The 71,075-nt window shown below is 46.2% G+C and overlaps 2 protein-coding genes across 4 annotated transcripts in view; one reads left to right on the top strand and one right to left on the bottom strand.

Moving 5' to 3' along the window:
- Positions 1-1,110: 1,110 nt before the first annotated feature.
- Positions 1,111-22,736, top strand: DNASE1L3 (deoxyribonuclease 1L3). The gene is made up of 8 exons (XM_039858541.1): positions 1,111-1,358; positions 7,328-7,416; positions 13,193-13,279; positions 13,881-13,993; positions 16,599-16,711; positions 19,403-19,566; positions 22,132-22,228; positions 22,534-22,736. Exons 1-8 carry the CDS (start codon positions 1,218-1,220, stop codon positions 22,648-22,650), a joined length of 921 nt encoding a protein of 306 aa, XP_039714475.1. The 5' UTR covers positions 1,111-1,217; the 3' UTR covers positions 22,651-22,736.
- Positions 22,737-41,202: 18,466 nt separating this feature from the next.
- FLNB (filamin B) overlaps positions 41,203-71,075 on the bottom strand; it is a 130,508-nt gene continuing 100,635 nt past the window's right edge. Inside the window, exons 29-46 of one of the 3 annotated variants that reach the window (XM_039858539.1) lie at positions 70,550-70,797; positions 67,837-67,875; positions 66,956-67,058; positions 66,038-66,178; positions 63,606-63,734; positions 62,673-62,846; positions 61,605-61,763; positions 61,089-61,292; positions 59,905-60,057; positions 59,678-59,800; positions 56,903-57,169; positions 56,161-56,298; positions 54,999-55,114; positions 51,732-51,864; positions 49,537-49,713; positions 44,974-45,192; positions 43,841-44,044; positions 41,203-42,894 (exon numbers count right to left, since the gene is read on the bottom strand). In XM_039858539.1, coding sequence (XP_039714473.1) covers positions 42,707-42,894; positions 43,841-44,044; positions 44,974-45,192; positions 49,537-49,713; positions 51,732-51,864; positions 54,999-55,114; positions 56,161-56,298; positions 56,903-57,169; positions 59,678-59,800; positions 59,905-60,057; positions 61,089-61,292; positions 61,605-61,763; positions 62,673-62,846; positions 63,606-63,734; positions 66,038-66,178; positions 66,956-67,058; positions 67,837-67,875; positions 70,550-70,797 — 2,915 coding nt within the window. In that variant the 3' untranslated portion in view covers positions 41,203-42,706. Of the gene's footprint in view, positions 42,895-43,840; positions 44,045-44,973; positions 45,193-49,536; positions 49,714-51,731; positions 51,865-54,998; positions 55,115-56,160; positions 56,299-56,902; positions 57,170-59,677; positions 59,801-59,904; positions 60,058-61,088; positions 61,293-61,604; positions 61,764-62,672; positions 62,847-63,605; positions 63,735-66,037; positions 66,179-66,955; positions 67,059-67,803; positions 67,876-70,549; positions 70,798-71,075 lie in introns of all 3 variants that reach the window. The other 2 variants (XM_039858538.1, XM_039858540.1) reach the window with 2 other exon arrangements.

Raw genomic sequence — 71,075 nt, forward strand, 5'->3', positions numbered from 1 at the left:
ACAATAGGAAGATTCATCTCATTGGCAGCTCAGGAAACCATTATTTCCTCCCATGTACTATTTGGAGTTATCTCCTTACAATGCCTGGGCGTACTTGGCCAGAGATTTTGACCAGGATGCTGACTGGGTATATATTGGCATTGCACGCATACTCGCTTTTCCCTGTGGCTACAGCCAACCACATGTCCATCACTTTAAGGGAAGGTGATCTTAATGTTGACCTTAATGCTGGCTTTAAGTTATTCTCATTACCTACTCTCTTCACAGAAGAATTTTCCTTGCCAAAGTCTGCAAATCTTAGCCAGGTTTATAACTCGATTGAATTTTGTATTTTTTTTACTTTTCAGATCTTCATATCTTCCTGCCCAAATCTCTAAAAGTCACTTGGGCTGAAATCTTACAATTCCTGCAAAACCTTCCTTTCTCGGGGCCACATGATTCTCACAAACATTAAAGTAATATCAGATTGAATCATGGGTCACTCCAGGAGCTTTAATTGCTTTTTGTCCTTCTAGTCCAAGGACATTTTGCTGACCTATTCTAGCAGACCAGCAACAGCTCTCCCTGGCAACATAGTGCTAGCATTTGGTGTGTTAAATTACATACAGCAAAACCGCCCAAAAATTATGTAATCTAAACTGGACGTGACCCTTGATTACACCCACCAAGGAATTAGAGAGTCAGATCCTAGGTGTGTCCAAGAACAGCTGGCAACTAAATCTCAGCGATGGCAGAAAACATAGCACTGTCCCTGCCTTATTGCCCCCTACCACCACCACTACTGCAGGAGGCTCCATCACTCCAGGCGCCCTCTGGTGTGGACCACTTCTCAGTCCATCGATGTTCAGGAAAAGGGACATGGCCTTTTGTGACAACAGGAAAGATGACCAGATGTCACAGCTGGCGCTCAGTTGGAATAGGAGTGACTTTGTAGAGGATGGTGCCTAAATTAGGCAGGCCAATTTCCTCACCAGAGTGATGAAAACAGGAGCTCCTAAAAGACTAGCCCATTTCCTTCATTTCCTCAAGGAAAAAATGCATGATCTTCAGTTCCTCACAGAACTGAAAGTAGTAACAGGGAATCCAGTAATTCCTGTTATCTGCAGGCTTTATAAGTCAGCAGAGACCGAGGAAGTGGCCTGAGGAGGTGACTGGGAGCCCACACTGCAAACACCACCGTCTTCTCACTGAGCCCTGAACCCAGCAGGAGCGCCAGGATGTCACAACCGCTGGCCTCCCTACTGCTTCTCGTCCTCGCCATCAACAGCGCTCTGGCCCTGAGGATCTGCTCCTTCAACGTGAGGTCCTTTGGGGAATCCAAGAAGGAGAACCAGAACGTCATGGATGTCATTGTCGAGGTGAGCCCCTTTTTTCTCAAAGGATTGATGGACACCCCTCACATCCTCTACTGCTTTCAGACTTGAAGACATTGAGGTGAAATTTAACTAAAGTTAATCCCTAGAGTGAAGGCAGCAGCTGGCTTGGAACTTTGTAACAATAACAACAGCAATAATTACAATAATTGTTTCACCCCTCCAGGCTTCTGTGTCATCTTCTTAAAATGGGGACAATAACAGTACCTCCCTGTAGGGCTGTTGTGAGGAACACGTGAGCTGGTAAATGTAAAAAGATTAGAATTGGGAGTTGGGAAAAGGTTTATGGGGGGAGAGGAGGAGCCAGTACCTGGCTCACAGTAAGCTCAGGTAAGGGTTGGCTACTATAATTCTCATTACTGTTTATCGAATGCTGTGTCAGGCACTATAAATAGAGGATTTCATTTCAACACCCTTAGGAAGGAGGATTCTTATTCCCCATGTAGAGATGATGAACAATGGACCTATTCCAGCTGTATCTTTGTACAGCTGGTGGGTGAGTGACTGGGTGGGGAGCCGAGATCCCAGCCTAGCTGGTCTTTTAACCATCAATGCAGAACAAGTTTTTGTTTGCTTTCTTCTTTCCTCCCTTCCTTCTTTCCTTCCTTCTTTCCTCATTTCTTTTCTTTCTTTCCTCATTTCTTTTCTTTCTTTCCTTCCTTCCTTCCTTCCCTCCTTCCTTCCTTCCTTCCTTCTCTCTTTTTTCTCTCCCTGCTTTCCTCCTCTCACCCCATCAACCTTTTCCCAACTCCCAATTCTAATCTTTTTCTCCATGTAGATAAGACTTTCTTTGGGTACTCAATGCCTGGGTTCTCTTTTCACACTTCTCTGGAGTCAGTTGACTCTCTTTACAGGTTAATTTATTTTTGGTACTGGCTGTTGAAACCTTTGCCAGGACTCTACTGGGTGTTTCTATCTTAGAAAACCCTTGAAGTACCATGGTACACTGGGAATGCCAGGAGCCCCAAGTTCAGATCCTACCTGGCAGCAGGGTGAGCGAACTTGGAAAGTCCCTTCTGCTCCCTGAGTCTCCCAGGGCCTTTCAGTAACATGGGCTTTATACAGCCTGTAGTATAGGTTGGCTGAGAGAAATCAAGGTGAACAAGGCCCTCGGCAAAGCTGGCCACAAGGCAGGTGATCAAAAACATGAGCTGCTGTTATTATTAAGCAAAATGGATTAGAGCGAGAACTGGCATGCTCTGCTCTTCCTTAGACGGTCTTTTCAGACCTGGTCGTCCCTGCCCTTTGGATGGTACCCAAGGCCCTCTGGATGTCATTGTTTAGCCAGGACAGTCATGCCAAGCCTGTGAGAACCATGACTCTCTGACTCAACTGGGAGCTCTGACATGCAGGGAAACTATTTTCCCTGCTTCCTCACACAAAGGCCCATGGAGCCTGGGTACCTGCTGAGTTCCCATCACCTTCCCTACTTTTTCCATCCAGGAAATGTCACCACAGCCTTAAGAGGCTGTCATTTTGTTCCTTGGTGATTCCATTTTGGGTGGCCTATAATCAGCACCTCTCTTAACTACTGTGTCCTGGAGGGCTGACTGATGGACAGTCCATCACAACAAACTCCAAGTTTGTCTGAAGTCTTTGTCAAGCCTCCTTACCTTCTCCATCACTGCAAAACCATCCTGTAAACCGAGGCCATCCCAAAACACTGCCAGAGCTACCTGGAGCACTTACAGGGAAACTCCAATCCCAGGCACTCGGGATAGTAGTGTGCACAGGGCCCCTTGTCTGAGCATCTACTTATAGGCAACGGATTGTACATTCTTATTTAATCCAACGATGTAAGTGGCGGTGCTCCCACTTTATAACTGAGAAGAATGAGACTCAGAATGGTGAAGTGACTTATCCAGCTTTCTATAGCTAGTAAGAAGAGCCAGGATCGAATCCAACCATCTAACAACCCAGCCATATAAGTGGAGATGCCTTTTTCACTTGTCCACACCGGATTTGTCACAACGGAGACGAGCCCAGCATCATCATGCTGTTGTCGTTTTGACCTTTGCTGGGGAGGTTGGAGAGTGAGGGAGGCCCGCACTCTCCATCTTGGGCTTGCTGACCAGTACTGCGAGCAGTTCTCCAGATGCCAAAGCCTGCAGGGGCAGGGCTCCTCCTGTCTGCGACTTCTTCGGTTTGTGTCCTTAAAGAGTAGTGTGTGTTCATCCAACAAATACTCATTGAGAGTTGGCCATGCTCCAGACACTCCGAGGTGCTGGGGTTGAGATGGTGGGTGTGAGAGGCACTGACTCCCTATTTGCAGAGCTTACAGCACGTAATCAGGTGTGCTGACTGTGCGTTGGGCCCCTAATATGCAGTGTCCAAGTTCAGTCTCACGACTCCTCTAATTAGTGTGCCCATTTTGAAGATGGGGCAACCGGAGTTCAGAGAGGTAAAGTAAGTTGCCCAAGGTCATGGAGCGAGTAAGCATAAGGATCAGAACCGAGGCCTGACCGATCCCATTTGGGCCCTTCACCACGCCGGGCTGCTCCCTGCTTAGAGACAGGAATGAGGGTTTCAAGGCTGCTCTCTGCCCCAGACTTTTCTAGAGTTCTCTAGACTGCCCTTCCCCTCTCCCCAGGCCCACTCCTGACACTCCCTGCTGGGATCCTTCACCGCAGGCCATGCATAGCCCCTGTTCCCATCCCGCTCTGTGAACAAGAGTCGGGAGGATCTCGCTGAGTTTCAGGTCTGGGAGGGACTTACAGGGACCCTCCTCCTTAAGTCCTCCTCCTGAAGAGATGGAGCCAGAGAAAATGTATTTTTCCTGGTCCTCTGGCCTGAAATTGGGCCAGAGAAATATGTGCCATGAATGAATTTGAAAACTGAATACTTACTGGCTGTTGGGGAAACACGTTGTACTATTAGGCTAAAAAAACAAACAACAACAACAAAAAACAAAAACAAAAAAAAACCTTTATGATAAATATTGCCATTATTTGCTGAGCATCTGTTCTGTGCTGTGGACTAGGCCAAGCATTTTATATCCATTATGTCATCTAACCCCCATGAGTGGGGAGTTGTCCCAGTTCACAAATGAAGAATCTGGCAGTTTAGGGAGCTAAAGTGACTTGCTCCAGGTCACACAGCTGGCGAGTGATACAGTCGAGATGTGAATTACAGGCCATTTGACTCAAAGTCTATACTTGGAACCAGTGGACTAGTCATCCTGATGCCAATTTTGTAAATGTATATAAATATGGAAATATATGAAAAAGCGTCTGAGTGGTAGGATTTCAGTTTATCTGGTGATTTTTGTAATCTGTTTTTTTCTACATTATCTAAATTTTCTACAATAGGCAACATTATTTCTATAATTAGAAAATTATTTTCTAAAAAACTGAATAGGAAATATAGTCCCATTTTTCTTACAATGCCATAAAGAAGATTTAAACACGGGAAGACATTTGTGCTTTATAAACTTGCCTCATCTGGTTCCAGTATGGCCCTCGCTCCCTCCCCTCTTCCTTTGACCGTGCCAGATGCTGTGCTAGGAGCCGGGCATAAAGTAATGAATAAAGCAAGGTCTAGCACGTTGTCTAACACACAGCAGGCCCTTGGGAAAACTTTGTTAGACTGATGAACCAACAGATGGATAGATGGGTGGATGGACTGATGAAGGCTGAACAGCTAAAGCTATAGGTTCCATCCCCAGGAGGATTCTGATAATGGGGTCCTGAGCTATTGCTGACTACAGTGGGGATTCCAGTCTACAGGAAATATTCTCAGAGGTGCTGAGGGGACCATCCATGGGAAGCAGAAATCAGTAACTACCGTGTACCCTATTAGGCACTTTATAGATATAAGACATTTTATTTCACTTACATTACATGAGTTAAAATCACACTTGTCATGTCTTAATAAATATTGGCCATCTCATCCCCCACAATTCCTTTCTCATCAAGCAGTGTTCTTTTTTACAATAACACTTTAATATTTAAAATTATAAGCTTATAATCTATACATTAATTTCATTAAATTAAAGATAGTCATTATGGACAATTTTGAAAATATAAAAACATATAAAGAAAAAAATCACCTAGAATCCTGTCATTCAAAGAGAACACCTGCTGGCATTTGAGTAACTTTGTTATGGTCATTTTTCTATGCAAAAATAAACAAGTAAGTCTGCATCTATTTTGCAGCATGGAAAATACCTCATATCATCAATTTTATATTCTGCTTTTATATTACAAGTAATTCATATGTTAACATGCCTTTAAAATGTGACTTTTAATGCTATATAATACTTTAAGCTATGTTTTCAATATATTTCATTTAATGCTTTCCTATTTGGGAATACTTAGGTTGTTTCCATTTTGTTGTTGTTGTTGTTGCAATGCATCTTCCTCTTTGATCTGTACAAGTAATAATAATAATAATTTATTGTGTGCCCCCTATATGGCTGGCACTGTTCTAATTACTCATTTAATCCTCCAGCAAACTTGTGAAGAAATGACTATCAATCATCCCAATTTATAGATGAGGAAACTAAAGTGCAGAGAAATACTAGATATTTCTTTACAATAGAAGGCATTCCTCAAAGTGGAAAAACTAGACCAAAGGGTGAATACATTTTTTTAAGGCTTTTGACGCGTATTCTAAAGTGCCATCCAGAAAGGTCTGGCAGTCACAAGTCAGCAGGCTGGCTTGGTGAGCAGCACCTGGCTCTCCCTGGGAAACCCTGCAAGAATGATGCCATAAATTTCAAGCCCTTTGCTGGAAGGATCCAGACTCAGACGTAGTTTTCCTCCTCAGTCACTGCATAGGTGCATCTCTACCCTCAGCAGCTACTTAAAGACTGCACAAACAAGTGCAGTGGCTCTCCCCGCTTCACCTTTCTAGAGAGGGAGCCAGACATATACTCTGCAAATAGGGCCAGTGGCATGCTCCTCCTGCTCCAAGTCCTTGGCGGCTGTGTGAGAGGACAGAATTAACCTTGAGGATGTCCTGTCCTTGACCGATAAATCCCGAGGCATTGAGCCCACCAGGATCACATACACAGACAGGTTCCCGTGGTCTCCAAGGGATGCGGGTTTGGTCTGCACCCTGATCTTCAGGCTGTTTGCTCACTCTAAAGGAGCCTCTCCTTCATTCTTTATCTACTGAGCTCCTTCTCACCTTTCAGAGCCTGTTCAAATGCCATCTTCTCTGTGGAGCCTTCCCTGATCCTCTGGGCAGAAGTAATTATCTCTCAACCTTTCCACAGTTGTGACTTTTGTTTAGCACAAATTGCATTTGCCTCTCATTGTGCTAGTTGCTTCCATTTGTTTCTTCTCACTGGACTATGAGTCTTTAATGACGAGGACTGTATTTTAACAGTTTAGCATGATGGGCTTTCTAGTCATACCACCCTGAGTTCAAATCCTGATTCTGCCACCTATACTGGCCATGTGACCTTGAGCTAGTCACTCAGTCTGTCCGAGCTTGGATTCCTTCTGTGCTTAATGGGCTAATAATCATAGCTGTCTCAAAGGTTTGTGAGACTCAGATTGGGCTCACAATAAATGTCAGCTCTTATAATTATGCTTCTTTATTTCCTCAGTACCCGGCCTGGTACTTTTCACTTACTAAGGGCTCAATAAGTATTATTATTATTATTATTATTATTATTATTATTATTATTATTCAAGCAAAATCAAGAGGTAGGACTTGCTGGATATGATTGTGGGCTCCAGATTTGGATTGCCTAGGTTCACGTTCAGCCTCTTTCTATCTAGATAACTCTGGGTACTTTACTTGGCTTTCTGGAGCCTCAGGCTCCTTGTCTTTAAAATGGACATATTAACAGCACCTACCTCAGAACGTTCTTCATTTATTTCTGAGAAGTTAATGAATTTAACAAAGCATCCAATTTGATATTTAGAACATAGTAAGTACTCTCAAAAATATTTTTATTATTTGTAGTAAATGGCCTCAAACACCTGGGAATTCTTTCTCTGCAGGTCATCAAACGCTGTGACATCATACTCCTGATGGAAATCAAGGACAGCTACAACATGATATGTCCCCTGCTGAAGAAGAGGCTGAATGGGTAAAGATGAGGCCCCCTAGGACCCTCTATTGGCTCAAGATCAAGGGAAAGGGCACTTGAAACGCCCCAGGGAACTGAATTTAGTATAAGAGCCAGCACTCACCCTCACCACCAGTTCATGTGGCCAACACTGCCCAGGCTGCCAATGCCATCAGCCACTGTCCTGAGAACTTTCAACCAGCTAGTTTTAATGTGATAAATTAAAATACGGAAAACAGATGAGGAGTCAGGGCAGAGAGAGAAGTGAAAGAAACAGACAAGAGGTTGAGCAGAGTAGTACTGTAATAAAGAAAAGATTGAGTGTGAATAGGACATTATGATATGCCCACAGGCTGAAATATTAGGTAGACATTAAAAATCATGTTTGCTACAGAATGGGTTAGAGCTAAATATTCCAGCATGGAAATATGGCTGCAATATATTGAAAAAAACAAGTTCAGAATTGTAGGTAGAATAACACATCACATCACATTATACATGGATAAGTGTGTGTTTGCACGGGGGAAGAAAAAAAATGAGAAGGATATGCTCCAAACTGTTAATAGTGGTTTCTACTGGGAGGTAGGGAGCTGTGATTGGAGGACCATTGTGTACAGGGTCAGTGAAGGAATGGGGAACCTTGCTTTTTATTTTATATGCTTCTTTATGATTTTAATATTTTATAAAAAGTCTGAGTTGATTTTATAATTTAAAATTTAAAAAAGGGGAGTGGGGAAGTAGATAGGGTAAAAGGAGTCAAATATGTGGTGACAGAAAGAAATCTAACTATGGGAGGTGAACACACAATATGTGTGTGTGTGTGTGTGTGTGTATGTGTATATATATGTATGTGTATATATATATATATATGCCTTACTATTAAAATGTACAGCTGAAACTTACCAGATTTCATTAACCAATGTCACCATAAAAAAATTAATTAAAAAAAATTTTAAAAGATGATATCCTCTAATTGTTTTAACTGACATTGGGTTATATTTATGATTTATATTCTTTTTTTGTTTTCATCATTTTTAAATTATTATTTTTTCATTTAGTTTCAAGTATATGGTACATTGCTTAGACATTCGTATAGTTCATAAAACAATCCCCTCACTTGCACCCTCCCTCTCCTGACCCTCCACCTAGCCGACATATTAATGCTAACTGCATTCCCTATGCCGTGCTCCTCATCCCTGGGACTTTCCATCAGCTACTAATTTGTACTTCTTTAGCCCTTCACCCCATTCTCCCAGCCCTCCAAACCCCCCTCCCCTCTTGTCCATCACCTAATTGTCTACTACATTTGTGAGTCTACTTTGGATTAGTTTGTTCTTTTTATTCCTTAAATTCCACATGTAAGTGAAATCATAGTGTTTATCTTTCTCTGTCTGGCTTAAATACCTTATAGGTCCATCAAAGCATTATCTTTTCCATCCCCTTCCTTTTCATATGTACGGGTCTTGTTTTCTTATCCTTTCAGCCACTCTATCTTTTGGTTGGAGCACTTAATTCTTTTCCATTTAAGGTACTTATTGATAGGAATGTAGTTGTTACCATTCTTTATTCCTGTTTTTGATACATGTTTTTTCTTCTTAAAGAAGTCCCTCCAACATTCCTGTAATACTGGCTTAGTGGGATAAATTCCTTTAGCTTATTTTTGTCTGAGAAGCTCCTTATCTGTCCTTCAACTCTAAATGATAGCTTTGCTGGATAAATTATTCTTGGTTGTATCTGCTGGGTCTTCATCCTATCGAATATTTTGTGCCAAGCCCTTCTGTCCTGCATAGTTTTTTTTGAGAAATCAGCTGCCAGTCTTATGGGTGTTTTCTTATAAGTAATTATGTTTTTCTCTTGCTGCTTTTAATATTCTTTCTTTGTATTTAACCTTTGGCATTTTAATTATGATGTGCCTTGGTGTGGGCCTCTTTGGATCCTTGATTTTTGGAATTCTCTGAGCTTCCTGGAGTTTTATGTCCATTTCCCTCACCAGGTTCAGGAAGTTTTCCATCATTATTTCTTCAAACAGCTATTCAACATCTTGATTTTCTTCTGTTACGCCGATCAGACGAATATTTGGAGCCTTAATAGTGTCCCATATGCTCCTTAAATTATTTTTATAGCGAGGCATCTTATCTCTTGCCATTCTGATTTCATGTCCTTGGTTTTCTCTCCTATAGATAGGGCATTTGATCCTCTTCTTTATTCACATTGTTTATTCTTTCGTTTATTCCATTGAATATACTTCTCATCTCAGATAATGTTCTTCATTTCAGAATGGTTCCCTTTTATAATTTCCATTTCCATTATTATGTTTTTTATCTCTTTGCTGAAGTTCTTACTGAATTTATCTACACTTCTCAAAAGTTCACTGAGCATCTTTACAACCGGTGTTTTGAACTCTGCATCTGTTAGATTGCTTGACTCTATTATATATGGATCTCTGTTCTGTTCTCTCATATGGTTTCTGCTTCTTTGTCTTCACATATTGGCTGCCTTTCCATGTCTGTGTCTATGTAGTAAGCAAAGCTCCTAAGTCTCCCAGTCTTATTAGTGTGGATTTGTGAAGTTGGTATCCAGTGGCACAATCCTGAGAGGCCAAACTTAGCCCAAGCTCTACCCCTCTGAGGCCACCTGTTAAGATTGAGCAAGCAATCCACAGATACTGTGCTTATAGTTGCCTCAAAAGGCCACGCCAGAAACAGAGGCCAGCTGCCTCCAATGTGAGTCTAGGTGCTGCTCAGCAAGGAGCACCTGACTCACTGAGGATATATACCTGGATGTGGCTTGGATAGGGCCACCAGTTGGGGGAGGTGGGGTTTCAGAGTATCCTCTGGGCGGGGAAACCTCTGTTATCCAGTTTGATGTCATCAGGGCTATGGTGGCACTGTGTCCGTGCACTGGGAGTGGGGAGGGCTCAACAGGAAACAATGGATACTGCTGGTACTTCTGTACAGAGCGTGTTTCACCTCGGTCCTCATTCCAACAATGTCTCCCTGTAAGTCCCTGGTGCCCCCTGCGCGCAGCTGAATCGGCACTGGTGCTCAGAGTGAGCAGGTCCGTCACTGCGTAAATCCGCTCGTGGACGCGGCCCCTTTATGAGGCTTCTGCCTCTGAGTGACAGAGTGAGCCGGAGGTAGGAGCAGAGGCAGAAGCCTCATAAAGGGGCCGCCCCGCATCCTCACCCTGTCCTACCTTCTGCCACTGCAGGGCGATTTCTTGGATTTCTCCCTAGTTGTATGGCTTATTTCTCTAGATCCCAGGCAATTTTTCCTTGCTGCTTGCTCCTTGTTTCCATCACAACTTTGATTTGGTCACCAGAGGGATGAACAGAGCCTCTATCATCTACGCCATTTTTTCTCTGTCATTTATATTCTTTCTCAAAGAATAATCAGACCCACCCACCTGAAAATCACCCCAGAGTGAGTTAAAAGTATAATTAAGAGCCTCCGGTCTATAGAATGAGAATATCTGTAAGAGAAGAATCTTTTATTAACAAACTTTTCAGGTGGTTCTGATGTACTCTGATTTTTCAAAACTTCTAATACAATGTTTCTTTTGTAGATTCATGACAAAATTAAACAACAAACTAGAGCATATACTATGTGCCAAGTAGTTCAATTATGTAAGCAAAAAGAAACTTATAAAAGATTAAAAGGCAGTGAACCAAAATGTTGATAGTGGCTATCTCAGAGTATAAATTTACAAGAAATTTTAATGTGATTTCTTTTATATATTTTCTGTATTTTCCAAATTTACTACAATGAGAATGTTATTCTCTTCCTTTTTCTTCCGAAATATTTAAACTTACTTAAAAGCACAGAGAAAATGATAACAGCCATGTATCTACCATCTAGATTGAACAAACAGTACATCTGGTCATTATTATACTTTTGTAATTAGGAAAACACAATGAATGGTCAATCCAGCCTCATTAGGCCCAGGAGAAATAGCTTTGGCCACTCTCCTCTCTGGGCCTCAGTTTCTCATTTGAAAACACAGAGTTGGAGCTAAGCTTTCCTTCTTTTTAGCCTCGGCAGGTGTTCTGTTTCTGGATCCGATCTTTGACAACGGAAGAGGGGGTGTAGCACAGGGGTTAGGCACCTATGCTCACCTCAGACACTTGGGTCTGGATCCTGGCTCTGCCATGACCTCAAGCAAGTTACTTAACCTCATTTTCCCTGTCTACAAAATGAAGCTAATAATAGAACCCTTCTTCCTGGGATGTGGTGCTAATTAAATCATGCACAAAAGATGTATAACTGTGCCCGGCATGTAGCAGTGATCACTAATGGCGTGTAGTGTCTATTACTAGTAAAATGAAGGGAATTATAATGGCAGATGATGGTCCCGGTGGGCACATGTCACAGCTACCATCAATACTCTAACAACATGCCAGGCATCTTGTCAATTCACTCACATGTGCTATTTCATTTACTCCCCATAACAGCCTTATAGGGTAGATACTATGATTGCTTTCCTTACAGCTGAGGGACCTGAGGCACAGATAGGAAGAACCTGCCCAAGGTCACCCATCCAGGAAATGGCTGAGCCTGCCTTTGAACGTGGGTCATGTCTGACTCCAAAGCCAGTGCTCTAATCTAGCTTGAGTGCCCTCAGCCATCCTTGGAGTAGCTCTGGTTGGTGTTCAGAAGTATGGGGGACGGAAGGGATGAGAGGCTCTAGGTATGTCCCCACCTTGGTCTGGAGCAAGTCTTCCCATCCCCAGTGATCTCAGTTCTCCCCAACCTCCCTATACTGTACTGTGGACTCCAGGGAGAGCCAGGCCTGTTTGTCCCCTTATCTTCCTTAAGCTAAGAGGGGCTTTAGTCACCTCACAGCTGAGTCTTTGCAAACAGTTTGCCAACTCAAGACTCGGCAGGCTAGATTCAGAACAGGGCCAGCCTTCCCAAACCGGAAGCCTACAGGAATCCATTGCCCACGCCCCTTAGACCCTAGTGGTCGGATTTGCCTTAGAATATGTATCTAAAGTCCCAGGAATGACTGTAGTATCTAAGTTGGCCCCTAAAGATCCCTCTGTTTCTTTTTCAACTGAACCTGAGACTATGCTGTAGCTTAGACATGCCCTAGATCTTTTTGTGGACAGAGGAGGTAAAGCTGAGTTAGACCGCACAGGGTAGAGTTCTCGGCAGTTTTGGCAAACACACTGAGTCAAGTCTCCCTGAAATGGGTGAGGGGTAGAGTCAGTGGAACCTCAAGGCCATATCTGCAGTACCCAGGACATAAAAAATTGCTGATTCAAAATCATAGTTTCAAAGGTTTTCAGAACAGGAAAGAAAGTCCAAAATAAACGTTACTAGGAATCCTGCATATGACAAATGCTCAGGGGAAGTGTATGGACAGGGTGACCTGATGAGGTTTGCTCCACCAGGAATTAGGAGGTGCAGCACCAGCCATGGGCCAGAGTGCGGTTTGAGGCTGATTCTGGCCAAAATCTTTGTTCTTAATGGTCTCCCACAGGTGTAGGCCAAAGCATGTGGATTTGGGAGTGAGTAGGATCTGGGTTCAAATCTTACCTTTGCGCTTGCAAACTATCAAAAGAGAGTAACAACAGCACCTACCTTATAAGGACAAGAAATAATAGCTGTAAAGATCCTTGGCAGATGTCACATTCCCAGTCAATGGTGGCCCATTTTATACTCAAAGATTATGATAAATGGTTGACCTTCTACATGATGCCATTGGAAATATGAATGCAGATTGGAGAGAGGGAAACCTATGCAATAGGGGAATGTTTTTCTTTTAAGATGCAATGTAAAATCTTTATGTTTTCTAGACATTCAAGAAGTACAACATACAACTATGTAATTAGCTCTCGGCTTGGAAGAAAAACATATAAAGAACAGTATGCTTTTCTCTATAAGTAAGTATAATCTATGCTTCCTGGAACACGGTTTGTTTATAAGTTATGACTGTGAATTGAATCAAAATGCATATATTTTCATCAAAACCAAATTTTGATCTCTTACCAGTTCTCAATATCCACCAAAATATTTGCTGTCAAAATTGGGGATGGTGCAAAGTATTAACTCTGCAAATTAGAAAGCACGAGCAGCTTCCTAACACCTAATTTGTTGGTTAACTCAGTGGCTGACTGGTCAAGGGGGTCAGGAGATCTTCCTTCTTCATAGCCAAGTCCTAGTCCAGGAATGGAAACCTGAGTTGCCTAGCACAGCTGACTCTAGAACTACATATTCTCATTTTCTTCCTACCAGTAATTTGTTCTAAGTCTGAACATAAACTTGTGGGTGCCCCAGAAAACTAGTACTGCTCAGATCTTCAGTTCTCAAAGGGCCCTGGCTGTTGAGAAGAGCTGACTAATCCTTGTTTTCAGGGTGAAAGATCTCTTCCAGCACTCCAGCCTTGGGAGGCTAATGAAGTCATGGGAACCTATGTTTCTGCTTCTTGAAAGAAGTAAGAAGAGAGCTGACTCAGCTGAGTGGGGTTTCTTTTTTCTCTTCTAGAGAAAAGCTAGTGTCCGTGAAGGAGAGCTACCTCTACCATGACTATCAGGCTGGAGATGCAGATGTGTTTTCCAGGGAACCCTTTGTGGTCTGGTTCCAATCACCCTACACTGGTGAGATCCACAGGCCCTTCTCACCCGTGATTCCCCCAGCGAGCCCATGAATGGGCAGCAGCCCTGAGTATGGGCTGCGATCCTAGGGTTAATGCAGCATCCTTAGGGAGGCTTTAGGCTTGACTGAGAAAGCCATTGAGAACTTTTAATGCCTGAATGTAGAGGATGCAGTATAGTTTGATGGCACCAGTCTGGCTTCACAGAATGCCATGACTCAAGATCTCCCCAGCCTGGAGTCCACCTTCTTGAATCCTTGATAACTCCACTGTCTTTGGAGCATTTAGGCTGATAGAAATTATTTATTGCAATTCCTCAGTCCCAATCAAGTATAGTTATTCTTTCATTTAAAAAAATGAAGGAATGGCCAGCAAAGATGAACACCCCACCCCCAACCTAGGGTCTCACTCTCCTTCCAGTAACTACATAGATGTTTCTTCCACAGACTGGGGGTAGAGAGGAAGTCCAAGTGATTGCACCCAGAACTCTAAAACAATACTACTTGTATTAGCCACTAACAATTATTGATCCCTGATTAGAGTACAGGATCCCAGGCTCCTATACTCCTTCAATGACCTTACAGTGTGAGAATCAGGACCACACCCAGGTTCAGAAAGGTGGAGTCGCTTGTCCAAGGTCACCCAGCAGCCAGGAAATGGACGAGCCAGGGTTGTGACTCAAGCCACCAGCTCAGGAGCTCATCCTCTTAAGCACTGTGTGGCACTCAGTGGAAAGTCAAGAATAACTTTGGTTTGCCAATTGAAGCTATAGAGAATCAAATATTTTTTTCAGTACCTTCTACATGCCAGGCTCTGTTCTGGGTGCTGGATAAGACAGACAAGGTCCCTCTCCCTGCAAAGTTATGTTGTAATAGGGGAGATAGATAATGGCCAAATATATGCAGGGCTGTAAGTATGTACCTCTATATCTACACTACACAAATGAACATCCTGGCTTTTTCTGCCCTGGAGGCAGAGTATTGAGAAACATGGGAGAATGGTGAAAAAATTGCCAACAGGAAAAGAGGAGGTGGAGGCTTTGGGGGCAAGAGATGTCCTTCAGAGAGCACAGGCAACAATCCTCTTTGTTATGCATACCATTCACATATCCTGACCAGGATAGTGTTCAGAGTGCTCCCTCCCCAGTAATGATTATTTTTTCTCCAAAACAGTCCTTGGCCTTTGTGAACTGCAAATAAACCTGTTTGTATTGAGCTTCCACACTTCCATTCTTCTCCCCGCCTCCCTCTCTCCCATGGGATGGCACCTCAGCCATGTCCTATTTAGAGTTTTCTCTCTTATGCAAGAAAAGCTGTTCCCTCTATCTGGGACTACAGATGAAGGAGTTAGCTATTCATCTATCTTTTCATTCATTCGCTCGCTCAGTCAGTTAACAAACATTTCTGAGCACCTCCAATGTGCCAGGCACTGTGCTATGTACTAGAACCAAGAGGGTGGATGAGACAGATAAGCCTACCTTCACCATGCTAGGTTCCAGCGGGCCAAACAAAGAAGTAAAGCAAGTAATTTCACAGCATGGAGGAAGTAAGCAGTATGCATTGACTAGCAGGGTGAGGGGCCCACCTCAGATGGGGAGATCAGGCATAGGGAGGTGACATTAAGCCGCGACCTGAAGAAGTCAAGTTCGAGAGGGCTAGGGGAAAAGGCGTTTCGGAGGGAGGGCACAGTGAGCACACAAGCTAATTGGTGGGAAAGGGATTAGGATGGGTAAAGTGTCCAAAGAGAGGATGAGGAGGGAAACAGAGGCTGGAGGAGGGGAGCAGGAGATAAAGCTGCTGGATCAGTGTGGGGTCCTGGAGACAGTGTGGGGTCCTGGAGACAGTGTGGGGTCCTGCCAGGTCTGAGTCCTTGCTCCCCACTGTGTGACCACCCAGTAGCACCCAGGTCCTGAGTTGACTCAGACAAGCTGCCAGGTCTGAGTCCTTGCTCCCCACTGTGTGACCACCCAGGAGCAGCACCAAGGTCCTGAGTTGGCATGGGGACCCAGGCGTAGAAGGAAGGAAAGCCTGAAGAGGAGGTGTTCAGAGCTCATCAGCTGCTACCAGCAAGTGGGCAAGGCTCAGTTTCGAGTCTCATCCACATTCCCTCAGTCAGGCTCCCTCAGTCCCTCCTGGTGTGGGGAGGGTTTTAGACACTCCACAAACAACAACAACAACAACAACAACAACAACAATAACAACAACAAACACAGACGAGTATAAACTGATATGCTTCATTTTTTTTAATTAGAAAAAACTTTTTTCCTTAGTCCAAAAACCAAATAGGCTTGTTATTTTTTAAAAATAGAAAATACGGTTTTTTAAAAAATGAGAAAATAGAAACTCCCACAATGCCAGAAAAGAACATTGTCTACCAGCTTTTTCTTAGCTGCGACGCGCGAGTGGGAGAAAAGAGGCTTTCATGTACTGAAAATAGCGGCCTTGCGATGCTAAGCTCGTTCAGATCTCGGCCACTGGCTAGACTCTCTGGAAACGAGGAGACCCGGACAACAAGTCCATGCCTGGGAGGACAGCCTGTTTCCCTTGGGCAGTGTCTTTGGATCATTGCCCAAGAAAATGTGTGACCTCTGCCTCTTTCCTGTTCCTCAGCTGTCAAGGACTTTGTGATTATCCCCCTGCACACTACCCCTGAGACATCCGTTAAAGAGATTGATGAGCTGGCTGATGTCTATATGGAGGTGAAACGCCGTTGGAAGACAGAGGTGACGACCCTCTGTGTCTGCTGAATTCTCGTCTAGTAGGGGCAGAATCTGGTCCTTGAGAGGAATGAGTGGCTCCCTAAGAGTCCTCAGTCTTAAATACCCTTCTTGCTGAATCTGCCTGGGTACTATCCATGTGGGTCTTAGGAACTCACACACTGCTCCCCTGATAATGGCTGCCAAAATTCACTAAGGGAATAGCTAGTGCCAGGCACCATGCTGAGGCTGGACATAAACACATTTATTTAATCCTCCTAATAACCCTATGAGGTAACTATTTTATTCATTCTCCTTTGTAGTTGAGAACAGCAAAACAGAAAGAGGTCAAGAGTCTTTCAATTGCAAGTGACAGAATCTCATACTGACTCATGAAAAAGAGAAGCAATTTTTTGGTTCTTATAACTAAGATGTCCAGGAATAGTTCAGGCATAGCTGGATCCAGGGCTCAGACAAAATACTCAGGGCTCGGCTTGACTTTTTCCATCTCTTGGCCCTCTTTTCGTCTCTGGGTGGGCTCCATTTTTGGTCTGGCTCCACCCTTCAGCAGCTTAGGATAGAGCTTCTAGATCAACTGACAATGCAACAAGTGCCCTGGGATTGAGTGTGATTGGCTCTGATTAGGTCAAATGTCCGTCCCTGAACCAATCACTGTGATGAGGGGGTTGAGATGCTCTGATTAGCTAAATCTGTGTTAGCTCCACCCCAACCTCATACACTATGGTGGAGGAGGGAAGCAGTTTCCCAAACTAGGGGTGCTATTCTCACAGAAGGGGAATACATCTACCATCTCTTTAGCCTTAATTATTTCCTCACCTGGAAAACAGTGATGCCACCACCTGTGGCTGTGAGGGTCTGTGAAAGTACTTAGTAAATATAGAAGTGCTCTAGAGCAGTGGTCTCTAACCTTTTTGGCACCAGGGACCAGTGCTCCTGTGAGAATCTAACACCTGATGATCTGAGGTGGGGCTGAGGTGGTGATGCTAGCGTTGGGAGCGGCTGTAAATAGAGATGAAGCTTCGCGCCCGCCACTCGCCTCCTGCTGTGTGGCCTGGTTCTTAACAGGCCACAGACCTGTACTGGTCTGAGGCCTGGTAGTTGGGGACCCCTGCACTAGAGAGCTCTTCCTCATTCTTCGTTTCTCCTTTTGGGATGTGACTCCAGTGATTCCTTTTCTTCCTCAGTTTCACTTCCAAAAGTTCAAAATGAGTCAAGTAAAGCATGAGCACAGAGCTGGACAAGGAGAACACAAGAGGTAGATTTCATTGCTTATTTGTAAAGAGCAGAGCAAGAGAAAGAATAATTAATTTATTCCTAAAATTATGAATTCATTCAGTCATTCAACAAGAATGTATTGAGCATCTGTTAAGCATTGGGCACTTGGAAGGCATCAGTGGCACAAAAATGAACGAGAGGGGAAACTCGTGAGGGGCCTTCAGTTAGGCAGATTGGTGTTTGGTTCTTGACTTCTCCCAGTTGAGTGGTATAGAGCCAGCCCTCTATGCTGTTTCTACAGAGCTTAAAGGTCTTTCTACCACCTAGTGTTTGTGAGATTTAAAGGAAACTATAAAACACTTACTGCACACAGTGAATGCTCAGTAAATCCTGCCTCTATTAACAGAAGCTGGTGGTCACGACATTCTGTCTTCAACTGAGCCCATCATTCTCAGGGAAAATCATGACCACTGAGGTCAAAATAAAATGTTTTTGAAGAAAAGTCTAAAGTCAGCAACAGCCCCAAACAATAGTACATACAAGGAAATCTGATACTTCCTCTGGATTGAAGGATATTAAAATTCTGTTCCAAGAGCCCCACAGGGAAAAACATTTCCAAGATAGAATGATTCTGTTGGTGGCCTAAGGTTCTTCCCACTTCTCCAATAGACAGAATTTCCACAGGAATACATTCCCAACTTTAAGACAATAGAAGATAAAGAACAGTGCCAAAGCTGTCTAATACACCTCCCAAGTTCATTTTTCCTGCTTGGGAACAAAAGGCATTGATTCATTCACATGTTTAAGCCACAGACAAAAGATGTGAGGGAGTAAATTAGTAGGGTTCTTTTATTCCCACCTAATGCTACATGCTGAATTACAGAAACGTGGTGACCAAGAACAGGAGGAAGCAGCTATAGTGAACATCTTTTTTCCCGTTAAGAACATCTTCTCTTGTACATACTCGCCTGCCAAATACTCATCAAAACTGTGACTCATTTTTAAACCCATGGCCTCTTCTTTGAAAAGGCAAAAAAAAAGTTAAGACCCCGTATTAATTTGCTAGGGCTTTAACAGAAACTGAGTGGCTTAAGAAACACAGATTTGTTTCCTCATAATCCTGGAGGCTAGATCAGCGGGGGTGGTTTCTGCTGAAGTTTCTCTCCTTGGTCTTCCCTCTGTGTCTCTGTGTCCTAATCTCCTCTTCTTATGAGGACACCAGTCATATTGGATTAGGGCCCACCTGTATAACCTCATTTTACCTCAGTTACCTCTTTAAAGGCCCTCTTCCCAAATACAATCACATTCTAAGGTACTGAGGCTCAGGACTTCAACGTAAGAATTTGGGAAAACACAATTTAGCCCATACCAGAACCCATCATTTACTGGGCATGGGAGATGGAGTCGTGCCAGCAGTTCTGAGCAAAAGTGTTTGGCAACAATGTCCACCAGGTGACTGACGCTCCAAGTCATATCTTTCAGAATTTCATTTTCATGGGCGACTTCAACGCGGGCTGCACCTACGTCCCCAAGAAGGCCTGGAAAAGCATTCGCCTAAGGACAGACCATAGATTCACTTGGCTGAACCTATGGTCTGTCCAAGAGGACACCACAGTCAAGAAGAGCACCAACTGTGCATATGACAGGTAGAAGGCATCTGCCAGAGGCTGCTAGCCCATTCAGTGCTTGGTATGCATTAGAAAAGAAACTCCTTCTTGGCAGATGAGGCCCTTGTCTTGGAGAGCTGAGTTAATTAGATTTCAGGCCTCTCCACCTAGTGCTTTGTATAGTATACAAATTGCATTAACTGGACACTGTAGTTTAGCAGTGGCAAGTGTGGGCTTTGCTGTCAGACAGTCCTGGGTTTAAATTCAAACACTACTACTTAATATGTCTATGACCAAGAGACGTAAACTCTCTATGCCTTTGTTTCTTCACTTATAAAATGGAGATTATAGTAGCGCCTCACCCATGGATATATGATGAGGATTCAAGGCAGAAACGTGTAAATCTTATAACACAATGCTTACTATATGGTAAGAGCTCAGTACCTTCATTGCTGTTAATTATTCTATCGCAAAGACATGCCACCGTTTACTCGATCAATCCCCTATCTTTGGGCATTATGTTATTATATTACCAAAGATTTGTTATTAAAAGTTCTGCTGAAATGAACATTCTATATATACATTTTGTTTATATATTTATGACTTCCTTAGGGTAAAACTCTGAAAATGAGGCCAGTTAATGCAAGGGTTTTCACACTTCTAAAGCTTTTGCTGCACATTTTCTAAATGCAAGTACACACATTTAAATAACATGCTCTTATATTTGTAAAGTCTCTCTGGAGATTTTCAGTCGGCTTTAATTTTTGCTCCTTAAATCCGGAGGGTGCCTGAAGACCGCGAATGTTCACGATCTGCCCATCCATAGAGGAGACCACAGGTCGGGAGGCCCCTAGGAAACCTGGTCCCATGGGTGGTTTCCTTTCCCAGGGCTCAGCCTGCCACCAAGGAAGCGTGAGATGGCCATCTGCGAGAAGATAGTTGTCTTACTTCTCTAGTTTTGAGGTCTGGCTTTCATTTTCATCTCGTGACCTCCTTCGTTCCTCTTGGAGCTTTCAGGCCTGGAGTGTTTGTTGCAGAAGTGTTCATTCCAGCCCTCAAAAGTGGAAACAACCTAAGCATTGGGCAAAGCGGGGGCAAGGTGGGAAGTTCCAGGAGATTGAGCCCCGTGCCCTCTCCCTCCTATTTGGAGGGGCTGCCAGCAAAACACATGCCAGTTATGCAGCCTTGGGCAAGTCAAGTCCCTTCTGTGGCCCCATTCTTCTCCCCTGGCAAATAGGAGGGAGGTGACTGAAAACAATGAAGCAGAAGAACACTGAATCACAGGGAAAGATGTTCACAATAGATTAGGTGGGTGGGGGAATAAGTTGAAAAAGGTATTTACTAGAACCCTGGTGTTATACACACATATGCTGAAGGATGGCAGGATGACATGTGGTTTTTTTAAAGACTGATTTCTTATTTTGCTGTTCTGAATTTTATGCTTTCCTTAATAGCGTGTGGCTTTTGTGGTTTCTAAAAAGGCATTATGTTTAATAAGGGAAGTAAGATGAAATGGTCTCAATTCCAGTCTTTGCTCTTTGCTCAAATACCTGTTGAACACCTCCCACGCACTGGGGCAACCGCCAGAAAGCTTACACGATCAGCTGGCCTGCCCACACACATACCTAGATGTGAGAAATGGAGGAACCTTACTTAACTGTGTTGTTCTAGACTCTCTGTGTGTGAAAGAATTGCTTTAAGAAATCTCCATCTGCATGTGAAGAGTTTACTTGTGGACTGAGTTTAAAGTTAACCGGATGGTGGGTGGTGTTGGTAGCAAACACTGGAAACCAAATCAGCTGGCTGGAATCAGGGGAAGCTCATGGATAGTCATGAGCTAGCTCTTTGACTCATCTTGTCATTCTTCATCTAGTCTGTAGGGGCCATGTAGATCCCAGCTGCTTCTCCCCACTTGGTATCCATTAGAGTTTATGCTTTCAAAACCCATTTAACTACCACGTTCACATTTTTGGTTATCACTGCAAAGCCGCTGTGCTATGGTTTTTCTCCGTATTTGTCTTTAAATCCATTCATTTCTTACCAAAATAAATTAATTTTAAGGGAAAATTCATAATGCTAAGGTGAGAAAACAGTATCATTTGCCATAAATCAAAAATAACTATAAAAATAATCCTGGTGAAAACCTAACTGTAAATTCTGCCTTAATTCTCTTGCCTCTGGAATGCTTGGTGGTTGCAGCCTGCTCTTTCTGAATCAAAATGGGAGCTTAGGAAGTCCTACAGACAAGCCAGGCCCCTTCTTCATAATCGAACAGGGGAAAATAATTGCAAAGGAAATAAATATTCTCAAGATGCAAGATACTGCTATGTGGTGTGGTGTCCATGTGTCATATAAAATCTTCTTTTCTACCACCAGGGCTACCTGTCCACACAGGGAAACACTGTCCTGGTATCCACAGTGCCATGGCAGGGGCTGATGCTATTTTCCAGTCTCAGGCACCAGCTAAAAACAGATCTGGACTTTGAGCGCCATGTGAATGGGCCAGGCTGCTCAGTCAGTTCCACGTGTCAGACATGGACCTTGGTCTGATTTCAAAAATCAATAGGGTGAATTAACATGACTGTTTCCCCTCCCCTTCTGCAGGATCGTGCTGAGGGGACAAGAGATCGTCAGCTCTGTCGTTCCCAAATCAAACGGCACCTTTGACTTCCAGAAAGCTTATGGGTTAACTGAACAGGAGGTATGATCGCCATCTTGTCTTTCTGTGCCACCGTCCTGAGAGGACGGGTTGGTGTCACCCTCTGAGGTCATCACTGGAGACACAACATTGGGCCACTGGAATTTGAGTCTCAAAGCCTATGATTCTGTGACTTGAAGACCTACCTAAATTTCTGATTGAGCTGGTCCAGGGACGGGTGTTCACCAGTGTATGGTCTGTTGAGTGACTTTGGGCATTTGGCCTTCCCTCCCAGTGCCTGAATTTGCTCATCGCTAAAATGAGAGTGTATCCCAATTCTCAAATTTATCTCCCTTTTTTCTTTACAGGCCCTGGATGTCAGTGACCACTTTCCAGTTGAATTTAAACTACAATCTCCAAGGGCCTTCATCAACAGCAAAAAATCTGTCTCTTTAAGGAAGAAAAACAAGGCCCGTCGCTCCTAGATACAAGGGCACCTTTTTATTTACCATTCCTTGCCTCTCAATAAAAGAGCTCTAACAAGTATAAACTGCTCCCTGAACTCAGGAAACAAGACTGGTCTAAATGCTTTCATTTTTCAACTTGACTTTAATCCACTTTTAGCCTAATTGAGAGGATAGTCTTCTATTACCCTATTTGGGCTCGAATCTCCCCTGAATTGCTCAAAAGAAAACTGGGGGCTTTTGCAATCCAAAAAGATGGTCTTCGTGTCCTGAGCTAGAGTCCCACCCGCTGTCACGGACACGGTGCAACCCTGCTGTGGAGACAGGAGAGCCAGTTTCCAGTCTTTACAAGGGGATCCTGTTCCATGGGAAATGACCAGAAATGCCAAGGCCCCAACTGCGCCTCATAATTTGGGTAACTAACCGCTTTGGGAATCTGGCCCCTCCTGTCTAACGTAAGGCCACTATCACATCTCACGGGGATGAAGGATGAAGTCTTCTCTCACCTACTCTTCCTGCCTCTGAATTGTCCTCTGACTCAGCCAGCCCAGTAACCACCAGTGTCATGGTTTGAAATTTCATTCTGACCACAGATCATCTGCGTTCCCACTCCCTCCTTCCAAATCCTTCAGGGGTTCTCACCACCATTCGGAGAGAGCCCAGAAATTTGGGACACCTGTAAAGGTCTCCATACCTGGCATATCAGCCTCACCTTTGTCCAGTCTCACCTTTGTCCCACCTTGCACTTTATGCTCAGCAGGACTTCCCCTTCCTTGTGCCCACGTGCCCTTCCCATCCCAGAGCCTGGGCTAAGTGCCCCGCCCCCCCCGTATGCCATATACCTACTGTAACATTCACCACATTGCATTTGTCACCAAGGCCACTATTAGGACCCCTTAGAAGACCTGGTGGATCAAAGGCCCAGTTGGCTGGCAGGGACTTAAAGATTTTGTTGTTTCTGCAACCAAAGAATTGCAGAGGAATCCAGCAACATGGCACCATTTTACCTGTATCCTGGATGGTGACCACTTTTGCTTGTTTTGCTTTGTTTCCCTTCTACTGTTTCTTTGTTCAAGCAGTACACGAACGTGGCTAACTATACGAGCAATACCAAAGAATAAGCAGTGACAAGGAATGCCGCACCCGACCCCCAGCCCCTACCTTCCTGTCTCAGAAGCAACCTTTCTTACCAGCTTATGCATTCTTCCAGAAAGTCTACGCATAAATAAGTACTACGTATATAACCTTGAAAAATACAGTGTATCACCTACTATATGCATAGTCCCACTCTGCACTTATTTCCCTTAATACACTAGGGATGGTGTGACTTTTTATAGTGGAAATTGACCATAAGCTTGATTTTTGAAATTTGGTAATATCTGACTGAGGAAATAAAATCAAAAGTACCTGCTTAAATGGGGGAAACCATTTTCCCCACATATCCAATTAACCTGAGAAGTCTTGTAGGAATTGGCGGGGGAGGTGGCAAGGCTGCAAAGATTTGTCACACCTCTTCTGAGTAGAGTTCACTGTCTGAGGAAAATTTCCAGTTTCCAAGGTCCAAGACAGTCAAGCAGGCAATCCACAATGAGCTTACTCCAGAGGAGAGATCATCCTTCTGCCCCAAAGGCCAGCAGTGTGGCTGGGACAAGAGTCCTGGCTGGGTTGGGGAAGGAAGGAAAGTAGACCAGACACGAAGTGAGCATGTCTGTGGCTCTGACTTGGTCCTGCCACTCTGGGGCCTCCTTGGTGACAAGACATTACTCTGTCCCTGCACAGAGCAGGTTACTGGAGCCGTGGGCATCTACCAGCTCTCTTTCTAGGCAAATTCTGCTGGGCAAGAGGGGACACAGTGGGGCTTCTTCTCACTGGTCACAGCGTAATGGAGCTGCAGACAGCCTCCTGTCCTCCTGGGTCACCTGACCTGGATGGAGCTCCTATGGCTTTTTGGTGGAGTGTACCCTGGTCATATGCATTCTTTCAGCTTTGGTTTTGTCCAGAGGGTTTGAAACTTGTGTGCACCGGAATCCCAGGGGACCTGTCACCATACTGATGCCCAGGCCCCAGCCCCTCAGGGTCTGTCCCAGGAGGTCTGGGACAGAGCCCAGGAATCTGCATTTTAACCAGCTCCTGGGTGACTGAGGACCAGATTTTGAGCTCATTCTCCTAGCCCTCCTTAACTGAGAAGAGATATAGCATGGTGTAGGGGACAAGCTCACTTTGGAGCCATACTCTGCACCACCTGCTAGCTGTGAGACATTGAGCAGGTCACTTACCTTTAGTTTCCTTATGTGTAAAATGGGGATAATAAGAGAATCGATCTCATAGGTGAAGTTTAAATAAGATAATGCATGTAAAACGACAACTATGCGCCTGACACCCAGTAAGCCCTCCACAATTGGAGGCTGTATTTTTGTTAACAGGACTTCCTCTGTCAAAGGGCAGGCCGCTCTAAATGTTTGGGTATATATGGCTCTCATTTAATCATTTAGAATGAATTTTGCCATTCATTTTTTTATCATTCGCCACAGTAAGTGTTTTGGCAAGTGAGCCTTGAGACATGGAGATGCTCCTATTCCAGTCCTTATTATCTTCTCGTCCTCATCAGCACCTTTTTCCTGCCTCAAAAACAGAAATACTTCTTTGGTGCTCTTCATCCTGTCCCTGTGGGTGGGGGTGCAGGTAAAGGGAGCGCCTCCAGTTCAGCAGCCCTGGTTCCTGTCTCTCCCTTGGGTTGAGAAGTATAAAGGGCAGTTGCCAAACCAGGAAAGGAAGCATGACAAACTGGAGGCCACATTCCTCTATCCTCCTGGAGAGAGGAAGGCATCCTGCCCAGGCGGATGTGTGGGAGAGCAGAGCCACTTAGAGGGGTTCACGCCTGCATCAGCTGCCGTGTCTCCCCACCAGAGCTGCCACCCAAATTGACCTGAAGGCAGAGGCCACAATGAGCCAGCATTCCCATGTCACTTACCCACAGGTCACATCTTGAAGGAGTGGGTAACTCTGTGCCACAGGACTCTGGCCCCAGTAGCTCCAAGCTTTAGGATTCAGGGAAGCTACTGAAATTAGGTAAAACTAAGGGAATCTCAAGGAAACAAGGATGTGTGCATGCACACACACACACACGCGTGCGCACACACACACGCACACACACACACACGCTCAGTTCTTCAGAGAAAATGGGTTGGGAAACAGTGAGTGCCTTGAATGGAACACTAGCTGAATAATTTCTTGTTTCACCAATTCTCCATGTAGATGAGACAAAGCTGCAGACAGATGCCAGGCTTCACAGAGCCATGGGCAAAGGGGGAAGCCCTAGTCCAAGTCGCAGACTCTTGCTTGATGATAGCAGCAGCTTCCTCAGTAGTCCCACCACTTCCACCCTTGCCCCCTACAATCTGTTCTCTTCCCGACAACTAGGGTGTGCGTCCTAAAATGCAAACCTCATCCTATCTTCCCCTCTCCCCACCTCGCCTCAAACCCTCAAGTCTCCCCATTTCTCTCTGATTAAAGGCCCAAGTCCTTACCATGGCTTACAAAGCCCTGTATCTCTTGGCCTTCACTTACCTTTCCAACTCCACTTTCAATCATCTGTATACTGTAGCCAAACAATTTAGTTCCCCCATTCTTCATGCTCTCCCTAGCCTCTGGGCCTTTTCATGTGCTGTTCCCCCATCCTAGATTGCTCTTCTCGCCCATTCACTCAGCAACCTTCTCATTCCTCACCATTCAGCTTAAAACTCACTCAGTCTGGGAGGCCTTCTCTGGCCAGCTCCCCCCAGTCTACTTTGGGACCATCAGTTACATCTTCCCACAGTGTCCTTATGGCTCCTTCCTAACACTCGTCCATGTGTAATTAATTGTCCGATGTCTGTTTCCCATCCCCAACCTATGCCCGCTATAAGAGCAGAGCTGTGTCTTCTCAGTCACTGTTCAATAAACTTTTGTGGAATTAATTAAACTCAGGGGCACTACTGGGCCATCTCAGGGTAGATGGCAATACCTTTACAGAATTATCCTTAATTTTTTAAACAAATAAAGACAATATTTGAGCAAAAGGTAGTAGACATTGGGTAGTAGGATTGTTGTAACTTTTCTTTTAGAAACCCTTCTAGATGGAAACACCTAATTTACAAAGTTAGGGAGTGGTTTTTGCTGGTATCAACTGGGGATTAAAATATTAACAGTGCCCTCTAGTGTATTAAAGTTTCTCAAAGAACATTTGAAGAATATAAAATAGAATGACAATAGGACACAAGAATTAAAACCTTAAAATCCAGCTAAAGGTAAACCTCACTGTGGTTTCTTGAACTCGACCTCCACCCTCCTGCCTCAGGCCTTTGCACATGCTGTACCCTTTGCCTAAAGCACCGCTTCCGTCTTTGCCTGACTTCTTTGCAAGCACACAGTCTCTCTCTCCATAGGTCTAAGGCTTTCATGGCCTTCCAGACTCCATGCAAATCTCCCTTCCTCTAAGACAGATCACACACACACACACACACACACACACACACACACACTCACGCAGGCCTTTCCCAAGATTCTAGCCTCCTGGCATATATACCTCAAGTGGCCCAGGTTCCAGCTGTTTAGAGCGAGCCCATGTTCTTACCTGACATGAGTTTCCTGATGGCAGGAGAAATTATTTTAGCCATTTGCAGAAACTCTTGCTGACCCTCTCTTCTCTGAGAAACTCTTCCTTCCTCCATCAAATACCCTGGAAGTTTCATTGAATTTTTCCAACATATATTTTTTTGAGATTCCTGCTCACTTGAGATATTTTAATAGTGTCATAGAGGTTAGAGCTGAAGATATCTTTAAAGATAATAATACAATAATAGTAATAATAATAACAATAATAATAACCGCCATTTGCCAAGGCTTGCTCTCTGCCAGGCTGTGTTCTAAGAAGCCATGGTATATACTATCTCACTAAATTCCAACCACAGCACTAAAAAGATGAGGTCTATTGTCATCTCCATTTTATAGATGGAAAACTGAGGCCCAGATTAGTTAAACAACCTGCCCAGGGTCACGCAACTGGAGAGCAGTAGAGCCCAGGGCGACTCTTTTATAAGGCATAGTAGGTGTGGGGCCTAAGGCCTATGATACTTTTAGGCCATGCAAATATTTTAATTTCTTTTAAAATAAGAAGGAAATAAAAATGAAATTTTAGGTAGAAGAAATATCTTAATGGATAGTATTAATATATTTTTCATTGTACCAACGTAACTGTAAAATATCACTTTTAGATTTTGTTTGTTTTTTATGTAAGAAGGGATCCTGTGAAGGCAAAGGTCCTAAGTCCCACGAAAATAGTAATGTGGCCCTGGTGGAGTCAGAAGTCAAATCGGGTCAGTTTGCCTCCAAAATTCATGCTTTCACTAGTCAAGTCTAACCCCATTTTAAAGCTGAAGAAATTGGCCACACAGAAAATGGATGACAGAACCCAGGGAAGAATGCCCATTTCCAGTAGTCCAACTACCATACCCTGTGGTCCGACAGCACCACCTGGTGGTATTTCAGGGAACTTCTTTTTAGTCAAAGGTTGAGAGAGCACAGACAGGTTCAAACACCTCCCAAGAAAGCAGCTACAAGCCAGTCCGCTTTTGGGGCTCCATATTCAGCAGTGAGGGAGCCAAGCCAAGGAGCCAACTCCACATGCTCTCATTAGGTTGTCATTTGAATTCACACATTACCTTACACACACACACACACACACACACACACACACACACCCTCCCAGTATATCAGATTTATCCCTCAGAGTTAATATCTGCAAAGTGCTTAGATCCAATAGGGATATCGTGTAAGCCAATCTGTCATTTGAAAATTTTCAGTAGCCACATTAAAAAAGGCAGAAAGGATTAAGTAAATTTAATTTTAATAATATGTTTTATTTAACCTAGGTTTCGGCAATCTACAGCCTGTGGATCAAATCTAACCCACCACCTGTTTTTTTAAATAAAGTTCTATTGGAACACGGCCATGCCCATTTGTCTACAGCTGCATCAACACTACAATAGCAGAGCTGAGTAGTGTTGTAGTTGAGACTGGTGGCCCACAAAGCTGAAAATATTAACTATCTAGTTCTTTATAGAGAAAGTTTTGTCAATCCTTGATTTAGCTCAATATATACAAATTTGGTCATTTAAACATGTAATTCAATATAAAAATTATTAACGAGATATTTTACATTTTTTATAATATAATTCTCTGAAATCGATGTGTCCTGTACTTACGCTACGTCTCAATTTGGATGAGACACATTCCAAATGTTCAGTGGATACATGTGGCTCATGACTATTGAATTGACAATGAAGGCTTAGAAAAATGTCTGCACATAGCAAATATCATATGGGTGCTCATTAACTATATAAATAAATAAGAATTAAGAAGAATTCAGAAGAATTAAGCCCTAACGTACTGGAACATCCACTGCTTGTAATAAATCAACCTCTTTCCCATGCCTCCAGATGCTAGTTATGAAGTACTACCTTTGGGAGAATTGAGAAAATAATCACCCAAATCATTTTCTGAAAGCATAATTTATTTGCAAAATCCCAGCTGAGAAAGGCTGCCCCGGTGGTAACCTGTCCTCTTTGAAACAGCTTGCAGACTTGCTGCTGATAGAGATCATCATCCTAATAATTAATTTAACTCACATATACAGAACCAGGCACTTGTTAGACATATTCTAAGCATTGTTTCATTAAATGACAGAAACGACAGTGACCTCACTCAGGAAGCCTGCCCCAAGCTCCTATCCTGACTTCGTTACTTCTTTTGTGCTCCAAAGTTGCCCACTTTCTTCCATCCCAGCCCTTCTGACTCCATGCTGTGAGCTCCAAGATCTGCCCCCTTTACGTCCCAGTGGCCCGGCATAGGCCTGGCCCATGGGAACTGCTGGATCAATGTTTTTGCTTTCAATCAAATGACCCCAGAGGAACCCTGGGGCTATATGGTATTTGATTAAATTCGAGAAGTATTTTTTAAGTGCCTTCGGTTTGCAAGGCTGCGGTGTCAGTTCCAGTAGTATCAATCCCCTGCACATATTGGCCCTTGTTCACGCTCTCTGTCTCTTGCTCTTTCCCACTCAAGAACTTTCCCAAAGTTGACAAGGGAAACCCAGGCAAATTAGTTCCATTTGCAGTTTTAAGTGCCCCAGCTCTTCTGTGACATTTCAGGCTAAGAGGAAGACCAGGAGAGACCCAGAAAAATTCTTCTAGAGGTGGCTCTCACAAGAGTGGTAAGATTGCTCAGTTCTTCCTTTGGCCAGCCGAGGGGGCTGCTCTTTACCTGGGTGGAGCGGCAAGGTACCACAGTGCCCCGATTAGGCAAGGATGTGCCCACGAGCATTTTGGCTTCACAAGAAGCTGTGTGCAGGATGACTCTCTGTGCTCCCTATGTGCCCAAGGCCTTGGAAGCAATGAGAGGCTGTGTGCACCAACACTGGGTAGGCTGCCAGGTACAGACATCTGACACACCTGGGTTTCTGTGGGAGATCTCGTCCTTAGAGAAGAGGAGAGACCCATCAAGTTGGCCCCAGTAACTAAGGTTTAGCTGTCAGATGGAGGTGTTACGGGTCGAATCGTGTCCCCCTCAGAAATGACACATTCAAGTCCTGACCCCTAGTTCCTCGGAATGTGACCATATTTGGAAATAGAATCACGACAGATATAACTAGTTAAGGTGAGATCATACTGGAATGGTACAGGCTCAGACTCCAATATGACTGGTGTCCTTATGAAAAGGTGGCCGTGTGAAGACAGAGGCGCACAGGGAGAACACCACGTGATGACAAAGGCAGAGATCAGACTTATGAAGCTGTAAGCCAAGGAATGCCAAGGATTACCAGCAATCAACTGGAAGCCAGGAAGAGGCAAAGGAGGATTCCCCTGCAGATTTCAGAGGGAGCATGATTTTTAGACTTCTAGTTTTCCAAAACTGTGAGACAAATTTCTGTTGTTTTCAGTTACTTTGTTTGTGGTACTTTGTTATGGCGGCCCTAGCAAACTAATGCAGGAGGGGACTTCTGAGTTTAGGGTGATGGCTGAGCTCAAATCTACCCCTAGATCATCCACAGGACACAACGGGTACTGTGGCAGAAATGGGCTAGATGTTCAGGAACTCTTTCTCTTCTTCTTCCTGGGCACCTGGTTACACAATACTCCCAATCTTTTCACATCTAGAAGTCATATAACCAATAGACTGACAGGAGGTGATGTTCGTCAGCTCCAGGCCAAGGGAGGTAAGAGTGAGAGTGTTCTCGCCAGGCTTTCTGTCTCTCTTCTCTTGTCCCCCAGTTAAATCTGATGATTTAGGAGATGGCTAAACCTCCAGATGGGAGAAGCCTAGGTCCCCAGATCAGCATGTGGCAGGCGACCCACCGGACATCAGATTGCACTGTGCTGTAAGAAATACATCTTTATTAGTTTAAGCAACCAGGATTTAGGGGCTGTTTGTTATAGCAGTGAGGCAACCCTGACCAGTGCAGGGTCCTGGGGGTGAAAAAAGCAGTGAGTAAACATGGAAACAACTTCTTTCCTAAACTGTAGGAGACCCTGGGACCGAGCAATTTTGCTATGGGTCCCTTCATCAGAATGTAAGAGAGTGAGGACAGAGAGATTTTCCCCATCTCCTAAGCACCTTAAGGACGTAGGGACACCTCCCCTGCCCCGAGTCTGCAGCTGGAGCACCTGGAGACTCTCTCGTTTCCCCAGGAGAGCAGCACATGCTGGGGATGGCAGGGGTGGGGAGCTCTGTAAGGAAGGACGTCACCGAGGACAGACAAGAGGCAGCAGGTGGGCTACCCTGAATCCCAGAGGTAGCACTCATGCCCATCCATGCTCAGCAGACGCAGGGCTACACAGAACAGAGGGATAGTTGGTGGCGCTGGCAGCATCTCTGCTCTGCAGGATCCAGACAGACCATGGGAAAAGGAAGGAGCCGCTTCGGAACTGCCCGCCAGCGATTTCACATTAGCTGGTCCGTTCGCCGTGGAAAATGGAAGACGCTACTTTTGACGTAAAAGGTCTTTGTGATGGGCTGGGACCTGGCATAAGCTGAACGTCTGATGTCCTTCATGGCATCCCCTGAACATAGCAAAGGCCCGGTTGAGCTGGGTACACCACTCCTCCTGCCAGCCCTAGCCCAACCCAGAGGGCTGAGGATCAGCAGGTACGCGCTGCTAGGACTGCTCCAGTTGTTAAAGCAGCGAAATCCTTCTGTACGCTAGGAGCAGCCACTCCCCCTCATATCCCCGGACCCCTACCATAGGACTCCTAGCCTCCCTAGGATCCAATAACTAAAAGATACGTCTGGCATAGCATGGGAACCTAGAGACCTTGCTGTGGCTCAAGGACCAGGATGCACCCTGATGGGTGGCACACAGGCCATTCCAGTCGTTAACTGTTTTGACCATATCCCTTCCCCAAGCTCACGTACCTCTCTTCACATTTTTCCCTTTGTCTAATGATACTCCCACCCATCTTGTGCTCCATGGTAAGCACCTCCAGTGTCCTGCCCAAGTCTAACCTAATGCCCCCCAAATGCCCATAGGCTGCAAATCCTGTCTGTTGGAATGATGATGATGATGATGATGATGATGATGATGATGATAATGATAGCAGTCACTATTTGTTGAGCACTAACTATGTGGGGCACTAGACTGGTGCTTTCTATGTGTAAAAGGGCATTTGGGGCTGACCCAGCTGGGGCCCAGACAATGCCTTCGACCCCTTTCCCGTAGCTCTTTGTACCAACTGGGATGACACAACTCCTGTCTGTAACTGTGTTGGGAGGTTGGAAGAATGGTCATCAGAAGGTCTGTCATCTGTTTTCCATCTGGTCCCTGAACTTGTTGGGGTAGGGGCATGAGGCCAGAAGTATACAGAGTGTTCCAGAGCAAAACCACTACATAGGAAAACAGTCCCCCTGTCTTTGTCCTGAACCCAGTGCTGCCCTAGTACCCAGGGGCTTCCGGAATCAGCTCCCCTGTCTCTGATGTTTGGGTTACTGGATAAAATACAGGATGCCCAGTTACATTTGAATTTCAGATAAACAATGAGTAATTTCTCAGTATAAGTATGTCCCATGCAAACGGAAACTCAAATGTAACTGAGCATCCTGTATTTTAATTTGCTTGCTCTGGGTGGCCCCAAGCCTGACATTGACAATGGCTTCCCAGGCATTGGGCATGGACTGTGGGCTGGAGCAGGAGGGAGGAACAGAGAACCCTGCATGGTGCCTAAATTGAGACTTGCTCTCAGGGTGTCAGGCTCCTCTCGGAAGGATCTGATGGAGTAGATACAACTCAGAACTGCTCAAACGCCCCCTCCCAGCAGGCCTTCCCTGACCACCTTGTCTAACCATAACGGCCCCTCAGTCTCCATCTTCTTCTCCTGATTTCTCTCTTTTTATAGCCTCTGCACTCAAATGTGGTCCATGGACCAGCAGCATCAGTGTTATCGGGGAGCTTGTGAGAAATGCAGAATCTCACCCCATCCCTGACCTCACCTGCTAGACAGGAAACTACATTTTAACAAGATCCCCAGGTGGTTCCTGTGCACTATAAAGATTGAAGAGCGCTGCACTGTGGCACGGGTCACTGCCTGACACTACACCCTACATCTGTTTGTTGTTGGCCATCTATGACAGACTGTATCTGTCTCACTCTCTGCTGTACCCCAGGGATAAAAAGTGCCTGACACATATCAGGTGCTTGAAAAACATTTGTTGAATGAATGAACAAACCAGAATTCAAACGCAGGCTTCCTAATTTCAAAGTGAGTCACTCTTTTGTGCTTGTTCATTTACTAACTCATTTGAGGGCAGAGTGGGGATTCAGTGACTCCAGATCTCCCTCAACTGGCTGTCTCAAATGAAAGAATCACACGTTGAATGAATGAATGTCCATCCCACCCACTTCACGGGGCTTTTGTAAGGATAATTCCTGTTCCAGGTGCTTTCCACCTGATTTCTCCAAAACTGTGACATAGGAAGGCAGATGCTAATTTATTCCCTCTTTTCAGATGTATAAACTGAGGCGCAGAGAAGTTAAGGTTCTCGCTTGAGCTCACACCACTTGGAAGTGATGAAGCCAGGATTTGAACTCACACTTCCTGATTCCAAATTGAGGCCTCATTCCCTAGTTCATATTCATTCATTTGTTCATTTGTTCATTCATCCCATAGTCATTGAGTACCGGCCCCAAGCTGGGAGCTAGGAAGACATTAATAAAGTTTACTAAGAAGTTTTGGAACCCAAAGTGCTCACCAGACCAGATGGAAATACTCAAAGAATGGTGACACAGTGGGCCCAGTGCTTTCACAGACTCAAAAAGCTGCAGAGGCACAAAGGTGGACTTAAATCTGCCTGGAGGACTCTCGGAAGATTTCCCAGAGGAGGCAACATGTGAAAGTTAACCAGCAGAGGGAGCGGGGCAGGAGCATTCCAGGTATAGACACCAGAAAGTGCCAAGGCCTGGAAGTGTGAAGGTGCTTGGCCTGCTCGGAGAGCACTGAGCCAGGGGTATGTGCTGCTGATGAGGGGTGATGAAGCATGAGGCTTGGGAGGGAGGCAGGGCCTGCCTGCAAAGGCCTAGAATGGCAAGATGGTGGTGGCCCTTACCCACGTGCCAGCCGTACTCCCAGGATGACAAGATCGGGTACTGAAACTTCTCCTCCGGCTTCTGCCGATGCCGCTCTCGGAGGTACAAGGCCCGGCCTTGGCCGTCGTGAGAGATGCCTTGGAAGAGCAGCTGCAGAGTGCTCGGAGGCACCTGCCTCATTTCTAAGCCCTCTGGTTTGGTCTGGTCTGCTGGCCCCCGAGTTGCTCTTTTGGCCTCCCAGACTCTGTCTCCCTTGGGCGGGGGGCCCTGGACATCCACTTCCCTGGACAGCCGATCCCAGATTCCCTTGGTTTCTGGCTGTCCAACCCGTACCTCCTTGCTGTCAGGGGAGCTGGTGGCAGGCAATGGCCCCACTCCCAGGGCTGACTTGAAGGGGTCCTGCTGGAGCGTCTTCCTGGGCCCCGGCCGCTGCTTTGGGTACTTGTGGCCATAGTTGATCTTCCAGGCAACTCGGGCGGCAGCCTCCTTCTGGATGTGCTCTTGCCAGTAGGCTTGGTTTTGGGAGGTGAACAGATCCCTCATGGCAGGGAGGGGGTGGAGGTGGGGAAAGTAGGAAACATTCTGCCCACAGCTCTCTGGCCTGTGTTTGCACTGCTGGTGTCTCGTTTCCAAGGATACGTGCAACCGATGAAGGCTAGGTTGCCAAGGTTCTGCTGGAGAGGAGGGGCTGGGGACTCAGGGGACTTGGGGCCAACCATAGGCTGTAGGGAAGACCATGTTGGAAAAGGGAGCAAAAGCCAGCCATGACCCACCCAGGGCACCTGGCAGGAGTTCAGCCTCAGAGGAACTCAGGGCCCAGACTTTTCTTCCTCATACCCTTAGGATCTCAGGGTGGTCCATGGGGTGCTGTAGCCTCTGTTCCATTCAGTAAACCCCAATGTACACCTACTTATGGACCATGCACCCAAGGGGGTCCACAGAGAGGCCTAGTCTCCATCCTCAAGAAGCTCTAGACACATGGCTGGAGAGGTTGCCATGGTGACTCTGGATGCCAACTCCTCAGACACAGCTCTGCCACTCCATAGTTTTGTGGCCTCATCTGTACAACAGGATGATCATGGGAACTAGCCTTAATATTAAGAGAATGACAGGTCAGTGCATAGCAACTTGGGGCAGTGCCTGGCATGGAGGAAGCCTTCCATGAGCGTCAGCTGCTAACAAGTACTTACTTGGTACTAGCTGCTGTGCTACACTCCATATGCTTTAAATCACCCCCCTCAATTACTGGGGCTCTCATAGCCTCCTTTGCAGGTGGAGAAATAGAGGCTTAGAGAAATGATGTGCCTGCACCAGGGCACACAGCTGGTACATGGTAGTACCTACTCTGCGCCAGGCCTGGGCTGAGGGTTTTACTGAGAGATCTCCCTTAATCCTTACCTCACTTTTCCAGATAAGAAAACTGAGCTCAGAAACATTAAGTAGTCGCACTGGGGTTGACTCAAAAACTCATGTCATGTATAACAAACACAAAACTCTACCACGGAGTACGGCAAGCACCTTGAGAGAGGCACAGGCAGGGTGGGGCAGAAGAGGACCCACCAGTACTCCAGCAGCTGACCATACAGCCAACCTCCCAGATCCTCACACTTTCTGCCTCCCTGACCAGGGCCCTCCAGGGTTGCATACCACTGGGAAGGAGGTTACCCACAATGCCCTGGGGCCAATTGCCTTTCCACTCTCTGCTGGGTATGCTCTCATTTATTCATTCACTTAATATTCATTTGCTTTTGACTCTATGCCAGGCACCAAGCCAGGTACTAAAGGTAGGTGAGGAGGGACAGAGTCCACATGCTTCCTGCTCTTGGGGTTTCACCATCTAGAAGGGGAGGCAGACTCATAACTGAGTAGGTAGAGGGAGAGGCAGAAGATGGGTGGTGGTGGTCAGGGACGGCTTCCTGGAAGAGATGCCCGTTGATTGAGACCTGAACTATGAAATACAGAGTGGGGTAAGGCTGTTGCAGACTGGGACCGCCCCCCTCCCCCAGTCCAAAAGGCAAAAAAGGGTACAGCTGCATAGACTGTCTTTTGTGCCTCAGTCTTCCTAACTGTAAAATGAAGGCTATGAGGAAGTGTGGGAAATTTGGGAAGATTAAAAGCCAGCTGGTTAAGTGGGACAGCCTGGGCCTGTTTATCTCCGATGGAGCACTCACAGTGGTCACCGATTAGTGGTGCAAACACCTTTTTAATCCAAGCTCCCTGACCTGGCTGTAAGCACCATTCTTTCCATACTGAGGGCCTTCTATATGCCAGGAGCTGCAAGTGAACAAAACCGACAAAATGTCCTGCCCTCGTGGAGCTTGCTCTTCTGTACTCTGTCTTGCTCAACATTGTATCTGTATCTTCAGGGTACCTCTGGATTTATTGCCTGGAATACAGTAGGTGCTCAGAAAAAGGCTCAAGAAAACGATGACTAGGGCTACTTCACGTTAGCTCTGTTGCAGCTGGGTGGGCGGAGAGAGCGGGAGGGAGGAAAGTCAGGCGCTGCGGGGCGGCGCGGCGGCGGGTGAGTGGCAGAACTGTGGGGGCGGAGCCTGATTCCAGAACTCCGGGAAACCTCCCTGATCCAGACCGCCCCCGCCCCCAGTCTGGTAAGTCCAGGTGCCACGAGCGCGAGGGGACGGAGGTGGGTGTCCCCCTCCTCGGGGCTTCGGAGACCCCGTGCTTTCCGGACAGCAGAGGCCGCCTTCGGGGCTGCAGTTCGCGTGTCCAAGGCGACCCCTGGCGGTCACTGTGGTGACGACAGCTGGACGGCAGTCCTCCCACCCAGAAGGGGAACACCTAGACCTTGCAGGCGTGGCCGACTAAGGCTCGGTTACTGAGTGGACAGGCTCCCCTAGCAGGGAAGGGAGTGGAAGGGTGCAGAAAGGCACCTCCAAACTGCTGCTTTCCAACGCGCCCAGGGACAGCCGATGGCACTCAGGAAAGCTGCTTTCAGATTCCAAGTGCCCACTCTATGCCAGGCCCCTGTGTGCCTCACTCGGCTTCACGGCCACATCCCTAAATTCGGGCTTCCGGATTTTATTGCAGCCGTAGTCATTACTACCTGTGAAATTGGGGAAGCCACTTAACTTCTCTGAACGCCGGCAAATTCTCTTGAAAATATGAGGATAATCATAAGAAAGTGCCTAGCATTAATACGTGTTATTTATGAGAATTTTTACTCCAGATACATTAACTCATTTAAAACCCGGCCTCAGGCCTGGCTATAGCCTGGGCCTGTGCTGAGGGAAAAGGGGACACCGAAACTCAGAAACCAGAGGAGGCTGGGACGTGAGCTGGGGCCCTCCAGAGTACACCTGACTCACCTAACTCTCCTCCCACCTTTCTGGCTACTTCCTGGGGCCACCAACAGCCCACCTTGCTGGGAGTTCTGTCATTGGCCTACCCTATCCACCCCCACTGATGATGCTGACCTCAAGCCACAGCCTAGGGTTCTGTCCAAAAATGGCTCTTCTAGGACTCAGTGCTGACTGTCCTTACAGGAGCCCCTCCTGGATTTAAGTTCTCAGTGCAGAAGAATCATCTTAGGCACCTTACACCAACAGCAGTAATTTTTGAACACTTACCATGTACTGGGCACTATGATGTGCTCTTTACATGCATTTTGTCAATCCCCAGAATACTCTATGGGGTAGGTCCTATTACCCCATTCATTGGAGGGAAAACTGAAGCAGTTTTCTGTGAGAATAAGTGATCTGCCAGAGGCTATGGCAGGGCCAGGATTTGAACCCACTGATTCATGTTTATAACTGCCATGCTAAATGGCTTCCCATAAGCCCCTTTCCCCTCGTTAAGGTACTTCTTCTACTCCACCTTGGGGAGCTGTCCCCCAAGACTCAGGCCACCCCTCTCCTAGCAGCTCTGGGTGGGAAAAGGTTTGCCCAGCCAATTGGAGGATGGAGATGTTGTGGGATCTTCCTAGAGGTTAATTTTAGACTGTGAGTTTCCCATTATTTCTCCATTTTGTGGATGAGGGCACTGAGGCAGAGAAGGTAATTGCCTGAGGTGTCTGAGCTGGTTAGCAGCAGAGCTGGGATTGGGATCCAGCCTTGAACCTGCAGCACCTGACCCACTGCTTTCTGAGCGTTTCTTGCACACCTCGGTTATTCTGCTGCTACTTGTGCGAGCTGCTTGTAGCTGGGCCTGAAGCTGACGTTTCTATGGCTTGGCACCTCTACTAAGGTTTTCTCCTCTGAGATCACCCTGCCAGCATTTAGCATAAGGGAGAGGTGTCCTGGTACCTTGGGAAGGCGGTGGTCCCTGCGGAGGGAGTAATGTGGGCAATAAAAGGCTTGCAGATTCTTTCATCTTTCAGCTTTGTCCTGGGGAGATAATCCAGTCCAAAATACAAAACACCCCTGGATGTGAGTCACAGGTCAGGCTTGTAAATTCCCCATCTCCGGCCTGCCTGCTTATAGAACTCTTGAAGAGAGGAGTATGGGGAGGGCCACCCTAAATTCCTTGCAAATGAGCTGGTCCCCTGTGGGCTCAGGGGCCCAGACAAAAGCCTATCACAAAGCAAAAAGGATCCCTTTGTTTAAAAGATTCCTCCAAAAAAATAAAAAATAAAAATATTCCTCCCACCATGTGTTTGGGCAGCATCCTTAGGACAAAGCCAGAGGGGAAAAATATCTAACTCAGGCTTGCTTTGAGCAATGACATTTTTACTCCTTCTTGGAGTTATGATTTGCTATTGTGAGGGGGGAAAAAAAAAGAGCTAAACGAGATGTGTTCTGTTTTTATTAGTGGAATACTCTGATTACAAAGCCCCTTCCCCTCCAAGTTAATGGAGACTTGGACAGATTCCATCACCTTCCCAGACCTACTTCCATCAGGCCCAGCATGAAGGCCAAAGGGCACTTAAATTAACAACCTTGTTTCCCATTTTAAAATACAAACCTGGGGGATTGACAAGGATTGAGTACTTGTTTTGCTATTAACCTTTATTCTGCTAATTTTTCAGGCTGTGCAGTTTTCAAGGGAAATTAAATCCCTACGTGCCTGACTCATTTTACACCAAACTCATCAAAATGGATTTCTCATCTTCAAGGCCCCTTTGAAGTCTTAAGGCTAGACATGTGGTCAAGAGTGCAAATGTTTATAAGTGTATTGGAAACACAGAAACATGTTAATGAAATGTTTCCTTCTTGGCAGCATTGCTGATGAGTGCTTCCCTGGGTTGCAGAGGGAAATTTGATTAAGAAGAGGCAGGCATTTGAGTTTGGAAGGGGGCAGGGCCTTGTCTCCACTGAGGATCTCTGCAAGGCTGCTGCCAGCTGCTTGCCGTCTTCCCAACCTCCATGAGCCACTAAAGAGTGATGGTCCAGTCAAATCCTGGTAGGAAAGCGGCAGAGTTAACCAGTGAAAAGATAGAAAGGGCCTGGCACCTGGCCTGCCCAGGGTTAAGTTTCAGTTTTCAAGGTGTTTGTACAAACAAAAGCCGGTTCCCATAGCAGCGAGTCCAGATGCAGGTGAGAGTTGCCCTGTGGCTCTAGCTGTTGACCAGTAGAGAGGTATGCAGATTTCACCTTGAAGTGTCTTTCATATACCTGGCAGTGGACTGCCAGGTGCAGCTCCAGGTGCTAGCAAGAAGCCCCCGTAGATCACCTCCAAGGGGCGTTGATCACAGGTAGCAGTGGCTGAGACTCTCATAGCTCCCAGTAGGATTTCTCACACCCCGCCTGAGGGAGGTATGCTCTGAAAGGTGAAACAACCTCCCCAAGGCCACAAAGCCAGCGAATGACTGAGCCAGTGTTTAAGCCCTAAGGTACATACCTGATGCCAAAGTCTAGCTGTTAATTTTCAAGTGCCGCCTCCCTAGAAACCAGCCAGACTTCAACAAGGTATAGAAGCCGATGGCTGTGGCCCTGTGCTCCTCTGTGGGCAAACCCAGCCTACTGTGGCCTATCCAGACCTCACTGGGCAAAGCCTGCACTCCTCAAAGCCCACGAACCTTGTTGGGAGTCCAGAAACAGTCATTCACAGTGCAGGCGGACAGATAGATACAGGTGCTTCCTCCAAGAGGGGGTAGAAGAAAAACCTCCTTTCCTCCAAACCCCCTCCCACATTTCAGAGGTAAACAAATCGCCACCCTGAACAACAACTGGGTGTCAGGAAGAGACACATAGAAAGATCCAGAGTCTTCCTTCCTCCCCTTTCCCTCTACCCCTCATCCCCAATGGAGGGTGGGGGCAGGGCTAGGACCTACCATCACTATGGCAACTACCTGGGGCTTAAGAGGGGCTCCTGGGTCCCCTTCTTTCTGTGTTCCTGCTTCCACAATGGTATAACCAGGGAGGCAGAGCTCCTCGTCGGGAGGACAAAAAGGTGGGGGCCCAGTGTCTACCCCAAGTGAGCTTTGACACTGCAAACATGTCATTGCAACACCTGAGTCAGTGTTGTCACTGTAAAATGGTGTCACTGCTGAAGACGGCTGTGTGGGTGAGGAGGCCTCAGTGTGCAGCCAGCACTCTCCCTAGCAGGAAGGCACAGCAGAGGAAGAGAGAAGGGAGGGGAAAACCATACACCAAGTGAGCCCTGCTGTCCAAGGGCAGTGGAATGACAGGTGACAGCTGCCTGTTTGAATAAATTCCCTAAAATGAGGGTTTCTCTCCCTCTCTTTTAAACCATAGCCTTCACCTACGTGGATTTCTTATGTGGGACTCTCATCCAGCACAAGTCCCAGCAAACCTCTCCAAGAGGCTGTGTGAGTGTTAGGGCCCACACACCCCCTTCCCAATGTCACTCACGCTTGGGCTGGCCCTATCTGGATAAACTCCCACTGAGGCTCACGAAGAAGCAAGACCTCCCCCTGCATAAAGAGGCAAGATTCATGGTCAAAACACGTTGTGAATCTGTGTCCTTTCAGCCAAGGGTTTGAAGAGCTGGTCAAAGATTCAAACCATTTATTCAGAAGTGACATCCAAGAGCACCAGGGCAGCTTTAAGGAACAAACATTTTATTTAATAAGTTATAAGATACAATTTACAGTTGGCATTTGATTCCAGTTTCGCTTCCACGTCCCAGTTTACGAGGCCTGTCCCCCTCCCTTCCTATAAGGCCTCGGGCCGCTCCAGTTTCTATTGGTGGGCTTTTGCCAGCGCTCACCCCCAGCTGCGACACCCTGGTGAAGGTCACCCAGCTCGTCCCCTGTCCTATTCAGAGGCACTCCCAACAACAGAGCCACTTCCTCAAGACCAAGCAGCAAATCAGAAGGGTCTGCCTGCCTCAATCACACTACACACTTGGGCCCTGCAGTCAGCGTCCGGGAACGCTTTAACTTTATTCCAAAGCAGGTCTGTAGGAAGGCGTGCAAAATGCCTTACGCCCAATTTTTAGAATTTTGCACCTGTATACTGCTTTCTAAGCAGCCTCAGATGACGTGGTCAAGGCCAAATACACAGCTACCATCAGCTACGTAGCTTACTATTTCTGCCCAAAAGTAAAGGACCACCGATGAGCTGCTGCCCTCCTCACCTCCTTAACGATTCCCTGATTTTCAGGCCAAAGGTCAGCAGGAATTTCATTTTCCTATCTATAATTATTTTCTAGAAAACATGACCATCGAGATGGAACGGGATGGGTGTGGAGTGATATGTCACGAGAAGGCCTCTGCTAACAAAGACACCCCTGCTGTCACTTTCAAAGTGCTGGTAAGGCTCATCAGACTGACAAATGGCTGGAACATGTGTTAAGAACGAGGGCTAGTTTTGGTCAGAAAAAGGGATCTTTGGCAAGTGGGGGGCGCTGCTTACCACTGCAGAATTTTCTCAGACCCACCGACTGAAACAGACTTTAAAAAGAGCAAAAACATGGCTGGCCAAGATGGTCACCCAATCTGACTATGCCGGAAAATAATCAGCAGAATGAGGGGAGAGGCAGCAGGAAGCCATTCAGGCCTGTCTGCCACGGCTTAGACTCTGCCCCTTGAAAGATGGGAATAGGCCACAGACTGGGGCGGGGATGGTAATTAGTGTTAAAACAATGCTGTCCACCTAATAACAGCCGTTTCTTATGTAACGTGGGCCCTGGAAGAGATGAAGCTGGTTTTAAGCCATCTTCTTTTCTAAATGACAACCTAAACTAGGTCTCCTCTTTTCCCCTGCCCTTCCTCCCTCCCAGTCTTGTTTCATAAATTGGTAACCAATTTCACTTTTTAAAAACATCGGCCTTGCCTGTGCTCTCAGTCTGTCTGTAGGGAGTGATCTGTGCCACAGATTCCAATTCGCTCAGCCCATTTGATAAGTTTGCGTTTCTTAACAGTCCCCAACACATCCCTAAAGAGTCAAGTCTAGGACTTCTTTACGAAGGCACTTTAGAAAGGCAATGTTTTTGGAATGAGGTTTCAGACCCACAAACAGGCTGGAGGACATGGTATAAAACAAGTTACAAACAAGCAACAAAAGCAACCACCAGAACTCCTCCCAGGATTTGACGAGAACTCTTTTAAGGCACCGTGATGTGGAAGGGGCTGCCGGGGATGTGTTCCTCTCCCCACTTCACAGCCAGAACATAATCCCCCTTCTCTTTGACGACATACGTGACATTGTACTGTTGGTTGCCCACATGCTTCATGGAGACCTCTTCACAGGGTGTGGTGGGACCGTGGACCCCAATCAGCAGCATGTTGGAACCTGGGCAGCAGAGGAAGGTGATTATTCCATGAGGATGCACCCCAGAAGGCAGAGGAAGAAGGGGGATATGAGAGCTAAAGGAATGATACCAGCATCTATGATAATGCTGGGGACCCGAGAGGTGGGAGAGTGTGGTAACTCATAGAGCCTGAAAGTATGGGTTCAAATCCCTGCCCTGCCACGTCCTAGCTGGGTGACCTTGGACATGGAACTTCACTTCTCTCTGTCTTAGCTTCCTTATCTGTAAATGGGATGACACTAGCACCTACCTCATGGACTCATTGTGAGGTTTAGAGGATTTATTATACGTGAAGTCCTTTGCACATAGTAAGGGCTATTATGTAGGTATTGATTATTCTGATCTCATTTATTCTCTTAAGAACCTTACAGAAGGTACTATTTTCATTCCCATTTTAGATAAGAGGAAACTGACTTTTAGAAAGAGATTTAGTAACTTTTCAAAGGTCAAATGGCTAGGGAGGGGAAGGAGGGAGGAAGGAAGGGAGGAAGGGAGGAAGGGAGGGATGGGGGTGGATAAGTAAGTGGTGGAGCTAGGTTTCTAGCCCCGATGTGCTAGGTGCCAGAACCCAGGCAACTAACCATGGACACCCAAATAAATATCTAAGTTCAGAGTGCAATTAAATTTGAAGCAAGAGAAGAGAAGTGGCAGAGAAGTGGCCAAGTTATTGATTCAGTTTGTCATCGGTAATGGGGATAACGCCACCTTTCCTATCTACCTTGAAGTCATGTGAAAAAAAATCAAGAGGCAAAAGGAAAATCATTTAAAAATACTAAATATGGAATATGGTAATAAACATGTTTACTTGCAAATGGCTGGGTTACGTGGGTGGGTGGGTACTGCAGACTACAGTAGGGAAGACCACAGTATATGGTGGGTGCTCAGCTACCCCCCACCCCCACTCTTGGGCAGAGCCAGGCTGCCTACCGGCTTTGCTGCAGTCCACCAGGAAGGAGCTCTTCTGGCCCACGAAAGCCTTCAAGAGCCCTGCCCCCTTAGAGGTCACCTTGCTGGCATCTGAGGATGACTTGGGGATGGCGCTATAGCAGGTTTCTGTTGAAGATCTGGTCACCGACTCCACCAGGATGGATGAGGTCTCATTGGCCAAGCCAGGGCTGACCAGACGCTGGCCTAGGACATGGAAGGGAGGGAGGCAGGCGTGAACGGCTAGAACAAGTAGACCTCTCAGCCGGAGAGGCAAGTGCCCCCACACCCGAATACCTTGACCCAAAATCCACACACCACTTTAACACCTGGATCGAAATGCTACCACTTCCCCATCTCACACCCATAATGTCTTCTAAACCTCCTAGGGTCTCTCCCCACACAACTAGGTTCTGGTTTTCTGGGCAAATGGACGAGTCTGGCCTTGGCTGACAAAGCCTAGAAATCCCTCCCACAGAACCACGTGTCACCCCGTGGAACCCACATCTTTCCATTTACATAAAGCACTCTGTGTATAAGCAGTGTGGAAGTTTAGGAGAGCGTATAACAAACAATACATCAAATATGATTCTCTCTGCATGTGAGGGGATAATTTTTCTATCTGAATTTTTAATTTTTCTGCAACGAACTTATAACTGCTTATATAACAGTGAACCAAGTAGAAAGAGGCATGTGGAAGGAACTCACCACTGTATTTATGGTGGTTACCTAGGTTGGGGCCATGAGATGGTTTTACTGTTTGGGATTTTTTTCCAGTGTTCTGAAGGAGGCACATTTTTATAAATTTAATAAGACCTTTGATTATTTTTAAAATGAGGATGAGAAACGAGGTGATTTTTCAAACTGTGATCTAAACAAATACATGAGATTCCAAATATGCAAACATTTCTTCTTTTCTGTTAGAGACAGACACCATCTAATAACACCTAAGCTTTCTCAACTTCTGCTACTTATTTTGCAAGTTTTGAACATGCAGCCCCCTCTAACATATCCTACCATTTCTTTACAATCAAGATGCAAAGTAGATTCAACACAACTAAAATCATCTATCGTTTCTACTACCAAACAGCTCCACTGATAATCTTGGAAGATGAATTTCCAAAGTGTTTGGTTACCTGTCACCTTGGCCTTGAAAGGACTGCCCACGATGTGGTTGGGCCCACCATATTTGACGCCGATCAGATAGTTTCCAGGGGCCATGGGGGTGTACATGACTTTGTACCCTTCCGGGGTTTCCTGGCAATCCATTTTAACCTTGGATGGGCCTTCAATGGTGACAGATAATGTCCCCGGCCCTGCTCGGGTGGTGTTGATGAAAAATTCAGACTGGATACCTGGGATAAAGAAAGAGGAAGTAAATGTCACAATGACGGTTTACAGGGATGAGGAGGTGTGGTTTGGAGCACTATCCCTGGGGCATTGAAGCAGTGGCGGGGGCCTGCACAGGTTCCCTCATAGAGGGGTCCCCTTAGAGGCATGGGGACCCACCAGGACTAACTCTGAGCTCCCGGCACAGAGGATCTCAGGCCCCAGGGTTGGTAACTCCTTTTCCAAAGCCCAGGCCATAGTGTGGCCGACATCTCGCCCACCAGCACCAACCACCTGGACACCCTGTTCTCTCCCCGAGGCATGAGCCACGGCTGAGGGGGAGAAGCCTGAGTGGTCACTGTGAACCCGAAGTACGGCTTCAGCTGCCAGAGTCCAGCTCTGCCTCCAGGGGGATGGGAAGCGTGGGCCTCTTTGACCTTTCCTTTTTCCTCTGGGTGGACTTGGAGAAGCCAAGGAGGCCCAGTGCCACCTCCTTTCTCCTCAGGCTCCTTGCCCCACTCACCATGCTGGAGACTGGTGCTGCTGCCAGAATCTGCCAGCCCGCATCTTGCTTGCCATGAATACAAGCAATAAGAGCAGGACCTACAAAGCAGCCGCAGCTAACTGTGCACCACTTGTGGCACTAAGGCTCCAGATCCTGTGCTAAGTATCATTTTATGTGCCCAGTGATTCCTCTTCAATAAATGACACTGAGGCTCAGGGAGGTTCAGTCACTTGCTGGTCAGAGTTACAAACTGGAAAGTGGTAGAGCTGGGATCTGCTCAAGTCTGTGCAGCTCCGGAGCCCAGGCCCACCTCTTGGCCAGTGGATGGACAGTGTGGCTGCCTCCGATGCCCTAACTGCAGCCCCCGTATACTCAACCTCTCACTCGGCCCATGAGGGCCTCTGGCACAGGCAGCTGTCTTGTGACAAAAAGAAAGCTAGGCCAAAAGAGAGTGCCAGCTGATGACTATGGCGGCATTCCTGCCTGAGCCCAATGTCCTGCAAAGCCCCTTTCCCTCAGTCCTCTTTCCAGTCCAGAGTGGGGTGTGGCATCAGTGAGGGCCACTGGGGGGACCTAGATACCAGCAGTATGTCTGCTACAGTGCCCTCTATGGGGGTGTCCTTGGCATAGCATCCCCATGCAGGGCTGTGCCTTCTCCACAGCCCTGGACCCGCCCTAGCTGGGAACTATTTTGGTTTAATTATAGCTCCTAGACCAGAGAAAGAATTATTGTTCTGGTTATCAATAAAACAAAGGAGCTGCTATCATGCAACCCCCAAACACAACCCAACGGTTTCTGGAAGCTCCTGAAGCTCTTGTCCCAGCATCCCCTACCCCCCACACTCACCCCCACTATTTCAACCTTGTATCTAAACTGTGCAGCCTTGAAGCCTCTCTGGCGGCAGCTGCAGAAGCTGGCTGTGTGGGAAGAGTGGGAAGGGTGGGGTGGTGAAGAAAAAGGGTCAGCATTTCCAGGAAGTAGCTGCAAGACGGACAATGTGGAAAGATATTTTTAAAGCGAAGATGGAAAGACCTGGCTGCCATGGAAGGAAGCCCCACCCTTTTCAACAAGCTGCTCCATTCCTGAGAAAAATCCATTCATCCTGACTGTGAGGGCCCAGAAAAGGAGGGAAGATGAGGTGAGAAAAGGGAAACAAGGCATTACAGGACAAGAGCTACGGTGGAACAGCCCCAGCCCACCGCGTGGGCTCCCTCACGGCTGCCATTTTACAGGAGGGGAGTGGAGCCTCAGTGAGGTCAAATGACTTGCCCCGAGTCTCAAAGATAGAGAATGGCAGAACAGGGGTTTAAACATAAGGTCTTCCAATGTGGAGCTATTGCACTTGCCTGAGAAACAGACAAGAGAAAGAAAATCCACACACAGGAGTCCCTCTCACCACTGCCTCCAGCTGCAACCACGATGACACCCCAAACATCTCGGGCATAGCGGTTTTGCCCTGCATCCCCATGTGTGTACAACTGAGTTCCTGTGAGTGGAATGCATGCTTAATGCAGCCCTACTGCATCTTTAAGGTGGGCAAGGGTTAAAGGAGGGGATGAAGCTCTTATGTGACACCTTAGGCACAGTGGGGTTCCTGGAGCATTTCATCAGGAAACCAGCTCTTCCAACCCAGAGTCTGGAACTCTTTGGTCTAACTTGACCTCAAAGTTCCACTCCAGAGTTCCACCCCAAATTCTCCACATGCCCCTGCTCTAAAACCTGCAGAATGGACCATTTAAAGCTCAAGCCAAGAGATACAGCGAGTCCACCGCAAAAACACTGGGAAGTTTGCTTTGTTCCAAAGGTCAGGACGCCAGGCCCTCCAGCAGCTGAGCACAGATACCTTTTCATTCCATGCACACTGCAGCTGTGTAATCTTGGGATGGATATTTGGGAAAAGCCTTGGGAGCAGGAGGGCTAGAAAAACAAGACACCTTCCCTTTGACAAGAGCAATATTTACACAGGGTTTGAAACAGGCGTGCTCTCTCTGTACCTCTCCCTCCTGGTTAGGAGTCTCCCTGCAAGACCAGCTCCTCCTCTCAGCAGCGTCCAGTGCTTGCAAAGCACAGCCTGAAACCAGAGCTCCTGAGAAGGCCTGCTAACAGCCAAGAGGAAGCTCGAGAGGCCCCAGGCACAGCAGGTGTGACCCAGCAGGATGGTGAGGTGGCTGCTGGCAGCCACAGGAGACCTCAGTGGCTGCTGTGGGCCCTGGACCAAGGCCTGCTGTGGCTTTAAGTGCCAGGAGGACCCCACCTGGGCTTTGATAGTGAGCAGCTTGCCAGGGGCCAAATGCTTACACTACTGCCTGGGAACCATTCCAGGGCAGCTGGGAGGTCAGGGGTCCTGGTTTAGGACCCTCCACAAAGTGGGCCAGGGGTACAGTCGCTGACCCTGGGGAGGCAGCAAAACTCAGGGGTTAAGAGAGCACAGGCTCTGAGGTTGCGGACCAGGACTGATTCCTGCTTCTGCTATCTCCCAGCTAGGTAAGCTTTGGGGAGTGACTCAGCCTTTCTGAGTGTCACTTTCCTCATCTGTAAAATGGAGCTCACCCAAGGTGAAACCATATCATGCTTTTTACAAGGGGCCTGGAGTTCAGTGTGGAGCCAGATGGGCCTGGGGAGTCTGGAGGCACTCATGCCACCCCCATGGGTGGTTTTATTGAGGCTGCTGTTTGGCCAGAGTCCCAGGGTGGCATACCAGCTGGTGAAGTCACCCGTGCACCTGGGCAAGGCCCCTCGGCCACTTAGGACACTCACTCCCCAGATAACCAGAGCCACTCATCACCCTCACCCATGGGGAAGTGGGTCTGCTCTGTCCCACTCACTGTATCAACGGGAGACTAAGAGCAGACTACGAGCACACAAGGGACTCAGGAAACTGGGACCGGGCTGCCTTACTAAGGGTCCAAAGTAACACCCACATGCAAGCTGTGTCCCAGCGAGCCCATGTCTGTGGACTTGGCCTGCAGAGAAGAAGCATAACTGGACAAGCTCCCCACCCCGGCACTCTCTGTAATGGTGACGCACTGGACACCACCTGATGCCCACCTCTAGATTCACAGTCTTGACACTAACTGCAGCCATTACAAGGAGAATAGATCTGTACGTTTTGATGTGGAGAGTTCTTTAAAGTTGTCAAGTGAAGACAGCAGGTTGTACAACAATATGTGCACTAAGATAACTTCTGTAAAATAAAAGCAAAACTACAGTATGTGTCTACCTTTCTAATGAACCAACTAGCTAAGCAACCAAGTGACCAAGAATGAACACTGACAAAGAGACAATCAGAAGGGCCTGAGCTATTAGCCATGTTTTCTCCTGAACCAGATGGGGTGAGTTTCACTTTATATACTCTTGCTGCCTATATTTTCACAATCAAATGTGTCCTATCTGTGGCAGAGATAAAAAATAAATCGTAACAAGCCCCAAAACTTCAGAATTCTTCAAATGTTTTAGTTTTTTCTCCTCCTCCATTATAACAGAGAATAAAAGGAGAAGGAGACTAACCACGACAGGTCTTAACTGCCAATTCCATGAGTTTCTAGTAGCCCAGGGACCACTAAAGGTACTAACAGGTAAGGGACCTCCAAGGAGGCCCATTACGTGCTCGTGAATTCTGTGCAAAGAAACCCTCAGAATGAATGACACTATGCCATATTCTCTCACAATCAGCGTCCTGGCCTAAAGTCAAGGAACTTAGTGAAGGAAGACAGCTGAAGCATAACAAATAGTAATGATAGCCTCCGAATTGTACATTAGCCCAGTGCCCCTGGGAACAGTGTATACAAGGCTTGAAGACTGCCATCTGGCTCTGCCCCTGGAGCTGGCTTGGTTAAAGATGAGAGGCGGAGGTAGTAATGTTACCTGTGGTGCCCCCCTCAAGCCCTGAGCCATAGGCAGACACCAGGGCTGGGTTCCCCGCTTGTCCAGGCTCCCCGACACGCACTTTGAAGGGGCTTCCAACCACGTGGCTCCCATTGAACTTGACGTCGATCGTGTGGACACCATTCTCATGGGGGATGAAGCGAACAGCGTATTTATCTAGGAGAGTGACCAAAGGCACAGGGTAAAACCGGGCAAACGGACACCATTGAGTTAGGTAAGGACAAAGGACAGGAAACCAATGTGACACAGCCAGTTTGAAATCTTTAATAAGACAGCGGTTCTACTGGAAGCCTAGCACCTGATATGTTGGATTTTAAAACCACACGGGCCTACTTGTGTGTCCTTGGTCAGCCTTTTGGGAACTGCAACTAAATCTTATGTTCTGTTTTATCTTCTGTGGTCTCTGATGCAGAACACTTCCTTTATGAAAAGCTCACTTCTCGCAAAGTTTCTCTACTTGGCTACTTGAAGCGGGGGAAAATTGTTCCAGCTGGGGTTAATGCCCCTTAGTTAAGTTCCAAGCTAGCAACTATCTCACAGGGTAACAGCCAGGTTTTTCACTGTGAATTTGGGTCATAGCATGTGGCAAGGTAATCTGTTAACTGAAATGGACACCTAGAATATCCATTGTGCACCACCTGTCCACCCCTTCCTCTCGAAGAACTCTCATCTGGGATGCAGATGTCATGTTCTCCTCTTCCCTCTCTAGTCAGTCTCAGCCTCTCCTTGGCTCCTTATACCCTTTCACCCTCCTCAGAATTTTTGTTCCCCAAAGCTCCTCTGGTACTCTCTCCAGAGGTGAACACCTATGTACATGCAGATGCCCACCCCATACCCTTCAACACTGGACTTCCCTCAATAGTCCGTAGCTGGGTGCCTGCCCCTCCTCTCTTAAAGCGGAAGGTGACCCCACCCCCACATCCAGGTATGGTCCTTGACTGGATCAAGCTAATGGGGAGGAGAGACCCCTCTTTCCCCAAGCCATTGATCAGCATGTGGCATTTAGCCACAGGAAGTGAGTGAGGAATGCGCATGTATGTTCTGTGTTCAGTGAGATAGGAAGGTAGGTTTGCTGGAGGCTTCTGGACAAGGAGCATCTTAGACTTCTGAGAAAGATTCCTGAGGAGAGGCTGTCTCTCTCAATTGGTGTGGTGGCAGCAGCCCTAGTTCTCGATGGGAGATCTAGGGCTGCCGCTGCCATCTCGTCACCAAGAGGAAGGCCAGTCTCAGAGTGAGGTCCACAAAACAGAAGAGCAGAGACATTTGGGGCCTTAGAGGACATAGCTAAATGGCTGAATTAAATTGTTGCTTGAAGCCCACCTTAGAGCCTGAAATTTCTAGTTATGTGAATTTACAGACCCCTTTATTGTATGAGTTGGCTTCGGTTGGGTGTTCTGTAATTTGCAACCAATAGGATCTTGACTGTGGCATGCTGGTGGTCTCGGACGCCAAACCTCACTTGTTGGCTAAATCCCAGTAGCTGTGGAGATCTAGTAAATATCCTCATTTGGATAGCTGGGAAACTTCAAAACTCCCCAGAAGGCCTTAGAAAGCCTTGGCCGGCCCTTACCCACCCATGGCTGGCTGTCCCTGCAGTTTTGCTAAGTGCATCATCACCTTTCTACTCAATCACCAAACTACACGTAACCTTCCTTAATTCACTTGCATTTCTTATGGCCAACTGGTCACCAAGTGTTATAGTTCTCTGCCATCGGTCCCTCCTCTCCATTTCCAAACTGCTGATTACTATGGTTTTCTCAAATGGACCACTCTGGGAGCATCGGCTTGCCACTCTGCCTTTATTAACAGGTACTATCAACTGACCCTTCCCTCAGAGTAAGGGAAATTCAAAGTGCATTCACATCATAAGGTCAACAATGTAATAAAAATCCATAAAATTGTTAAAATGAGAGAAAATCACAATGACTAATATAAAAGGAATCTGAAAAAACAACAAAATAAAGCAGTATGATGGAGAAGGAGAAAAAAAGAAAAGTGTTTCCCTGTTCCTGCCAATATTTACACCCTAATTTATAAACAATGTCTGGCAACAATGGCAAAGGGAATCTGAAGGCTCACTGAGGCCAATTAGTCCTCCGTTGGAGTACACGTTTGCAGAAAATTTCCTGGGGCGGTGCTGGTGCTGGGACTCGCACACTGGGCCTCAGGCTTACCTGGCTCCAGCTCAGACACATGGCATTCCTCCACGGCTCCAGAAGGGCTGTGCACCTTTGCATCAATCTTTCCTTTTGCCCCATTCAACCTTATAGCAAAGGAGGCTGGCTGGTTAACCTTTAATCCCGATTCCTGAGAATTTAATACATTAGAGAAGGTTACGGCCCTCGGCGTTCCTGCTCAGTGGCACACACTGACCCGACCTGGGACTCCAGTCTCATGCAAACAGGCTCAGCATATTTATCTACATAACATCGAACAACAGAAGAGCAGGTGAGTCACCTCACATTTCTAGCATTAAATAAAGAAAGCAGACACACACACATCTGCATGGTCTTGTTCCCAAACCATTTTGATTCAGGATGAAAGAGATGGTTACTGGGCTTGGAGACTTGAGATAGCCCAGTCATCAAGACTAGTTTCAGCATCCCAAACAGGCCAGAAAAATCAGTATCAAAAAAAGAATAAGCCTCCACCCCCACCCCACCCCCTGCTTTTAGGAGAAGCCCAGCAGCTGACAAAACCATGCATGTAATAAGAATATTTTTTATCTCAAAGGTAAGAATAGAGAGAACTTTTAATAAATTTGTAAAGGGCTACACATACAAGGGAGGTGGTCAGTATTGCACAGTGATTAAGGATCAGCAGGACCTGGGTTACTCCCATTTCTGACTATATAACTAAGTGTTTATTAACTTCTTTCCATCTCAGTCTCCCCATGTGTGAAATGGGCATAATAACCAAATTATCTTAGAGAGCTGCTGTGAGGATAAAATGAAGATATACATTCAAAGCACTCAACATAGGGCCCCTCATCCATACATAGAAAGGCTCGGAAATGTCAGCTTATTGTTAAAATATTAATATGCGTTTAGAAATTGTCTGTATCCCTGAAAAACAAAAGGGAAAAGTATAAATTTTGCTATTCACTGGGATCAGTTTCACTCTCCGTGCTTTGCCTTGGAAACTGGAGCACCTCTGGGAGGAAGGGATTAGAAATTTAGGTGCTTAAGATATTTTAAGATCAGCCAATCCTGAACAGCAACATTTTACAAGTCAGCAGTTTTGATGTAAACTTAGTTGGACAGCCACTCAGTGGGTAACTCTAAAGCAGCAGGGTTCACACTTAATGTGCAACTGAAGCTCCTGGGGTCTTGTTAAAATGCACGTTCTGATTCAGGGGTCTGGGATGGGGCCTGGGATTCTAGGATTCTAATAAGTTCCCAGGGGATGCCGAGGCTGCTAGTCCAAGGCCCACAACTTAGAAGCAAGGCACTAAAGGCTGCGCTGCCTAAATTTGTAGTCACTAGCCACATGTGACTAAATACACTGTATATTTAAATTTAAATCAATTAGAATTAAATAAAATTAAAATTTCCACTAGCCACATTTCAAGGGCTCAATAGCCACCTGTGGCTAGTAGCCACTGTACCGCATAGCAGAGGTATGGGCCATTTCCATTGTTGCAGAACGTTCTATTAGACTGCACAGAGGTCACAGACTAGATTACAGACCAAACTCAAAATGAAGGAATCTGATCTCTGATCATCAGATCAACCCATCTCACTACCCCCTCCTCCACAAAAATGCCAGCCAACTCCAATTTTCTAAAAAGTCTCAAAAGCAAGACACAACAATATATGCCTCCCTTTCCTAACCAATACCAGATGTTGTTGGGTGGGCCTCCGGTAAATCTCCAATAAATAATTTACATATCACTAGGCATCAAATGACCCGGGAAGAATGGGACAAAGCTGAAGCACCAGTCATAGCTCCTGCTGTAGCAGCTGGTTACAAAAACTTGATGGATATACAGCCTGCCGCATACTTATTTAAGCATTTACGACCAAACTCTGATGAGAGGACTCTACAGAAAAGTTTTCTGGAGAGGATTTCTCAAAACCACCTCCCTTTGGACAAAACCATTTACATTACCTGAATCCGCTTGCTACTAAATCCTCAAGAGGGAGATAAACACCTCGGAAGATCCGAAAGAAATCTTCGAGATGCATGAAGGCAACTCTTTGCCCTCAATAAATGCTGGGTTTATCTCCCTCCTAGGTTTTAGCTGAGTTGGCCACAAAAGGAACTTCTGTTAAGAAGCCTTTAAATGAAACACAAGAAAAGCATCTACACCACAGTTACCAGTTAGCACCCTTGGTATTCTCCAGATGAGGCCTCTCCAATCAGTGGACTGTGATTCTGGCTTGGGTTCTGTTTGGGTTCTCTCATGTTTGGAACAATTAGCAGTACCAATTCCCCTCGAGGTAAGGTTAAAATCTCAAATGTAAACCAAGTGTATGAACCAGATCCAATGATATCACCCATCATGAATCAATCCAGGATTTCAAGAACTGTGGGGCAGCCTATTTAGAAACTCCTTTAACCAGAAATCCTATTATGGGATGCTGGTGTTGTTTAATAACGGAATTGCTATTCCTGATTCAGACACCTAATTATTTTTTAGTGTCCTGAGCAAAGACCCAAAATTGCCCTCCCAATGGTTCTTAGTTTGGCTGAAGGCTCCAATGCAACCTTGAATTTAGTGATCTGTTTAAGACAGGAAGTAAAGTTCACTTCCTGGCATTCTAATAGGCTGGACTGTGTAGCCACTTGCCACAATGCCAGGGGGTGAAATGGGGAGGGCGCAGTTAAGACCACGAGTTCTGGAGCCACAGAGACCTCATTGTGCCTCATACTAGCTCATTCCTGGTAGCCACGACCTCTCTACACCTCAGTATTTCATTTTTAAAATGAAGTCCAGAGAAACCCACTCACCAGGCTGTTGTAAGGATTTAATGAGGTCTAACACTGATAAAGTTCTTAGCAAAGTGCCTTTTGCACTTAATTATAAATAAATCATTAAAATAAAATAAAGCACAATTGACTTTCTTGAGAAAAAAGAAGCCAACAACAGCAGGCTAAACATCACAGGACTGTTAGTTTTTGAAAGCTCTCCTTATCACTTAACAATTATTAACAGGCCTCCTTTGTTCCTCTTGAATAAATATTTAAAAAACAAACTTGTCCTCAAACACTGAGGTGTTTTATTGACTGTGGCTCTGTTTTGCTCACCCCAACTGTCTCCTGTCCTAAATGTTTGAGGAGTTGACTCTGCCATGGGAAAACTCCCTTATAATTGGTAACATCTGTGGTCAAAATAAGGCCAGACCCTTAGCACCAAAGGGGATTGAAGGAGCCTCAGGAGTCCAGGGTTTCACTGGCTGGCCTGTGGCCAAGGAGATGGATGCTTCCTTGCGTCTCACCTGAAGGCTCATAACAGTGAGGCGGCGGGCATCGTCAGAGGGAGCGATGACTGGCACCAGGTAGGGACTTTCAGGGATGTGCTCATCATTAAACTTGATAGACACCTCGTAGTTACCTGTGGGGACAAGAATCATCATTTCAGAGATTCCAGGAAGGTGTTTACAGAGAGGCCTGCTTCTTCATCTAGGCCTAAAATGCCTTCTGAGAGACCCTGCCCCTCCTCCACGGCCATGGCTGATTGGTTCAGGGCAGGTTGCCTGACTCAGGTTGGGCCAACATGACTTTCTTAGTTGGGCAAGGGCAGAGATTCTTAACACGAGTTCCCAGGGACCCCCAAAAGGCCTTTGTGTAGAACTCAGGAGATTCGTGAAACTTGAATGGGAAAAATATTACATCTTTACTTTCATCAACCTCAGCTGAAAATTAGCATTTCCTTTCTTTAGAAATGTTGACAAGAAACCACAGCACATTAAAGGTACTTGTGATTTTGTCACCAGCAACGTTTACTGATATTTTCATATCATTTTATAGTTTTACATATACCTTGACATCTATTCATCACTATTTTGAAATTAAGTTTAACAGGCTATCACCAAATCTCACGATTTAATGTACTAATGAAGATGTGCACACATGGCTATGTTACGCATTTATTCCTGTAAGCTTTTGATAACTACATTTTAATATAATTGACTTGTTTATAGTTCAATGTAATTTATATAAATGTAATTTATATTATGTCTTTCAAATCATTATCCTGAAAATGGTCTCCACAGGCTTCAGATGCCAAAAGCATCCACGGCACAAAAGGTAAGGACTGCTGCCTGAGGGAGCATGGATGCTGAGGTCTCTCTTTTGGGATGGCCACAGCAGACAGTGGCTGAGGGTGGACACTGAGGCTGGTCAGTGGAAAGAATTCAATTGAATGAAAGCATGAAGCAGAGAGGCCAATGGAGGACAAAACGTGATAATGAGAACAAGAATTCCTGCCCTTTTGAGGCCTGGCTGCATTTCCTGTGATTGGATTTCTAGGCAGTGCTCCCATGTGTCCACAGAGATAAATATCTCTTTTACTTGAGCTAGCTCGATGGGTTTCTGTTGCTTACAACCTAACCATCTCTAAACAAGGAAAATGTCCTCATTTGACTCTTGAATACATACCGGGCTCTTGGGCAATATACGACACACCGCATGATCCATTTTTATGGTCATCAAATGTAATCTCAGCCTTACTGGGGCCCTCAACAGCAATGGAGAGGCCTCCCGCGCCTGCTTCCCGGGTCCAGATGCTGAACTCGGCTGAAACAAAGAAACACCTATTTAGTGACTGAGCCTGACCCTGGCCTCTCTTCTTGCCCAAATCCGCAGTGCTGGGTTACTTTTATTGACAGGTCTTTTCTTTCCCTAACCCCAGCAGAACCCAAGCAAGGGTACTGTTGATGGTTCCTGGGTCCTATCCATGACTATACTACTTTCATAGAATCTTGGGTGTCTTTTGAATACCTCCAAACCGAGCTAGAAAAAGATAAGAATGTTTAGCTTTGTCTCCACAGAACTTCCAACAATGGGTTTTGTAGAAATCTGGCGTGTTCCACAGAACGTTAGCCCTGCAAGATGCTCTAGAAGCAGCTTCATTATTCTGCTCCCCACTTCTTTAAGGTTTACACGCAGTAACTAATTACAGGCTCAAAAGAGTCCCTCAGTAAAAAACTTGTTTAGCTCTGGGTAGGTGAGCAATTCCCAAAAGTACTGAGCCAGAGAAGCCTTGCTTTAAAGAATGCCCCTTACTGCCACCCGTCAGAATCACACATTCTCTTCAGAACAGGGTGAAGAGTGCAGGGTGCTCTCATGGCCAGGCTCAACTCTTTTCCATCTAAGTAAAATGCCTGCCTGGAATGCTCACCTGGGACCCCAGCTTCTCCTCTCTCCAGGCCAGGGCCTCCTGCTCGGACCTTGTGGGCACCCCCCTCACCGAGCGGCCCCACGGTGAACTGGAAGGGACTGCCGGTCACATGCTGGCCGCGGTACTTGACGCTGACTGTGTGGACACCCATCTCTTGGGGCACAAACCGGACACAGTGCGAGTTCTTCCCCATGGGCACAATCTCTGCCTCGGTCACACGGCCGGAGGGGCTGGTGACGTGGGCCGACATGTCACTGCTATCGATTTCTGAAAGGGAGCAGGAGATTGGGGGGGGTTAAAGCAAGGGCCAGAGGCAGAACAGGACATGCAGGGCAAGCAGCAGAGGGCAAGGCGGTTGCAGCTCGGGGGTGTGGGGTGCTTGGGCTGGACTTGTCTCCCTCAAGTCCCTGGGCAGCTGTGGCCAGCACAGAGAGAGCCAGGACCCTTGAGCCACCCAGTGCAGAGAACACACTCTAAGGGCACTGACACTTCTTGCTGCACTGAGTACTTTCATAGTCTTCCTGGATGGATCTGAGTTAATGCCACACATTAGTTTCAAACCAGAGCCTGAGCTGATAGTTAAAGCACATAAATAAAAACTACAATAGTGCAGATATTTCTGAGCCAAAATGTGACATGTGGGCCATCCATCATGCTTATAGGGGCTCTTTCCATAGGCAGGTAAAGGCAGAAAACACCAGAGTTGTCATTCCTTACTGTCAAGAAGCCTTGGCATTTCTTTTAGGTAACATGACAAAATGCATTTAGAAAAAAGGTGAATGTGTTGGTCCCAACAGCAAAAGGGAAACCATGCGGGAGCAAAGCTTTGAGCAAACCGAAGACCAGAGGCCACACTTTCAGAAAAGTGATGCTTCGGGTCGCCAACACCGGGAAGCAGACCACGTCTGCTCCACCCGAGGTGCTCATGCCATGCCAAGGACTGTGCCTGCACTGATGTGGTGGAGACAGGCACGCCACATGCTGGGTGACCAAATAATGCCATCACCTAGAGCCACATGAAACTGCACCCTCCAGCCCTACAGGATCTGGGCTGAGCAGCGCATGACTTTGAGTCCTGAGGACAGAGAAAGGAAGGGAGGTTGAGGAGAGGGTCACTCCACATGGCCCGGGTCCAAGGATATCTGGAAGCTGGTGAGCCATCTTCCATTCTTACTGACAAGAGAGGATCATTTCAGTAACGAGGGGAAAAAAAGTGAGTCTTACCGAGTCATCTGGTACTAAGTAACTGAAAACGGTAAAAAGGAGTCAAGTGCCAGAAAAGACTGAAGATAAAGGGTAACTGTCCAAGTCACACAAATACGCAAAGGAACAGATAATTTGCAAAATGAGAAATGTAAAGGAAATAAAAACAGTCCCTGTCACTAGTGACCAGAGAAATGAAATTGAATATTGCTACCATTATTTTCCCATCAGATCGGTCAGAGTGAGAGCAAAAGATAATGCCTAGTTCTGGTGAGAAAACTGAGAAACAAGCACCAACTCATTTTCCGGAGGGCAGGCTGCCAAGGCCCAGCAGTGCTTGAAACTTACCAGCCCAGCAGCCGCACTCTGATGTGATAAGAGCTTGAGCAAATGATGGCGGATGCCACAGAGCACTGATTATAGGAGTTGAGGGATGGAAATGAGTGTAGGTGAAATGAGAAAACCCAATGAAGGGTGGTGCATTTGACATGAAATGCCGTCTTATATAGTCATTAGAAAGATGATGTGGGAGTTTATTTTCTGATGTGCAAAGAGGCTTGCAATACACTGAGAAGTGCACCAGTATGATCTGAAACTGTGCCCACATGTCCACGAGGCTGCAGGCATCTGGGGTCCAGCTCTGTGCCTCAGACATGAACCACAATTTCCCTGGATGCTGGGATATGAGGCGACACATACCTCCCTCATTTTTGACCACATAAACTTTTTATGATCACAATCCATACATCTTTTTAAATGATTCTATCTGGACACTATAGCAATGAGGCTTTTACCACATTCACATGTGACTAATGTTGCGTCTACATAGGAAGAACCCATCAAATACTACTCAGAGGGCAAACAGATAAGCAATATATCAGGAAAGACAGGAGATACAGTGTAAGGAAAGAGCCCCCTCTCTGGATCAGAACATGACTGTCATCTGAAGATTATTTAGATTTTCCATCTCCACAGAATATGTGCAACTCCACAGTGCATGCCAGCTTCTGGGCAGCGGAGCCTCAAAACTTTCACTTTCACAGTCACCTCTCTTTGGGAGGATTCTTCATACAAAGAACCTGGATGACATTTCAGGAAGACTATGGCCATTTACTGGCTAATTTGGCCCCATGTGGAACCATTCACAGCCAAAAGGGCTAGATGTACCCACCCAGCCAGCCTGCAGCACAGCCCTCATTCTAATTTTAGTCATAAAAAGTAGACTGGGCTGACACTGCTTAAGTATTTCCAGATACTGGCATCAGCAAGGCCAATTCTCTCACTGACATTATACTCTTAGACAAATACTAAATTAAAATCTAAACGCATATCCATTTTCCCCCCATGTGATACGATAAAGCTATTTTCATTTGGAAGAAGAAAAATGTCGCAGGTAAACAGATTTATTTTTCCTGGATGAGCCTCTGTGAAAATAAGTATTAAAAAGGTAAATTAATAAATTGAAATTTAAAAAAGAGTCCCATAGTGAACTTGGTAGTGCCGTCTGAGTTATGCCTGGACTTTATTTCCAGTGGAGCCCATTGCCCTGACCCATGAGCCCCTCATGCTCACCTGGAATTTTCAGGTTCAGGTCACAGATGCTCCCGACAGTGGCCACAGACGGGGCCCGACTGGTACGGGTAATGCTCTCCTTGACTCTCCCCTCCCCGCTGATCTTCACGGTAAATGGGCTCCCTGCAAGAACCGAGAAGGCCCAGGTGTGCAGCCCAGAGCCCAGGCACAGAATTTACAGAAAACCCAAGCACTGGGAGGGGAGGGGAGAGGGGACCGCCACGTACCGGGCACATGCTCATCAGCGAATTTGGTGGAGACAATGTAAACCCCAGGCACGGTGGGGAAGTAGGAGACCTTGCAGGTGCCATCTTCCAGGTCCTCCGTCTGGATGTCCACTTTGCTGGGGCCTTCCACGGCCAAAGATATGCCACCATAACCTGCAACACAGTAGTCCGGGGCTGTTGTGACAGCAACTCATCAGGAAAAAAGAGCTCGGTGCATGCGGAAAAGACATCTCACCCTGGAAATTCAAACTGCTATTTCCAGAGAGCAAAAAGAAAGTAACTGTGGCCCCTGATGGAGAGTCCCAGAGAGAGGAGCAAGTTAAAGGCTCTGAGAAATCCCACAGTGAAGTAACGTGCTGAATGTGGCTTTGACCACAGAATTCATTTCTCAAGGATATCTACTACTATCCCACGGGGCACCTGTCCTGCAGAACCCATGGGGGAGGGCAATGCCCACATGCCTCCAAGAACAGCATGCATTGACTCGTGGGTTTATTGCCAGCCACAGGCCTAAAAATTTCCATTTTTAAGCTGCCTTGGATATCTAGCCAGAGACCACTAAGACAGCAGATCTGAAGGTTCAACAACATGAGGAATCAACAGGGAACATCAGCCCATCAGGACTAGAAATTCGCCAGCACTCTCCCCTGGGAATATGACGTTGTCTAAAAGTCACCAATATTACAGCCGTCACTCAAGAAGGCAAAAGATGAAGACACTGGGATGTGGAGTAATTTGGAGAGGCCCAACCTAATTCAAACCATCTCAAAGAGGAAACAGGAAGAGATTCCTCTTCTCCATGAAAGTACCATGAGCGGAACACAATCTTGGCCAGCTGGCCCAACATTATTTGTTTGGGATGAGTCCAGGAGACCCTGGGAAGCTGAGAACAATGGCGGGAGAACATAAAGAAAGAGAGATCTATGAGTTGTAGTGGCTCAGGGTTCAAACGCCAGAAGCAGATGGGATGTTAACCCCTCAATTCCTTCATCTAGAAAACAGATGATACCTACTTTACCAGTGGTCATAGGATTTAAATGATAACGCAGGTATAAGGACTGACAGCTTGAAGGACACTCAGAAACAAAAGGGAGTTAGTAGGACGAAAGGATGAAGCAGCTTGAGCAGAAAGCAGCCAGTTCCCGCAAGTTCTGAGCCTGTCCCCTGGGACCACCCCTACATACCTGCATCCCTCGTGTCCACAATGAATTCAGACATCTCGAAAGTCCGGCCTTCTGACAGGCCGCGGCCATAGACTTTGGCTCTGCGGGCATCGCCAATCTCAGACTGGACCACCATGATGGACACAGGGCTGTTGGCCACGTGGTTGCCGTTCTTCTTGATGCTGACCAGGTGTTTGCCTACCTCCCGGGGGATGAAGGAGATACCTGGACCAGGACACAGATTGGGGTTTATAAGGTGGGGGGAAAGGGGATGAAGGCGAGGCACTGGGAGGGACACGCACTCACAAGAATGGAAATACGACTTCTTTTCTGACTTTCTGGCAACTCAGTGTCCATGAGGGTGGTCAACCTCACAACACAGAAATGCACTTGGACTTTTTTTTCACACATGTAACCCAGCAGGTTTATCGTATCACACTCCAATGTGTTACCAGTTTCCCAGGAAAAGACTGAAGGAATCCCCATCTCCTACCCAAGATGTCCCAGCTCCAGCCAGGAAGGCAGCCTTAGACTCACCAATGTGATTGTTGGGCAGCCTCTTCAGAAGACAGGGCTCGTCACGGCCAGACGGAGCCTTAATGCTAGCCGTCAGGGTGCTGAGGTCCGTCTCGCTGATGTCAAGCAGGAAGTCAGCAGCAGAGCCCAACTTTACCTGAGAGCACCGCCTGCTGTCGTCTAGGAAACACCCCCCAACACAGCTCCCATTACATGAGGTCACCCAGCTACCCGGGGCCCTCACTCCACATGCCATTTAGAGATGAACAGGAGAGAATTAATTACCCCAAATTAAGTGAAAAAAACATGCCTCAGACAGTGAGTGGACCTAATAAACAATGAATGATTTCTACTTATGCCTGGTTACAGGGAAGTCTAGTTGCTGGCAGGAACTGGAGCCTTGAGTCCTCACGAACCACTTTTTAAAGGAATCTTTGCCAGTGGAAGGCACCTGCCTGCCATCCCCTTAGGCATTTCTCAGGTAAACATTCATCACGTTCCACGTAGGACTACCAGCTGCTTCAGACAGGTCTAAACACTTTAAAGGCAAGAACCTTGTCTTGTGTATCTTCTTTATAACCCACTGAGAGCACGATCCGAACACAGCAAGCACAACAGAGGTTAACAGCGGGGTTTTGAATCGGATAACCTCATTCTGAATCTCAGAATACCCAGATGTGAACTTGGCTAAGCCACTATCTCTTCAAGCTTCAGTTTTCCCATCTGTAAAACGGAGAGAAAAGCTATCTAGTGGTGATACTGAAGGGCATCTTTGAGCTCATGTATTCAAGCAATAAGTATCATCTGAATACCTCTATCTGAAGGCCTGCTATTTGCATGGTGGAGTCAGGCTGACACAAAATAAGTGCACTCCAAATGGTATGCTTGCTTTTTCCCTGCATTACCAGCCAAGGGAGGAATTTAGTCCATCCAGAGTTGGTCTTGCACCCCCGGTTCCTCCCTCGAGGGTCTCTGTGAAACCTAAACTCAAATAGATGCCTAGCCTGCTGCCCTGATCTCATTGGGAGAGAGGCTGTTGGGACAGCCATACATGCCACTGAGAAGCCCCCACAAGCCAGGTAACCCTACCGGTGATCTTGGCTGTGAAGGGGCTGCCAGGGATGTGCTTGTCATTGTACTTGACCAGAATGCTGTAGTCGCCTGGCAGCGTAGGCAGGTAGGTCACTGTGCAGGTCCCATCTTTGTTGTCAATGCAGCTGATTTCAGCCTTTGAGGGCCCCTCAATAGCCAAGTCCAGGCCACCTGTGAATGGAAGCAGGGAAGGAGGGCCTTCAGGGAGAGTGTTTCCTCATTTCCACAGGGACAACAATTCACCAGGGCAGCCCTGAGTCCGGGAACATCAATTTGACACAGCCACGTCAGCTGCGGGCAAGGGGCATAGGCCAAAACAAAGCAATTTACAAGGTGAAAGGCCCACTAGGAAGGCACTCCACCACCCAAATTCTTCACTATAAGTAACCTTGATGTCCTCTCTACTCTTCTAGATGTGTGGGACGAGAAAGAAATGGAGCCCTGTATGCCAACCACACATGCGGGAGAGAGTAACACAGACTATCACTGCTAGTCAGATGCTGGATGCCATTGGTGGAAATCACATCAGAACCACACGTTAAAGTATCTCCACGAAGACAATGGGTATGCACGCAGAGCTTTATCTAGAATGGGCCACTAAATAGCACATGCGGTCCTGTAGATGTGCGTACATGTGCAAAAACAAAACCAAAAATGTCATTAACTAAAACACTTAAATTTTAAGCAAGTCACATAAAACATTTCACAACATGAATCTGATTTCAATCAGAACCAAAAAGATTTCAAAAATTCTCGTTTTTGGTAGAAGACAAAGCAACAGCTGTACATAAGACGTTCATATTTCATCAAAAGCTAAGACAAATACTACCATCCGACAGCCTTATTTTTAAAAGCTGACCTGGAATTGTGTCCACTTGGCTCTCCAATGGAAAGAAGAAAGCACATATAACCACATAAATGACATGGTACCTTCTCCTGCATCCTCGGTGACAATGGTGAAGGTGGCAGTTTTGTTGGCTACTCCATACACCAGGCCTGGGCCATATGCAGAAACACTCCCACTGTTGGGGTAGTTCACGTAGAACTGGAGCGGGCTCTCTGGGTTTGCAAAGAACACAAATAAAATTGAGTGTCACTGATGAGGGGAGTGCATACCTCAAACAGCCAGTGTCTTCACATTCCTCTAACAGTGCAGGTGTGGTGTCTCCTATGGAGAGGCAGAGGGCAAAATGAGACTCTGGTGAAGCTCACTATCCTGGGACACACAATGGGGCCTATTCACTATTGTCTTTCAATGTTATACAAGAAACAATCCTGAGGCTGCTCCAGACTTAGGGTGCTAAAGCAGAGGAGTCCAGCTCAACTTGACTATTAAGGAGGAAACAGCTTGCCGTGTGAAGAAATGACTCACTCTAAGAGGGAACACAACTGGAGAGTTCTTTTGGGGAGGCCATTTGCCCATGCCCCATAAGCCTGCCCCACACTGTGGGATTTATCCCACAGTGGTCCTCCCTACCCATTCCCACTCCCAGCCCTATGCAAGTGCTTCCATTTCCACAGTGGTCAGATGCAAATCAGGAAAAGACTCCAGTGTCCAACAATAGGGGATTGGTTAAATAAACATTGTTCTATTCTTGAGTCATTAAAAAGAATGAGGGAGATCTGTATATACTAACTTGAGAGATTATCCACAATGTGTTGCATTAAAAAGAGAAAAGGGCGAGTTGCTATATAATACTAACACCATTATCCCATTCCTTTTAAAAGAAAACAGAACCAAATTGTATGCATGAGAAAGAAATATCTGAAAAGATACACACACAAGCAGGGGAAGTAGGAGTGAAATGAGTGAAAGACATTTTTTACTCTCTCTTACACCTTCATCTTTAGAATATTTAAATAGAAGCAGACAATACATTTTTGCTTTGAACAAAGATCATACACACATGTACACATAAACTAAAGCAAACATCAAACTCAGAGAAATATTTGCAACTTCTATCATAAAGGGCAAGGCTAACGTCTCCAGTACTCATATTGTTCTCAGAAACTAATATAAGGCCAATAACCAAATAGAAAAACTGGGCCAAACTGGATACAAACGTTCAGTTCACAGAAAAAGGAACACAAATAGTACTTACACATAGAGAAAGTTGTCCAATCTCACTCATAAGAAAAATACAAATAAAGCAACATTGAGATACTGTTTTTCTAACTATCAGTTTGGCAAAGATCCAAGAATTTGATAGTATATCCACTGGCAAATCTGTGAAAAAGCAGGTGCTCTCCTACATTGCCAGTGTGTGTGTGAATTGGAAGAGCCTGATGAAGTACAGTTTGGTGTGTGTGTGAATTGGAAGAGCCTGATAAAGTACAATTTGTCACAATATAACAAAATAGATGCCTGTACCTGTGCCCAGCAATTCCTCCCCGGGAACTAAATCTCACAGATAATGCCTTCGTAAGTGTGATATGATGGATCTGAAAGACTATCTGCTGCAGCACAATTAGTGATAGCAAAAAGGGGGGAAGAACCTAGATGTTCTCTAATGGGGGCAATGGCTAAATATGAATGGTTCACCCAAATGGTAGAACACCCCAAAGATGCTCTATTATTCAGATGTGCAAGGTTCTCCTGCATGTACTGTTACAATAAAAAGGACAAGGACAGAATAACATGTAGAGTATGCTACTATTTATGTAAAATGTAGGTCAGAATTAAAAATTTGTATTCCCATTTGCTTGTAGAGTCTTCAAAATATTCTGCAGTCCAACATAAAAAATCAACAGTAAGGTTCAAGGACAGGACAGATGGCGGTTATGGGTGTGAAGAAAACCTTTCTCCACATCATTTTTAAACTGTGTATGTTGCCTACTCATATATTAAAATAAAGAACCATTTAAACAATTTTTAAAAAAGAACAGGAACAACACTGTACTAGTTGATGGAAATGAAACATGAGCTGGCTTTCCTTGTCAAGGGCAGTGCTACAATAAGGCAGCCTCTTCTTACAACCTCTTCTCCCGCCTCAAACCCCCAAGGCCACACAGGGTTCTGTGGGCCAGGCTGGAAAGTCCCTCAATGTGCCTCATATTTTCCCCCTAGCTCACCCTTTGGCCGCACTCAGCATAGTGACAAAGACAAACAATCACAGACTTTAGGGCTTGCATTGTGACCCAGGACGCTTAGCTGCATCATCCCTTCTGGAAATCAGCTGGCTCTGCTGGGGTCACAGGCTGTTTGATGTCAGAGGGACGCCAACAATGCATTCCCAAACCTGCCACGAGAACTGTCTCCCACACGGCAGTTAACTAAACGTCTGTAAACCACCCAGAAGTTCAGGTTCCTGGACCTTGGAGTCCTGTGGGGTGTGCCGACCAAGGCTCCAAGCCCAACTCACCTGGGATGTGGCTGCCCATGTACTTGATGTGCATCTCATGGAGCCCGACCTCAGTGGGGGCGTATCTGACAGTGACTGTGCCATCCTTGTTGTCTACAATCTCAGGTGTGGCTGTCTTCCCAGAAGGCATGTGGACCTCTCCTATTAGAGCACAGGGAGACAGGGCAATGAGCCCACCAGCAACTTTTCCCAGAGAAGCTGAGCCCACCAGCAACTTTTCCCAGAGAAGCTGAGCCCAAAGACACAGGTGGCTGTCAAGATAAAGGTTTTCAGATCCAAGAACACTTACTGCTGCCTAAAACATCCAAGTTCCACAACAACAACAAAAAAATAGACATGTATTTGCCTTTATTTTGTACCCTTTTCCTCCCACAAAATGCAGCAGGCCAACAATGAAAACCCTTTTAAGTAAAGGGTTTTCTACTTTGTACTGACAAATTAGAAGCTAAAGAAGGACTCGAGAAGATTACAAGAGGAGAATTAGCAGAGCATCAACTCAAAGAGAAGCAGGCATTAAAAGGAGGTGGTGGAGAAAGTAATTTTTATACTATAGACCTCAGTGTCAATACCATATCTGGTAATGTGGACGAATAAGAGAAGGCAGGAAAAAAACGGGGAACAGGAATCTTATCGTTGAGAGGTATTCGAAAAACAGTAGTTCTTAGCTGGGAGAGAACATCCAGTTCTCTCCAGGAGGTAATGCAAGTGATAAACGAAACACCTCTTCAAAGACACATAGATACACAGAACATTCTGCAGTCTCAGGGGCTCATGGACGGGTCCCCTAGAGCAAGAACCAGGGATGCTAGGATCAGGACCACAGGTCTCTTGGGGACAGGTAGAACCACCTCCCAGGCACCGTTGTGGAGAGCTAATGTGAGCAATTGAGAATGAGATGGCTTTCATGACAGGGCTTACCAGTGATTTCTCCTTTCCTGACTGCGAACGGAATGACCAAGTCGAAAGGTTTAAACCCCAGGCCGTTCATGTCGCTCACTGGGACATAGGCCTCTTCGGTGACCTAAAAACAGGAAGCAGTGGTCACTGGGTAAAGAGGACAACAGCATGGGCTAGTGAAGCTATAGCAGGCAGAGCAACTGGGAATTTTGTAAGCCAATGCAGCCAAGATTTGGGGATGTGGCTGCCTGTGTGGTACGAGTTTTATATAACTGGCTCTGAGGCCAGAGCAGAACCTGAGGGATTGAAGAAGTCATGCTGACCAATTGCTAAAAATCACTAGGCAGTTTGCTTGTAAAATTCCCAGCAGTGCCCACGGGAAAGTGAAAAAGTGAGACACAGAAATATCTGTGAGTCCCAAGAGGCTCCATCTGGAAAGGTTTAGTTGCTTGTGGCCTGGAAAAGAAGGTGTGTTTTAAGTGGCAGAGAGTAGCAGCGGGTGGCTTTCCCCTTGAACAGAAACCAAATGTGCAAAAGTAGTGGCTTTGAGGGTCAGGAGGAGGGCTGAAGACAGCTGTCCATCTTCCTCTTTAAATGCAGAGACAAACTATACGGAGCATGATCACAGACATGACGGCCGGCAATTCGTGGAGCGTGTATGATGACATGGGTGGGTCTCATTACAGAGAAAGCAGGGATCATTGTGATGGATTGATCAGTGAGAGACAAACCAATGACCAGGACACCCAGAAGGCTTAAGCAATCCCCAGAAGCAGGCTGTAGCTTTTCTGAAATGAAAGCTGAGTAAACACAGAAATGCAAAAAGGGAAAACAAAAACAAAAACAAAACAAAAAACCAAAAAGTGTACCCAGGGCCTGAATCCAGGGGAACATGCATTTACCGGTGCCTTCTCCACAGCCGTGACTTCCCCATCTGTGGCCTGGTTGGTGGCAAATGGAGATTAGTAGGGAATCACATTGGAGGGACATTGCTTCTTAGCAGATTCTACAACCTGAAAGCTGCTTCCTCCCCGTCTGCTCCATCTTTCACAGCAGAGATTCACTTGCTCTACAGTGAGCTTACTTTCTTCCTACCCTTGGGGTGAGCAAATTGGCGGCCTCTCTTCGAATGTCAAACTCACATGCCCTTTGAACCCACAACCCCACTAACAGGGAAGTCCATAGATATGTGACGCATGCAAGGGTTTTACTGGAGCTGTTTGTAGTCATGAAAACCTGAAGCAACCTAAATGTCCACCTGTGAGGGAGTCAGCTAAGTAAATTATGTTGGTCTACATAGTCAAACACTGTGCAGCCATTCTGAAGAAGCAGTCAGGCCTCATGAATTAATATGGAAGGCTACCCATGGCGTAGTGAGGGAAGAAAGCAAGTTGCAAAGCAATGCGTATGGTGTGATCCCAGGCACAAAACTGCTGTGTTTGTTGTACAAATGGAAAAGCTAATACTACTTACCCCTGCAGCATGAAACTGGGAAAGAGGTCTCTTGTGACTTGATAAGTATCTATAGTAGTTAATGTTTTAAAAGTTTTTATAAATTCATTTCTTTTTAAATCATAGACTTCATGTTCCTAATCCAACTGCTCCCTCTTCTACCATAATAAGCAACAAGAATCAAAAGGCTTCTCCTTTGGAGGAAGGCTCATGTGCTCACGTTTACTCCATCTTGTGTATTTCATCATCTGCAGAAAGGGGGCTTCACTTACAAAGGCAACTTTGTGAGCTTCGACATTTGGAACAGCACCCCCTGCCCACCATCTAGGGCCCCCTCAGGACACGCTGACTGGGGAGGAAGACCTTTCAATGGCTGTGCTACTAAGACTTCTCAACAGTGACAAGCAGATAAACTGCTAGCTAGACCCGTGACTTCATGTGCATGTCTTCTGTATGATGTATTTAATTGAATTAGCCTGCTGGGTATCCTAAAGACATTTGCTGCAAAGGCAGTACTGAGTGTTTGTGTCCTTTTGGCCTCAAGACTGTAGAGGGAGGCAGGGAATCTACCTATAAGAAGCCAATGAACAGAAAGTCAGTCCACCTAGGTAAGGCTGGAGAAAGCTTAGGACAGGAGAATAAAGACCCAAACCTGGTACTGTGGGTGATCCTCCCTTCTGCCGTCAGCAGTGGTTAGGGGGCAGTGTGCCTACACAAAGTATCCTTGTTCTGTGTACATTCTTGGGTCAAGAGGACATTTATTCCTAATGAGTTTGGTGGCTCCCACTTCAGGTAGCTGACTTGTCTGCTAAAATGATCTGTGATATTTTCACACAGATTTTCTCACTGAGATCCTCCTAATGTGGTCTGTTATCGCCAGCTCATCGCACCTGCAAGGGCTGTGACCTCTGCTCTTCTAGCCTATATAATTCTAAACAACCAGATAAAACCCACTATGGGCCAAGGAGATTCTTTAAAAAAAAATCACAACTGGGATCCTTCTCCATAAATGAAAAGAACATCAACTTTCTAGCTGTACTTTTTTCTGCCCTGAAGGAGAAAAACACTCCTAAATGAACAGTATCAAAAGTTGACAGTGTTTGTAATCCCTGAGACATAAAAGAGCCTCCAGACCTCTGACACATTTAAAGATAAACAAATGTCTATGGAAGCAGGGCGGCGGGGGGAGGGGATGCTGCGGGGGCGAGGAAGCTACAATAGATTATAGACTGTTTAGAAGACAGACCTGGGCTTCTGTTTGGAATGGAATCTTCATGCCCTTCTCCATTGTTGCGTAAAGTATAATCATTAGAAAGGGCTTTGAAGGCTGTGTTAAGGCCTATGAACTTTGCGGTCAAATGTGGCCACTGCCTGTGGCATCAAAGGACACCAGGTGAAGGGGACCGCACGGTGCTCAGTGGCTGTCTAGAGTGGGCACTTTGGCTCAGCAGGCTTGAGTCTGATCCCTGCTCCTATACTTCATTTGCAAAAGGCCCAACGGTGCTTGTTTTGAGGGTTAAATGAGGGAATGCTCATAAGGTTTCTAAACCTTTTCCTGGTTGAAGAATCTTAATAATTAGAAGATCTCCAAGTCACTTCAGATTGAAAATTAAAGGGCCAAGTCATGCTCTGGCCAAGAGGTGTGCATAATGGTTGCTCTTTTTTTCCAGAGATGTTTCTAGCTTCAAAAGACAAGCTATTTCCCCTTATAGCCAAAACGCAACTGGAGGTACATCTAGTCCTGGGATATCAGAGTCAGGTCTCCAGAGAAAGCAGCATTAGGAACCTCTCTTCTCCAGGCCATGGAGATGGGGGAGGAGGAGGGAGGAAGAACTAGCAAGAAAAAAAAAAAATTGTAATGTTTTACTTACAAACATTTTTTGTCAAAGTGTATCTTTCTGAACAATGCTTAGGCTAGGACATTGCCTAAGACCCTTAGCATGATGGATCTTTGGTGACCAATAAGATTCCCTAAAAACTCTTAGAGCCAAAGGGTCCTGGGATTCTAGAGTGTCCTCTAGGACCCTACAAGGTCATGACCGCTGAAGAAAAAAATTTTTAAAAAAAAGTGTAGAAGGGGATGTGCTAGCCAGAGTTTAATAAATGGCAGCTGTTATTGTTTCTGCTAATAGTAGCATGCTCTAGAGAAGAAATTTTCCTTACCATGACAGTGAAGGGGCTGTTGGGAATATCAACACCACCAAAGCGCACATAGATTACATAGGTGCCTGGCTTGGCAGCTGTGTAGAAAATGTCATAGGTGCCATCCTCATTCTCGATGACATCAGCCTCAGCCTCAGTGCCATCTGGGGTCAGAACTGTGCAGGTCACTTTCCCCTTCCCAGCAGTCTTGGCATCAACCACAAAGCCCACTTCCTCCCCTGTTTTCACTGTGGAGGCAATTCCGGGACCTGGAAAAAAGTTCAGGAAAAAGAATGGAAGCTTCAGCTGTGGACGATCACACTGGAGGCCCCAAAATAAATCACATCCATTCATGTTGTCTATATCTATAAATGTTACACCTTCGGTGCCGCCACACAGAGTTGTCCTAGAGATCACCTGGGGAAGGTGATGCTTAAGGGAGCATTTCATCCATTACTTATCAAGAATCTGCAAGCTCTGAGTGTCAACCAAATGTTGGATCTGGTTTGCCAGAATTCAAGGGTATGGGGATGAAAGTTAACTTTCA

The sequence above is a fragment of the Pteropus medius genome, unplaced genomic scaffold, assembly GCF_902729225.1.
Source record: "Pteropus medius unplaced genomic scaffold, Ma_sr-lr_union100, whole genome shotgun sequence".
Taxonomy (NCBI): Eukaryota; Metazoa; Chordata; class Mammalia; order Chiroptera; family Pteropodidae; genus Pteropus; species Pteropus medius.

What these genes read in the sequence shown, in the direction of transcription:
- DNASE1L3 (XM_039858541.1), top strand. Translation starts at nt 1,218, where the DNA reads ATGTCACAACCGCTGGCCTCCCTACTGCTTCTCGTCCTCGCCATCAAC. An exon ending in CTGAAGAAGAGGCTGAATGG is followed by an intron (nt 7,417 to 13,192) that starts GTAAAGATGAGG and finishes TATGTTTTCTAG; the next exon opens with ACATTCAAGAAGTACAACAT. An exon ending in AACGCCGTTGGAAGACAGAG is followed by an intron (nt 16,712 to 19,402) that starts GTGACGACCCTC and finishes CATATCTTTCAG; the next exon opens with AATTTCATTTTCATGGGCGA.